The sequence below is a fragment of the Mustela putorius genome, unplaced genomic scaffold, assembly GCF_011764305.1.
Source record: "Mustela putorius furo isolate JIRA1106 unplaced genomic scaffold, ASM1176430v1.1 tig00004013_pilon_pilon_pilon, whole genome shotgun sequence".
Classification (NCBI taxonomy): domain Eukaryota; kingdom Metazoa; phylum Chordata; class Mammalia; order Carnivora; family Mustelidae; genus Mustela; species Mustela putorius.
Genome location: NW_025422151.1, coordinates 797,318 through 869,406, shown reverse-complemented (window position 1 = coordinate 869,406; position 72,089 = coordinate 797,318). Strand labels below are relative to the sequence as shown.

The 72,089-nt window shown below is 41.4% G+C and overlaps 1 long non-coding RNA gene across 1 annotated transcript; it reads right to left on the bottom strand.

The window, feature by feature from the left end:
* Positions 1-21,516: 21,516 nt before the first annotated feature.
* On the bottom strand, positions 21,517-68,955 carry LOC123389774. The gene is made up of 5 exons (XR_006604408.1): positions 68,678-68,955; positions 67,754-67,910; positions 63,002-63,093; positions 59,763-59,893; positions 21,517-21,755 (listed from the first exon to the last, which is right to left on the bottom strand). It is a non-coding gene; the product is annotated as an uncharacterized LOC123389774 (long non-coding RNA).
* Between the last annotated feature and the right edge of the window lie 3,134 nt (positions 68,956-72,089).

Sequence of the window (72,089 nt, the reverse complement as noted above, 5' to 3'; positions counted from 1 at the left end):
ATATTTAGTTATCTGATAACAGTTATTTCAAGTGTGTCATATGGATTTTAGAGGGACATCATTTAGTATTTTTCAGATGGCATGGTACAGATTTTACTTTTATTTTTGTCTATGGTGGAGTTATTGACAAAGTAATGAAACGAAAATCTACTGTTCTACAGTTTTATGCCCTTGTACAGTAATTCTCAGCCTCTTTTATCTTATGTTCCACCAGCAATTATATCTAGTAGGCTCAACATGAACTTGTTAGATGTATCTGATTAATTAACTAAGTAGAAATTTAAAAGCCCTTACTTCCAGGAAAGGTCATATTTCATTAATATTCTACCATTATTTTATCATTATAAGGATTAAGCCTGTGAAAAATTGTAGTAGAAATCGCTAAGGCTTTAAACCGAGCAAAAACTATTCATTTAGTTGCTGAGAATTGATATTATATGATTGAATGAAATTTTACTACTTTAATAACAGTAAAACACAAAGATGTTCAATTAAGAAATAGGATTATATAAAATTCTGCAATGGCAGGTGGGCAAAACAGAACAAAGGTGTTGGCATCCAGAGACCCAATGAAGCTCGGGAGGTGTAAAAGATGTAGCAAGGATACGACTGGTCTAAAGAAACAGAAAGGGACAGAAGTCTGGTGAATATGCCACCGTAAGCAGTCTCACTGGGAAGCTGGACAACAAAAAAACTTTCTGGTCACATGGGAAGTGGGGATGAGAGGAAATATTCCCCTAGGTGACAATGAATATATAAAACATCATAGATCTCTGGAAGTTAGAGAATCTGGTATGCCACAGATATGAGGGACAGCCAGTTATTAAACTGTGATATTATTTCTGTGTCTCATCTAGATTCCCATGGTACTCGGACCCCATGGTACTCGGACCCCATAATACTTGGATGCCCTAACACATGTTTGGACTCAGTGCTTTTTAGAAAAATGTTTTAGTTTTTTAGATATTCCCAATGATTTTAATTATATGTCTGAACCAAAATGTATTTCCCTCCTTAATGGAAGAATTTCTTATTTAAATGGTATATAAAAATAAAAAATTTTTAAATGAAAAAAGAAAAAGAGGCTATTCAGCTATGAGCTCAGAGAAAAGAATTCACTTGAACACTGGCTAGTGTTTCAGGTACAGATCTGGAGACCCGTTGGACGTACCAGGAAGGCAGGAAGTGAAATTGAAAAGGGCCAGGGCAGTAGCCACAGTCTAGAAAAGAGCCAACTCTGCATCTGGGATGAAGGAAGTTGAGGAATACAAGAACCCAGAGGAATGCCAAAGCGGGAATGGAAGGGCCAAATACAACACCTGAACAGGGGCAGATACTGGGAACAGAATAAGCGGAGACACGGGGAAGAGACCGCTCAGTAATAGAACTGAGCAGAATCCAAGAGAGAGGATGGGAATCTCTCATAGGCATCCACCGCTCACCGGCACCGCCAGGAGCTCTGCTCATCTGTTGTCAATCCTCATGGCTTTCGGGAAGGTGGGTGTTATCATCCCGATTGTACCATTTCCTCATAGTAGCCAGCAACACGGTCCAGCACACAGAGCTAGCTTAAAAGACAGTGAGAAGGAATTCAGTCATATTCAAAATCCATTTACAAACAAAGTTCTGAACACCCATTAATAAAAAAATGCATTTGCGGACACAATAATGTATACAGGACTGTATACTTAATCCAAGAGTTACTACTGTATTTAGTAGACGAGTTGAAAGCAGCAAGACCAAGGGGCCCAGGCCAGCACTGCTTATCTTGGTGTGACCTGGACTGTGATGAACTACTAATGCAGGAAAGAAACAAAAATAAGCCAACAGAGAAATGCAAGAATGCTTTCTACAAAAGATGTGACTGTCTACTTAGAAAATTGAGAGATGGTTGGGGCGCTTGGGTGGGTTGGTTGACTAAGCATCTGCCTTCAGCTCAGGTCATGATCCCGGGGTCCTGGGATGGAGTCCTGCACTGGGCTCCTTGCTCAGTAGGGAGCCTGCTTCTTCCTCTCCCTCTGCCTGCCTCTCTGCCTACTTGTGTGCCCCTAAGTACACCTGCTCTCTGTCAAATAAATAAATAAAATCTCAAAAGAAAAAAAAAAGAAAATTGAGGGCTGGTAACCAAACATGATTCGTGGTAATTAAAAGGTGGAAAAATAAATTTGTAGAAAACCTGTCAGTTTTTCAATCCATGCAGAGCATAATCTGTCTGGGGTGTGATATAGAAGAAACAAAATTAAAGTAGAAATGTCAGGCCAGACACCGTCAAAAGGCTCACAGTTTTTCAAATCAATTAACATAAACAGTCCATTGATTTACTTTTTCACCCATTAACTAATTCCTTTATTAACTATTTTTGTCAATAAAGTACAGGCCCTGTATTAGGGGACAGAGACAGTTTCCAGGGGCCCCACCCTTGGGAAGTTTCCAGTCTGTTGGAGGGACCCAGGTGTTAGACAAGAGGTTGTGACAAGGACTGGTGGCTTCTGTCACGGACGAGACGCTGCCACCGCCCGAACACTGGCACAGAGCAGTCCCAGAGAGAATGTCTGTGTTCTACGAGAAAACCAGATTTTTGTGTGTGGAGGTCCAGCTCATTTCATCCAAGAAAAACAATACATGGACAAATCCTCCTTTGATGTTCTGGAATCACTGGGTAGCTTTACAGAGAGAGGATAATGTAAAACCTTGAGTTTTTTTCACCCGACTGGGATTCAGGGTGCATTTGGATCTTTTAAGAGGACGAAGGGTGTGTTGTTGTGAACGGGTGAAGCGCTTCAAGTGCAGAAAAGTACTCCCTGAAGAGGGGCAGCGGGGCTCTGAGCACCATTACAGTAAATGTCAACTACCCCCGAGGGACTGCTGTAAAGGGGGGATGCTCCCTGAGCCGAATCCCTGCGGGACTGAAGCTTGCAGACTCCCGGTTGGAATAGCATCCTTTTATGGTAGAGTTTGCCCCGGTTTTGCATATCTCTCAGTGAACGGGAACTGAGTGCTTGCCCGCCCGGCTGCCGGCCTTTACACCTGGAGCCGGCATGATCTGCTCAAACCTCCCTGTCAAACCTGGGAACCGGGACCAGAGGAACTGGATTCCGGGTCTCGGCCCAGCCACAGACTCACCTGCAGGCGGATTTTGTCGTTCTAAGCCTGTTTCCCCACCCTACCCCCGAAACATTTTATTATGAAAAATTTCCAACAAAAGGCAAAGCTAAATGACTTTTACAGGGAACATGCACTATCCCAACACCTGGATTTCACCACTAACGTTTTACTACCTCTGTCACGTATCTATTCTTTGATCCATTTCTCCAGCCATCCATTAATCTATCTTATTTTTTGATGGATTTCAAAGTAATTTTGAAGAAATTAGTACACTTCTCCTTAAATACCTAAGCATGTGTATAATGAATTAGAGTTGAAGATTTGCTGACGATTTCATCTTCTGATTTGAAAAAAAAAAACAAACCCCGCAGATACATTAAAATACATACGTCTTAAGGGTCCTTTTGCTGAGTTGTGACAAATATGTGCACCTCTATAATCCCAGCTCCTGTCAAGAGAGTTTTCTGGTGGAACGCCCCCTCGTCTCTCCAACCCCCACCCCCCTGCCTTTTTTTTTTTTTTTTTTTAGGTATAAAGTGGAGGCGAGAGCACTTGTCGGAGAGCTGTTGTGAGGATAATGTGAGTTAATGTGAAAAGAGGCTGTGTAACTTGTGAAGCTTGAGCACAAGGGGGAGGCACTATTTTTCTAATTGTAATTAATATCCTCATTGTCCCTTTGATGAGTCTTGCTATCGGATGTGAGGCCAACTCTGAGAGAGGGTGACAGCTTCAGGGAGATGTGTCACCTCAATGACTGTAACAGCTGTCCCAGTCCCCGTGTTAATTGTCGGGCAATTTGCACACAAGTGACGCTAACAGCACGACATCCCTTCCCGTGGTCCGGAAACTGTCCCTGGGCAGTGCCTGGCATACATCTGGCAAAATGGGGATGGCGGTATTCCCACCTCTTGGTTTCATGACCATCGCTGGACTGCATTTCTCACGTGATCTGGGTGGCCCCGAGGCCAGCCCCAGCTGCGCCTCGCCCTTCCTATGCCTGGTGGCAGAAACTAGTGAACTAACGCTGGCGCTATCATCTGAGGTGCCTGACTTCACGAAGTGGAATTTTAGGGTGTTGTGTGTTTCTTCCTCAATAATTAGGAACATTGAGCACAACGCATCTGTGCTTCTTTTATGTTAAGGTAGTTTCGACGACATACCTTTGGGAAGGTCGGTGCACCCTGCTCATCTAGCAGGCTCCTTATCTATGTTGCCCTTTACCCTTGGACGTGAACATACTTCAGCTGGTTCAACTGGTGGGACTAGGGGTGACAGAGTAAGTGAGAATTGTTATGTTCTCCTGCCTGGACCTAGATAGAGTGAGAGAGAGGGGACAGGTGTCTTTCATTCAGAAGAAGCAAAATGTACTACAACACGAAGGACATACAAAAGAGACAAGGCAACTGGGGGCAGACTAGAAGGAGTACATCTTGCAAAAAGCCTTGAAGGTGAGAATTTCATCTGTAAAGGAAGTCGGGGGTCCTCACTGCTGGAGATAGTGCGACAAGAAGTCAATCAACTTAGCTACCAACCTGGGGAAACCAAAGACGCGCAAAGCCAACCCAGACTGAGACTTTGCCTCTGGTCCAGCGCAGCTAGATTATGCAAATTCCTACACAGTGAGATGCTCTCACAGGGAGGTTAAAGAATACCAACACTTGTAAGTTTAGCTATCTAAAACCATTATGTATATTCACATATGATTAACTCAGTGTCAATATCGTTTCTATCATTAAATTAATAGCTCTGTGTGGAAAGTCCCAAGCAAAATAGTTTCCTCTGGACTTAAAGGAGAAGCACCAGAACCTACGTGACTCCTACTGAGTCACGGTCTTCATATTTAGGCAGGGCTGGTCCTTGACCTATTCTTCCAAGGTACCAGTTTCAGGAACCCTTCAGTTCTTGAACAATGACCAAGAGTCTTAAATTGGTCATATTTATGAGTACTTACAATGTGCTGGCACTGTTCTGAATGTTTTAATTCATTCTTTTGTTCAACAATACACACAACAGCCTTGTTTGGGTCCTTATTTGTTTTGAGGGAAATAGACACAGCGAAGTTCAGCAACTGGCCCAACTCCCAACCAGTTGAAAGAAGTGGAGTCAGGATTCCACCTGAGCCTGTAGTTTTAGGTAGTTTGATGTGTGTTTTCAGGGAACCAAGCCCCACAGAGTTGTGGTTGGAGAAGCCCACTCTATCAGGGAGATGTGACTGATGCCTGACAAAATTAAAGGCCAGAGCACCCTGGGAAGAGAGTTGGAAATACATCACGCTAACATGATCTATCTTGTTAACATAAATACCACCTACTGTCTAGGACTAAAACAATTGTCTCTGGGAGGCCACTTTGGTTCGAGGTAGCAGTAGTTCCTCTCTCTCATAGAGAGGATTTCCCAACTCCTGAGATACCACAGAAATTCATTTTTCTAGAAACTTATAACTCAGTTGAATTACCATTGCAAGCACAAGCCCAGGTGAGCTTGTTTTAGATTTTTTTTTTAAGATTTTATTTATTCATCAGACAGAGATCACAAGTAGGCAGAGAGGCAGGCAGAGAGAGAGGAGGAAGCAGGCTCCCCACGGAGCAGAGAGCCTGATGCGGGGCTCGATCCCCGACCCTGGGATCACGACCTGAGCTGTAGGCAGAGGCTTTAACCCACTGAGCCACCCAGGCACCCCGAGCTTGTTTTAGATTTTATCTTTAAGTTGCTATTCTGTATGTAGCAATATCCAAGTAAACGAGTTTTCCATTTTATAATCCCTTAATCCATTCTATTTCCCACATTCCTCGACAATTATTCCATATTTTGTTACTTTCCTCACACCTCTCGCCATTTTACCCCCATCCGTACTCTCAGCTAGTGACTTGCTTATGATTTACTTGAGAAAATCAAAGTAATCTCAAGAGACATTCCACAAGTGTCCATAGCATATCTAAGGAACCCTGCAAATGAGACCTTACAGTCCACCTTCCTCTTTGTTATTATGGATGTACTATCCTGGCTCCTTGCCAAGGGGAAACCTTGCACTTGTATGTGAAATTGAAATTCCATTCCCTGGAAGATGCAAGGATATTACCCAGCAATTCTGTCCTCTCCTTCTCAAATAGTCAGTTTCCCTTTTACCACCTGCTGAATAATTTCCATCAGCTATTACATATCCCATTTCTGGGCCATCTTTTTGCCATTTTTCACTGTCAAACTCCTTAATTGAGTTGCCTCTACTCAATGTCCCCAAATCCTTCCCTTCCATTCTCTCTCAAATCTACCCCAGTTATGCTTCTTTTCTCAATTCTACCTACACTGCTTTTGTCAAGGGCACTAATGACCTCTATATTACTAAATCCAATCATCAAAACCTAATCATATTATTTAAACTATAAATGACATTGTCAATCACTCCTTCCTCCTTGAAATTATCTCTTCATTTGACTTCCACATTATCATTCTCTAGTTTTCTGTTTATCTCTCTGGTTACTCCTTTTCAGTCCTGTTGGCTGTTTCACAAGGTATCTCTGCCCTCTAAAAATTGGAATGTTTCTCTTTCTTCTTCCACACTTCCTTCACACTCATTTCATCAAGTCTTATTGCTTTAAATGCCATACTCATGCACATGGGCTCCTGGATTTATACCTCCAGGAGTTATAAATTTATATATTTATACTGGATTTATACCTCCAACTCCTACTGCTCTCCTGAGCTGGACTCATTCATCAAATGCCCACTCAAGGAATGGACTATCAACTCTTAACTTTTGTTAGGTGAAAATGAAGGAAGGCAAGAATTGAAAAATAACAGGAAGTATAGGTAGCAGACCCTATTAGTAGTCTACTCAAAATCCATTCTATTAACTGTTCCTTGCTAACAGTATTCTGATTTTGCCCAGGTATCCGTATTTCAGCAACGTTTTCCCACCCTAGCTCAAGGATAAGTCCTATATAATCTTAAGCAATGAAGCAGCACCCACGGTAATCTTTGGTCGAGGAGAAGTTGTTTCTGGACAAAAGACGTGAGGAGAAATAGGATAGATGGATTCTGAGACAGGTTTCCTTGACAAAAAGACATATAGAGGAAGAGGTGGTTACTCTTCTGCCAATGGATTCTAGGGTGGGAATGTTGGATGGGATGTCAGGAGCTCCTGCAGCCCACCAGTGGCACAGAGCCAGGGTTTGCCTGAAGACAAGCCCTATACTGCGGGGGGTTAATTAGGATGATGAGAAGAGAATGAGTCCCTGATAATATCAGCCTTTGAAATAACAAACCCAGGAGCTGCTCTACATAACTTCCTGTTATGAGGACCTAAGTTTGCCTTATTGTTTAATCTCATTGAGTTGGCATTTTCTGTTACTTGTAACTTCAACATGAAAACTGGCATAGTGTGGAATTTTTCAGGGGAGTTCATTTGAATGTCCTTATCTATGTTTAATTGAGATGGTCAACAACAAATTCTCTATTCTTTTCTGATCACCTGTCCTTTCAATCTCACTGCCACCAAAAAAATGACCGCTGGGTTACCTGCTGCTTTCCATACTTATCATCCATTGTGTTGAACATCCTCCTTCTCACCTTTGGCTTAGAGGCAAGATTGGAATTTTTCAAAAGAAATGATACAGAAAACTAATAGTATAGAAAAAAGAGTATGTCTTTTGCCCTCTCCTTCCTTTTTCTCTGCCTCCTCCTCCTTCTTCCTATCCTTTATCTCCTCCTACTTCTCCTTTTTCCTTCCTTCTTTCCTTCCTTCCTTCCAAATTAAGAGCACAGATGAGACTAGTACTGCCTCTGGGCATTTATCTCATCCAGGTAGAGAGAAGCGCACTGCAAGGGTTTTGTAGCAAGAAGGAGCTGGGCTTGTTGAGGGAATAGGAAGCAAGCCAGTAGGACTGGATGTAGTGAGAGAGGGGCCAACGAGCTAAACAGGGCAATCACATGGGCTTTGTGACCTTGGAAAAGATTATGACTTAACAAAGAGTGCCATGGGAAACAAGTGGTGGCTTAATCAGGGAGTGATTCAATCTGATTTATATTCCTAAAGGTTTCATCTAACTACTCTATGGGGGAACAGACTGCAGGGACAAGGGAGGAACTGTGAGATCAATTCAGAGGCTACTTTGGTGCTCAAGCAAGAGATGATCATGGCTAAAGGCTAAGATGACCCGTAATGATGACAAGAAAGTGGCCTCGTTCTGGACATATTTTGGAAGTAAAGCTAAAAGATATTGATAATTTCTTGGAACTGGGAGTGGGGAAGGAATAAAGGAAAAAGGGAAACCCAAGATGATCTCCAGTTTTCTACCTGAAGAAGTAGTAAATAATTGTGCCATTTCCAAAGATGAAAAAGACTGGGATAGAGACTTGATCAATGATAATCAAGTCATTAGGTATTTATATTAGAGATGTCTAGTGGATAAATGGAAACATTAAACACACACATTTGTGGAAATTTGTTATAGCAGACACAGAATACAAACTTGTAACACATTACAACACATTACAGAGTTCTTTAGTGGTTTTCGATGGTGGCTTAAAATATCTATTCTCACATAGTTCTGGAAACCAGAATTCCCAAATCAGTTTCACTAAGTTGAAATCAAGCTACCATGCTGCCTCTAGAAGCTCTGGGGGGAGAATCTTTAACTTGCTTCTTCCAGCATCTGATGACTAGCATTACATAGCCTGTGGTCAGTCCCTACGCGTGGTCTAATCTTCTTCTGCCTCTCTCCTACAAGAAGGTCTGTGATTGCATTTAGGGCCCACCTGGATAATCCAGGTTAATCTCCCATCTCAAAACTGGTAATTTAAGTCACATCTGCCAAGTCCATTTTTGCTGTATCAGGTTAAATTCATTGTTATGAGGATTAGAATTTAGGTATCTTTGGTGGGGGGGAGGGGTGGCATAGGGAATGTACACACACAGTTATTTCACATACATAAATACACTCAGGGAAATAGACAGTTTCTGGCCTCCTAGAGTAAGACTATACTTCCCATCTAGCTCAGAGAATTTTCTTCATGGATGGTCAACTCAGATATGTCCTCCATCTGTTACGGAATTCTCTGGCTTTCAAAGTTTTTGCCCCTAATCTTTGGTTCCACCTTGTTTGGTTTCCTTAAAGTAAGTATTTCCTGTTTGAATATTCATCATTATATAATCAACTTTAGCTGTCTGGTTCACTGCTATACTCCAGTGCCTAGAAGTTTCCTGGCATGAAGTAGGTACTCAATGAGCATTAGTTCATTAAATGAATGAATGAGGAGATGGCAGTGAATAAGCAGATTTGAACTTGATATTTCAGTTCATGTAATTTTAATGTCTTGGGAATTGAATCTATCAGGGGATGCTGGGCTCCTTTACTTATGATTCAGTTAGTGTCTAGCCATACACAGCTTTGAAGACAGTTGCTCCTGTTCTCTGGAACCTGGCCATATTAAATGAATTCATCAAGTGCCCAGCAATTGATTCCTTGTAATCTCATATTTCCAAGTGAGCCAATCCATTTTTAGGCGCACTAAATTACTATTTCCTGTTGGAAGTGTCCCTCCAATCCTTGCATCTTTGCAGCATAAGACTAGTGGGAAATTCTTGATTGCAATGACGAATCAAATGCTGCCTAACCGCCATTATTCACTCCCTTTCATGGGTTCTTTGATGACCTTTGATCCTTTAGATCACATTTCATTCTGGAAGGAAGTATTCTTCTCAAATGCTTCAGTTACATGTACATTCACAGTGCTAATTGAGCTGGTTTTCTTTTTTTTACCCTTTCAATCACACTTTTATAATAACAATAACAAACAAAAATTCATCAGAGAGACAGAGAGTTACTTGTTTAGCGTGCTTTGTAATTTTTTGGCCACCCTGAAAAACATTCATTTTATAACTAAACGCATCAAACTGTGAGACTAGGAAAGGGGTATGATAACTTCTGGGCACTTCTGTTTCAAATGTGATCTTGAACTGAAAATAAAAATTCAGGGAAGCACCTAACAGAATAAGGAAATTGATGCCTTCTGGTGGAAAATGAAATTTAACATACATCTTAGAATTTTCAAATTATGCCTCTGGGAATAAACAACTTGGCCACCCGAATAGGCAAATTGTTTCTGAATTGCTTTCAAACTTGGGGGCACATTCAGGCATCATAGTAGACATATAAATAACTGTATCTGCATCGATATTCATAAATCATTCATTCAAGTAAAATGCCAATGTGTGTTAAGAAAAGAATTACTTAAAAAAATTATTAGCCCACTATAGAAATTAATAATGCATACTCAGCGTTAGCACCAGGATCTTTTAAAATACAGCATCCAAAAATAGATAAACAGAAAAAGAAACTGACCAAGTAGGGCCAAATGAATGTCTTGGTAATGAAGGAGGAAGAGAACTGTGGGAAAGAAAGAATTCTTCAAATGAATGGTAATTGGACTTGTTGCATCATTACCTGAAGAGTATCTTCAAAAGCAGAAATATGGTCTTCAGTGACAGTGGCAGCAGCAGCAGCATTGAAAACCACTAAGAACTCTGTATCTTAATTTATTTATTTGACAGACAGAGATCACAAGTAGGCAAAGAGGCAGGCAGAGGGGTGGGGAGGCAGGCTCCTTGCTGAGCAGAGAGCCTGATGCGGGGCTCCATCCCAGGGTCCTGGGATCATGACCAGAGCCGAAGGCAGGGGCTTTAACCCACTGAGCCACTCAGGCGCCCCCAAGAACTCTGTATCTTAATAAAAAAAAAAAGCATGGCACCATTAAAAGAGAATTTCATCTTTTTTTTTGGAGCTAATGTTTTAAAAGGAAGTCACCCTGAAATGTCTGCACGAGTGAAGAGCATACTGATATCTCCCAAAGTAAAAGCCATACTGGCTTAAAAGGATTATAGAAATTCTCACCTCAAAAACAAATCCTGAATGGGAATTCTCTGCACGATCTTCTCAACTTTGCTGCTAATCTAAAACATCTAAAAATAAAGTGTATTTTTAAAAGGCCTTTAGATTCTATGCATGTTGGAGGTGATTGAAATTGGGTGGAATTTACCAGGGTAAATATTACAGAAGGGCATGAAGAATGACAAGAATGTCTTTGGGTCCTCACCTACGTGACCCATTAGAGCCTTATGGAGAAAAGCAGGACTTCCACAGTAGTTTGAAGGAACTGCGGAACCAGGATGGTTGGTGAGGGATGAAGTCGTAGCCCTGTGGCTTACTTTGAAAGAAGACTCACGGGTAGAGTGAGGAGCCTGGACGATGGAGCTTCTGCAGGCATGAAGCAAAAATAACATAAAGATCAGAGAAGAGGGACACCTGGGTGGCTCAGTTGGTTAAGCAGCTGCCTCCGGCTCAGGTCATGATCCCAGCATACTGGGATCGAGTCCCACATCGGGCTCCTTGCTCGGCAGGGGGTCTGCTTCTCCCTCTGCCTCTGCCTGCCATTCTGTCTGCCTGTGCTCTCTCTCTCTCTCACAAATAAATAAAATCTTTAAAAAAAAAAAAAAAAGATCAGAGAAGAGACCACTGAGTAAAGGAAACTTGCTCCTTAATAACCAACAGCGGCATTTTGGACTCAGTAAATCATTATCAAGTTTGCATGCTCTGAACTATCGCATTATAATTGGTGAAATAAGTAAAAATCGATTTTCTTTTTAATTACAAGAGAATGAGGGGCCTTAACATTTCTGATTTTCTTGAGCTTCTGAACAGTTTGACTAGTTTAAAGTTAAAAAAAAAAAAAAAAAAAAAAAAAAACTTTGGCAGGCAGTCAAAACATGGTATACTGCTTTGTTACCATTCCTGTGGAAAGTAACCCAGAAGGGGAGAAAGGCCCCCTGCCATGTGGGTTAGCTTGCAGCTTGTGAAACCACACCATCCTTGAATCCTGCCACCCATGGTCACCGCTCAGATGGACCCTGTCCTTTTGCTTATACCTCAACAGCTCGTTCATGGACACCAGACGTAACTAACCAGTTTTGACCAGCTTTAAGTAGAGAATGCTGAGGAGAGGGAAATTGAAGTCTGAGATATTACTGAGCTCCAAATTATATTAATATTCAACAGGAATCTTTTGGTGGTCCACTGGTTTTTAAAATTCCCTTCTTAATCGTAAGAGGCTTTTTGTGAATTAAATATGTATAATCCCAAATATAAAATTGATAAGGCAGAGCTGATTGACATGGGAATGCGAAAGGGGCCTAGAAACCCAACAGCTTCGTGTCACTCTCTCTCTAACCTAAGGGTACTTCGTAGAACACGAGAGCTGAAAAGCGCCCCTACATCTGATTCCCAGAAATGTGCAATGAGTTGTCCAAGGTGGGTGGTAGCAGTCAGGGCTGGGTGCAGACCTGCTTCTCCTGGGGTGTTTTCCCCACCACATCACTCCTATTATCTCTCTAGCAACCCTTTTTTAGAAGCCCTCCATACACCTGAGGTGAAGGATGTGTTCACTAACCTTATGGTGGTAAACATTTCACAATATGTATCCGTAGAAAATCATCACATTGCACGACTGATATTTACATAGTGTTATATGCCAATTATATCTCAGTAAAGCTGGGGAAAAAATTAAAAAAAAATAAAAAGGAAAAAGAAACCCTTCCCGGTGCCCCTTTCAGAGAAACAGACTGGGAGACACAAGGTATGACGGCCCTGGGGGAGACACAGCAGACTATGAACACCCCGGTGGAAAAACCCCTCCGTGCCCCCACACACCTGCCCCTGAGCTCCTGGACAAAGCCAAAACCTCCTTCGGGATGTGTTTTCTAGAGGACATGAAGAGGCCCAGCCGGGAAGAGGGTTCTTCGCAGGCATTCCCTCCCTGCTGGGGCCCTTTAGGGCAACTTGAATCTGCTGGCTGTCCAAGGTCACAGTGAACCCTCTGAGAGACCCTTTGATTTAACGCATAAGGGAATTCCCACTGGCTGATAAAATATTTTTATATTTTATCATTTTCCTGCAGCTAGCAGCTTTTGGCATGCAGGCTATTTTTATGAACATTATAAGTAAATATTATGGGGTCAGTCACAGAGATGAACATGGACCCACAAGCCTGGGGCTGGAAGATATTAGGCTTCACTGGAAAAAAAAAAAGTGGGAATAAAAAAGGAATATATTGAGGATTTGAAAGGACTTGCAAAGCATTGCAACTGTGTCTCCAAAATCCAAAGTTAATGTAATTAAACCGATAGAAGCAAATTGATTTTAAGTGATATATCTAGATATCTAAGAGATCGAATTCATATTATTTCGAATTTGTGGCGTTTATTAGAAGGGAGTAAGCAAGGTTACACTTTGACAGTAACAACCATGAGTTTTGTTTTCCAGACAAAATTAGACCTTTCCAGAATCTTCCACAAAGCACAACAGACAGATTCCTAAGAAGCCAAGCCACTACTCAGAGTTTCCAGGGGCCACAGGCCACTCTTGGTCCAAATGTCCCCTTGGAAAATACGAGAAAGAAAACATCAAGTGTGGGCTCCGGCGGTGGTATGCTCCAGTGCCCTCTTGAGTGTGAAGTCTCCGTGATACGCTTGGAAGCTGATGTCACAAATATCCTCCTTGACACAGGGTGACTCATTGCAGGAACTATATTTTTTCCTGGGAAACCACTAACCCTCTGTGCCTGTTTCCCAGGCTCCCCCCACACACACACCCCCACCCCGCCTGGAAATCCCCAGGGAATCCATGCGTAGTGTCTGGGTCGGAGGCTCCAGAATGGCAGCTCCTTCCGGGTGCTTCCCCAGACAGTCTTTCTCAGTTTCCTCTCTGCTCCCCTTGTGGCTGGCACAGGGCAGGAGGAACGGGAGGAGGGGCTCTCCATCATCTTGGGTATGCCTTGCTGCTTGAGCTTGACCCTCTCGCTCTTTGTGCACCTACTGTCCTGGTGCTTTGCCGTTTGCCCCTCGGTCACCCCGGTCCACTTCAAGTCCAAGACCATTTCACCATCTTTCATACTGTTCACTGGCATCTTTAAATGTAAGAGCTCAGCCTAACCCCAGGTCATGAACAACGTCTCAGTGCCAGGCGTCCAGCAATAAATAGATTGGCAGGAAGGAAGGAAAGAGGGGAGAAAGGAGGAAAAGGGGGAAAGAGAGAGGAGAGAAGGGAAGGCGGGAGGGATCCGCCTAGAGCACAGCGTGTAATCCTCCTGGGGTTTGGAAACACCTGGTGAGCATCCTGATTGAAGCCTGGACCCCGAGACAGCTGAGGTCAGAAGCCATCACCCATGAGGCGGTGTCGTGGAAGCAAGATGTCTGAAATGGCCTGGAAGGAAGGGAAGAGCTGACGGGTCGGATCAACTATGAACTGGGCTGACTTGCCAGGAGAATGGTGTGAAGAGTGCCAGCCCAGCTCCAGGGAGGAAGACGCGCCAAAACTCCTGCCACGATCCACGGCTCAGATCTCCATGGTCCTTCCCGGGATCCTCTGTCCACCCCGTTTGAGTGGGGCATCCTCTCAAGCTCATCCAAATGGGATTAAAGCCTTCTGGAGTCTAGGTATGATGGTGTCTTCTACTTCCTTTTTGCCTGCCTGGCCTGCGTTAGAAACATCAGGAAGAGTTTGCTGTCTGTCGTGGAGCCAGTCTCTGCCCACACTGGTGAAGAATGTTCTCACCCCTCCCCCACCCCCGTGGCTGCCAGCCATCTTCAACAACACCCACACTTACCCCAAGAGCTGAGTTTTAAGAGCTGCAAAAGAGACTCACAGAAAGAGATTGCCAGCCCTCTAGAAACTACTGTAGAGTATTGTACAGTCGTTTCCTCTGCTTGGAAACCGGAGTACCAACTGACCAGGTGTGTTTAGGTCCTCCTTGGAGAAGCTCTGGTGGGGTTTCAAGAGAAGCTCTTCTGAGAATGTGGGAGGGGAACCTACTAAGGGACATACTTCAGCTGCAGGAAATGAGACTTTTTTGACTTTCCAGGGAAATCCTTCAAGGCTAGGAAATAGCTAGGGAGGGAATGGAGACAAAGACAGACAGACGATGAGGATACACAGGCAAACCCTGTGTATTTAAAGGCAGATTTTATTGTCTAGATATACAAAGTAGATCTTTGATGATAATTATAATATTTAATAAGATGAAATACTAAGTGCCAGGCAATGTGAACCTCTTCTCTCGGTCCTTACAAGAAGCCTATTAACTAGATTCTTATACTATCTCTGTTTTACAGAAGGGAAAACTGAGGCTGACAGAAGTGAAGCAAAATGCTCGAGGCCACGCAGCTGGTAGATGGCAGAACTCAAATTTTTTAATATGTTTCTAGTTACTGTTCTCTTCTCTTTGTACTTGGGACCGCACATATACATACACTACCTGGGTAAATCCTATTAAGTAAATCTTGTTTCAAGATGAAAACCAGTAATTGCTTTTTTTCCTCCTCCAGACTGAAGAGTGTTTGGGGCTTGTATCTGCAGTGACTCGCTCTGGGGCAGGTTTGCTTACATACTGCATTTTGCGATGTGACAAAGTGACAAGACCCCTGTCCCCACTTTCCAGATCCATCCGCCAGGCCCCACGCCATGGACACTACGTACTCATAGAGATTTGCCCTTTCCAGTGGGTCTGGAATCCTGGACTAAAATCTCTAGCGGCGGCCAACTGACTTAATATGGGCAAGCCACGGTCCTCCATTTTCTGTTTGTCCCCGAAGATTCTGCAGGGCCTTCTGGCCTACGGCTTCCAACTCAAGAACCGTTTTCCGGAGCAAGGAAATTCTGATCATGGAATTCTCGAGCTTTCTTCCCCCTGGACTCCACTCTGCTTTTTTTGCGTTTGTGCAGGACATTTTTGCAGGGAGGAGCTGGAAGGGAGGTCAGGTTTGGTTCGCCAGTTTCTCTGGACTCTACTTCTCTTTTCTGGGCTCTGGGCAAACAAGGCTGCATGTAAGGCTCAAGCCTGGTGTCTCCTCATAGCTAACCCCCGTCCCTCAAGATGAAGGCTGCTCTCAGTATCTCGACAACACCCATTCTGTGGCACTGAGAGAAGGTTCACGAAAAGAAAGGCATATTTCTTCAAATTCTAATTTCTTTTTTTTTTAATTTTTAAAAGATTATTTATTTATTTATTTATTTATTTGACAGACAGAGATCACAAGTAGGCAGAGAGGCAGGCAGAGAGAGGAGGAAGCAGGCTCCCCACTGAGCAGAGAGCCTGATGCGGGGCTGGATCCCAGGACCCTGGGACCATGACCTGAGCCAAAGGCAGCCACCCAGGTGCCCCTTCAAACTCTAATTTCTTAACACAAGTAATTGGATTGCAGAGTTTCTTCCTATAGTGGGAGTTACAGAGAAACCAATGCCCCTCGTAGCAACAGTATTATCCTGTCCTAGCCCAGTGTTTCCACTTTCAAAATGTGCTAAAACAATAATAATAATAGAGCTATTCCAAATATGCCAAATCTAAAAAACCTGCACTCCCAGACTCCACTATTGTGACTGTTTCTAGCTGATATTTTATAATCTTATCACTTGGAGCCACACATCCACATACCACCCTGGGTTATTTATGAAGATAAATCTTCTGCTGAGATCAAACTTGACAATTATTTTTTGCTTTGTCTAAATTTATTTTTACTGCCTTGAAAAAAAAAGATTTTGAAAATATTTTCCAGCGGGTTTATTTGTTTAAAGAGGATTTTGGTAAAGAAATTAACTCTGAACAAAAATATATCTTTTGGGTTGTCAGCTACCAACTACCACATATTTGGAATATCTTGAATTATCCAGGAACTCACAATTCTGTTTTAGGATTATTTGCAACCTTGGCTTTGTTACTATGTTTCGATGTTTTCAAAGTTGGTCCAAAAATATAGCTGCAACAATTAATTTCTGGCTCCTTGTGAGCATGGGCTTACTAGCTAATTGAACTTTGCATTACCCATAATTTATGAGTTTTGAGTTTCTCATCTCTAAAGTAGAAATAATAATACCTACTGTATAGAAATTGCTGTGAGAATTAAAAGACTTCATATAGGTGAAATACTGATTACCCACCACACAGTAAGTGCTCACTAAAGGGTAGCTTGAAAATAACATCTGAAGAGTGAAGCTTAAAATTAATTAGGTGACAACAATTTGTGGCCACGTCTTCTGTCCCCACAAGCCTGCATGCTCTGGAGCGGTGGGCAGTGGCTCCGCAGACCTTCACCCTTCCCCAGTGTTCAGACTGGTCCTGACACGCAGCAGTCTCTTTGTGAATCTTGGTAGAATGAAAATCATCTGAGTCTCAGCCTGCCATGATCTTCAATGCATTGACAAGCAGTCGTGTATAGTTGTCTATATTTAGAAAGGAATTATTTTCTCTAAACACATTTTTAAAAACTTAACTCTAATTGTAAAGATCCTGTTTTTGTTTTCCTCTTCTACTTAAGAAACTGAAGCTGAAATTCTAATGTGAATTCAGTAAATTAGCGTTAAATAAGTTCACACCTAAAATAAGTCAGCAGATAAATGATGTCATCGGCTTTTCCGGGGAGAGGTATAATCCAGACAACTTGGGAGAACAGCAGGAATTTGTTATTTGCTTTGGGGCTTGTCTCAGAAACAATGAGCTACGGTCTGGACAACGAAGAAAAGATTCGACCTCACGTGGGAATGCATTGATCACTCTACCAGGAGGAGGCCAAGGTCATGAAGCCACCTGCTTGAAAGCGTCATTTAAAAACACACTGGGCTTGAACATGTTGCTTTCGCTCCATAAGGAATATATTTCCCAGCTTTTCATCTAATAAGCCTTTTGTACCCTTTAAATTTAAAAAAAAAAAAAGTGTATCGGCAAATGCTCCAAACTAATACACAAATATTATTTGGGGCTATTGCAATATTCTAAACATATTTGGTTCAGACGCAAATTTTATGTGTATGTGCGTGTGTTTAAAGCAAACTTCATAGGACTGTATCAATACTAGTCCAACAGCTATTTCAAACGTCCAATATATACTATGAACAGTGCAAATAAGGCACAAAAGGGTATGAGGAAAATACTCAGATGCTGGAATGGAAGATTGGGGCGATACTGTGCTTCTGAATTCAGAATATATTTTATCTTAAAGGACAAGGTTGGGAAATACGTTGACCTGAAATGAAAAGCAACATTAAGTATTGGCTACCTGGAGAGCCACGATGGAAAGTTTCCCAGGCCCAAAGCAGCTTCATTGGACAAGTGTGCCCTGGGAGACAGCAGTGGGAGTGGCCGCCCACCTGCTGAGTATTTGTCATTCTTTGTCCAGTGGTCAAAGAGTTCCTAGAGGTTCCTGGCAGAGAAAATGGCCTCCTCATCCTGTCTGAGCCCCAGAAAGGCCTTTTGATGGTGAGGAGAAAGCCTTGAGAAGGGGCAGTTGATGTATTTGATCTCACTTCATGGGTAGCTCTTTTCTAGACACAGAAGACAATAGATAGCTCCCTTTGCAGTTTCCCTTGGGCGCCTGTCTTCTCAGTTTACGGGAAGGCAGAACGATGCCACTCCCGGGACAGGTTTTCTGTGATGCCACAGTGCCGCTCTGCTTTGCCTGCCTACAGAGGGAGGGCGGTCTTCTTTTCATTCACTTCTCTTGCAGGAATTGAACCGTAGATGTGTCTGCATTTCCGATTAGAAGACTGAGGCTGTGTGTTTAATAAGACCCATTTTCTGAACCCCAAGCGGAGACTCAGTCTTATAAATATTACTAAGTTGTTCAGGAAAGTGAATTCTTATCTTTTGACCCAAAGTACCCTCCAGAATCTGCTGGTATCTGAGCACATTATTCCAGCATCAGAAGCATTTCTCTGAGAGAGAAATAGCAACAGTAGCGCTGTGTGTCCCTCAGATTTCCAGCAGGAAACAGATGGCACTCTCCAACTGAATAAGTGAGGGATGTTAATAAAAAAGTGAGGTACAAAGTTGTGGAAAGATCTGGGGATATGTACAAAGGATGGTGAAGGACCTTGGGGCTAAGACAGCAGAAGGTGATGGTGATTGGTAAGCTCGTCCTTCCCCCCCGGTCTGAAGGGGCCTGTGCCAGTTCCAGATCTCAGGGTGGGTAGCCATAGGGAGAGGGTCACTGGAGGAGAGTGTGACATTTGATGGAAAGATGTGGCCAAATTGTGTCCACAGCAGGAAGGGAATTAAAATTCACAGCGTCCCTCTCCTCCCACTGGGGCTGAGAACCCATTGATGTGGTTTGTGCAGATCAGCCTGCCGGACACAGACTAGGACAGAGAAGGGTGGAGAGTATATCTGGAGGGCAAAGGGAAAATAACCAGCTGGGTGCAGTTTTGGTATGCAGTAAATCCACAGAAAATAACAGTGATGGGACATCCGAAAAATGTTGGACTAGGAAGCTCCAAGTTCATGCTCCTCCATATAATTATGGGGTAAAAAACCTCAAAAAACCTTTGTACAAATGGCAACCATCTTGGACTCAAGGGGTGGCAACTCAGTTCCCAGTTCCACTCTTCAAACCAGTGGGAGAGAGCAGACCTTACTTGCAGATTATTATGTACATCTGTTCTAACCTGGCTGGGGATGCCTGAAGAACTGACTTGCTCTCTCATTCTCACATCATTCAGAACACAAGTAGGAAAAGCTGCAGGCTTTACTCCTAAAAGCAGCCAGAGAATACACGCACATAGACCCCCTGGGCAACAGATTCTCACTGGAGGCATACAACAGACCATTGAAGGGCTGGAGGAGAAAGTGGGGTAAGACTGAGAAATCAGGAGATTCAAAAGTGTTTATATAAGGGAATCTAGAAAGCCATATGCATACCCAGGGAAGACATATGCTCACAAAAAATCTGGGAAGATTTTAACCTTTCACCTAGGGCTGATCCCTAGACTGAGAGAAAGCCTAACTAAAGGAGAAGTAACCCAGCACAGAGCCCATCCGCCCAGGTTATGGGCGTTTGGGCGTTTGCGCTCTCTCTCTTTCTCTCTCTCTCTCTATATATATATACACACACACACATACATACATATATAACTATCTCTATCTCGGTGTTTTCATTTGTATGTTTCAGCTCCTGGCATAAGAAAATCTCTATCAAATTGTGTTAGCTCAACACAAGCTCAAGTAACAGAGGCTTCAGTGAGCACATGCGGCAAAGAATAGACTTTGCAAAAATAGTCTGGAAAAGTCTTAAAACGAATGGACTATCACAATCTCCAAAAATCAAAAAAAGCAAGTCCTGGGAAAAGGGAGAAATCTAATTTCCAGAATTACCATATTATAATAATACAATGCCCAATTTTTGATGATGGCAACAGCAACAACAAACCCAGGAAAATATGGCTTATTGAAGGGACAAAATAAATGGGCAGAAACTGTCCCCAAGAAGGCTGACAATGCACTTACTAGGCAAAGAGTAAATCAATTATTTTTTTTTTTTTTATGTAGTCTCCACACCCAGTGTGGATTTCCAACATGGAACTTGAACTTACAACCCTGAGATAGAGACCTGTATAGAGCTCAAGAGTCAAACGTTTAACTGACTAAGCCACCCAGGTGCCCCAACAACTCTTTTGAATATACTTTAAGTGCCAAAGGAAAGCATGGAAATCAGGAACATAATGTATTTAAAAAATGAGAACATCAACATAGAGATAAGAATTGTAAAAGGGAAATAAACAAATTCTGAGTGAACAAATCTAATAATTGAAATGGAAATTTTACTTAGTGGGCAGCAACAGCAGAGATGAGCAGGCAAAAGAAAAAATCAGAGAATTGGAAGATAGGATATCTGAAATTCTCAAGTCTGGGAGCAGAAGACAAAGGATAAAGAAAGTGATCTAAGAAACTTAAAGGATACCATCAAAAGAACCAATACTGGCAGTGTAGGTTCAGCATCAGACTGCTGCAAGAAAGTGAATATCTCAATAAAGTGAGCCAAATGAATGTTTTGTTTTCCCATTGTATATGGAAAACAAGTTATGTGTATACTACACTGTAGCCTGTTAAATGTGCAATAACATTATGTCTAGAAAAACAATATATATTCCTGAGTTAAAAAATATTTTATTACTAAATGCTAACCATCATCTGAGTTGTAGTAAGTAGTAATCTTACTTTGATATTAATGGTTGCTGACTGATCAGGATGGTGAAGTCAGGCTAACTGTGGAAACCTCTTAAAATAAGACAGCACTGAAGTATGCCACATCAATTGACTAGCATTTTACTCACATTAGAACTTCTTTCAGGGTTCCTGGGTGGCTCAGTCAGTTAAACATCTGCCTTTGGCTTAGGTCATGATCCTAGGGTCCTGGGATTGAGCCCCCCATCAGGTTCCTTGTTCAGCGGGGAGCCTGCTTCTCCCTCTGCCTGCTGCTCCCTGCTTGTGTGCTCTCTCTCTGACAAAAGAGTAAATAAAATCTAAAAAAAAAAAAAAAAAGAAGAAGAAGAAAGAAAGAAAGAAAAGAACCTCGTTTGCACTTGTAGTCAATCCACTCAAAACCTGCCACTGTTTTTACCAATTAATTTTATGTAAAGTCCTTTGTTGTAGCTTCAATAATCTTCACAGCATCTTCACCAGGAGAAGTTTCTATATCAATAACCATTTTTTTTTTTTTTGCTCATCCATAAGAATCAACTCTTCATCTGTTAACATTTTACCATGAGATTCCAGCAATTCAGTCATGTCTTGAGGGTCCACTCCTAATTCCAGTTTTCTTGCTATTTCCTCCAAATCTGTAGTAAGAATAAATACAGTATTTATCAGTTAAGTTTTCTAACTTATGAAAGTATGGTTTTGTGGCTCCTTAAAACTCACAAATAGTAACATCACTGATCACAGATCACCATAACAAATACAGTAATAATGCAAAAGTTTGAATTACCAAAAGCGTGATAATTATTAAAATGTGACAGAGACATGAAGTGACCAAATGCTTTTGGAAAAATGGTATCACAAACTTTCAATTTGTAAAAATTGCAGTGTCTGTGAAGCAAAATAAAGTGAAGTGCAATAAACAAGGGGAAAAAAACAAGAAAGAAACCTGTATGTAAGTTATGGGAATCCCAGAAGAAGAAAGAAAGTGGTAAAGAGTTTATCTGAAGAAATAATAGCTGAAAATCCCTGGATTTCATGAAATACATGAATATACAAATCCAAGAAGCTCAATGAACTTCAAGTAGGATAACCAAAAGAGATATAGGTTGGGACACATAATCAAACCATCAAAAGCCAACATCAGAAGGAACCTTGAAATCAACAAGAGTGAAACAGATCATCATGTACAGGTGATCCTTGATAATATGATTCTCTAATTTCTCAGCAGCACTCTTGGAAAACAGAAGACAGTGGGATGATATATTTTGTAAGTGTTGAAGGAAAAACAAAACAGAATTTTGATAGAGAAATTAAGACATTTCCAGAAAAAAGCAAAAGCTGAGAGAGTTCATTACTACTAAACTTGCTCTATAACGAATGTTAAAGGAAGGCTTTCTCAGATGAGGGTTTTTCCAATACCACCACATAATTAACTTAGTTCTGACACTATCTACCTGAAGATCATGTCAGGTACAAGAGGTTAAGTGCTCCATCCTATAAGACTACCCCCGACTTTCCCACTTAGATATCAATCCTAAGTCCAGTTTGTTACCTATGCTTCTGACTGATCAGATGTTCCCATGATCCCTGCTTGGGTTTCATTAAGTTACTGGCATAGCTCACAAAACCTAGGGACACATTTTACTTTCTAGAGTACTGGTTTATTATAAAAGGATAAAACTCAAGACTATGCGGATAGAAGATATGCATAGGACATGGTCAGGGGCACAAAGCTTCCATCCTCTCTGAGTACCTTCCCATGGTTACCAACCCAGAAATTCTCTGAATTCATCCTTGAGGCTTTTATGGATGCTTCATTACATAGGCATGATTGATGAAATCACTGGCCATTTATTCAACTTTCAGGCCCTTTCCCTCTCATAAGGTCAAAGGATGATGAGCCTGAAAATTCAGATCCTTTAATCACATGATTGGTTTTCCTGGCTACCAGTCCCCATACTTGGGTTATATAAGGACTTTCCAAAAACCATCACATTAACACAACGAAAGACACCTTTATCACTTAAAAAATTCCATTGGTTTGGGGAGCTTTGTGCCAGGAATGAGTGAAAACCAAATATGTATTTCTTATTATAAATCATAACATCTTACCTTCAAATAGAAATGAAAGAATCTTGAGAGTAAGATTAACTCAAACACAGATGAACATACAATGACCTCTGGTTAAAGAATATATATATAAGAAAATATAAAAGCCAGTGTTATTATAATTTTAGATTTAACTCCACTTTTTTTTTTAAATTTTTTATAAGCATATAATATATTTTTATCCCCAGGGGTACAGGTCTGTGAATCGCCAGGTTTACACACTTCACAGCACTCACCAAAGCACATACCCTCCCAATGTCCATAACCCCACCCCCTTATCCCAACTCCCTTACCCCCAGCAACCCTCAGTTTGTTTTGTGAGATTAAGTGTCACTTATGGTTTGTCTCCCTCCCAATCCCATCTTGTTTCATTTCTTCTTCTCCTCCCCCCTTAAGCCCCCATGTTGCATCACCACTTCCCCATATCAGGGAGATCATATGATAGTTGTCTTTCTCCGCTTGACTTATTTCGCTAAGCATGATACACTCTAGTTCCATCCATGTTGTCACAAATGGCAAGATTTCATGTCTTTTGATGGCTGCATAGTATTCCATTGTGTATATATACCACATCTTCTTGATCCATTCATCTGTGGATGGACATCTAGGTTCTTTCCATAGTTTGTTTATAGCAGCAATGTCCACAATAGCCATTCGGGTGCACATGCCCCTTGGGATCACTACGTTTGTATCTTTAGGGTAAATACCCAGTAGTGCAATTGCTGGGTCATAGGGCAGTTCTATTTTCAACATTTTGAGGAACCTCCATGCTGTTTTCCAGAGTGGTTGCACCAGTTTGCATTCCCACCAACAGTGTAGGAGGGTTCTCCTTTCTCCGCATCCTTGCCAGCATCTGTCACTTCCTAACTTGTTAATTTTAGCCGTTCTGACTGGTGTGAGGTGATATCTCATTGTGGTTTTGATTTGTATTTCCCTGATGCTGAGTGATATGGAGTACTTTTTCATGTGTCTGTTGACCATCTGGATATCTTCTTTGCAGAAATGTCTGTTCATGTCCTCTGCCCATTTCTTGATTGGATTATTTGTTCTTTGGGTGTTGAGTTTGCTAAGTTCTTTATAGATTTTGGACACTAGCCCCTTTATCTGATATGTTGTTTACAAATATCTTCTCCCATTCTGTCAGTTGTCTTTTGGTTTTGTTAACTGTTTCCTTTGCTGTGCAAAAGCTTTTGATCTTGATAAAATCCCAATAGTTCATTTTAGCCCTTGCTTCCCTCACCTTTAACTCCACTTTTAATTTAACTTCACTTCAAGATTTATGGGACAAATGCATACAGTGTAATTATAAATTTATGTAACTGGGTATATAGTGTATACAGATGTAATTTGTGACATTAATAGCATAAGGGGGTGGAATTGTTATAGGAGTAGGGTTTTATGTGATTGAATTTAAGTTGGAATCAGTTTGAATTAGATTGTTATAACTTTAAGAGTGTTATATGTAATCATGATAATAACAACAAAGAAAATATATGTAGAATATACAAAAAAGGAAATGAAAAGGGAACCAAAATATTTCTCTACAAAAATGAAACATAAGAAGAGACAGTAATGGAGGAAATAAGGGACAGAAAATGATATAAGAGGTATAGAAAACAAGAAAAAATGGCAAAGTAAGTCCTAACTTCTCAGTAATTATTTCATGTGTAAATGTACTAAACTCTCCAATCAAAAGACATTGGTTGGCAGAATAGATTTTTAAAAACTGAACTATAGGCTCTCAACATGAGGCTTACTTTAGCTCTGAAGTCAGAATTAGGTTGGGAGTTAAATGATGAAAAAGATATTTCATGCAATTAGTAACCAAAAGAGTGCTGGAATGGCTAATAGTAAACCAAATAGACTTTGGGTAAAAAAATAAGCACAAGAAACAAAAATACATATTGATAGAAGAGTTAATTCACCAAGAAGATATAAAAATTATATGTGATACACAAAATATCAGAGCTCCAAAATGTATCAAGCAACATTCATAGAATTTAAGGGAAGAAGTAGCTTAAGATAACAGTAGGAGACTTTCAAAAATGCCTACAACAATCAGGCAGAAGATCAATAAGAAAACAGTGGACTTGAACAGTACTACAAACCAACTGGAATTACAATACATACATAGAACACTAGAACACTCTACCCAATAACAGTGGAACACACAGTTTTCTCAATTGCACATGAAACATTCTCCAGAATAGACTCTGTGTAAGACCACAGGATAAATCTTAATACATTTTAATAGATTAAAATCATATGAAGTTTCTTTTCAGATCATAATGGAATGAAGCCAGAAATCAACAACAGAAGGAAAACTAGAAAACCTACAAATATATGAAAATTAAACAATGTACTCTTGAGTAGCATATGAATCAAAGAAGATAAATCACAGGAGATTTAGAAGTGAGTTGGGGGAAATTGGAGGGGGAGACAAACCATGAGAGACTGTGGACTCTGAGAAAAAAACTGAGGGTTTTGGAGGGGAGAGAGGTAGGGGGTGAGCCTGGTGGTGGATATTAAGGATGGCACATATTGCATGAAGCACTGGGTGTGGTGCATAAACAGTGAATTTTGGAGCACTGAAAATAAATAAAATAAAATGGAAAATAAAAAGAAAATACCTTGAGACAAATGAGAAGGAAAACAGAACACAAGATACAGAAACTGATGGGATGCAGAAAAGCAGTGCTAAGGAGGAAATTTGTAGCTTATATGCTTATATTAAAAAAAAAGAAAAGAAAAGAAAAAGATCTCAGATCAATAACCTAAACTTACTCTTTGAGGAACAAGAAAAAGAAAAGCAAACTAAACCCCAAGCTAACAAAAGGAAGGAAATAAGAAAAATCAGAACAGAACAAAACAGAGATGAGAAAAACAACATAGGAAAAATGACAAAACCAAAATTTTTTTTCCAAGATTTTATTTATTTCTTTATTTGGAGAGAAAGAGCAAGCATATGCACAAACTGGGGGAGGGAGAGAAACAAGCCGATTCCATGCAGGAGCACAGAGCGTGTCTTGGGGCTCAAGATCCCATAACCCTGAGATCACTACCTGAGCCAAATCAAGAGCCAGATGTCTAACCAACTGAGCCACCCAGGTGTGCCTAGAGTTGGTTCTTTGTAACAACCAACACAATTGACAACCCTGTAGCTAGACCACAAAAAAGAGAGAAGACTCCAATAACTACATTAGAAACCAAAGAGAATTTTAAGAACATCTGTATGTTTAGATTGGATAATCTAAACAAAATGGGCAAATTCCTAGAAATGTACAAAACTGAATCATGGCTAAATATAAAATATGAATAGACTTACAGCTAGTAAGGAGACCACTCAATATCCAAAGCTCCAACAAAAAAATGTCATGGGCTAGGTGCTTTCACTGAAGAATTCTGCCAACACTTAAAGTTAACACGAATTTTCATCTCTTCCAAAAAATTAAAGCCGAGAACATCCTAACTCACGCTATATAGCCAGAACTACCCTAATAGAAAACCTATCTAAGATGCTACAAGAAAATAAAACTACAAACCACAGTTGCTTATGAATATTAATGCAGAAATACTCTACTAAATACTAGAAAACTGAATTCAATGGTAGTATATTAAAAAGATTATATGCCATGGTCAAGTGGGATTTACTCCTGGAATGCAAGGATGATTCAATGTACAGAAGTTAATCAATGTAAATACATCACATTAGCAGAATGAAGGATAAACTCCCATGAGATCATCTCACTTGATACTGAAAATGCATTTGACAAAATAACAACTGTGAGATCTCTTTATTTGGGATGTGCTATGTATCAAGCTCTACATGAGGCATTTAATAATGTTTTGAATCCTCAAGCCAACACCCTAAAATATGTAATAGGATATTATTGCATCCCTCTTACATATGAAGAAGCAGATGTTTGGTCTTCAAAAACTGAAGTCGTTTGTCAAAATCATGTCTACACAGTAAGGAGTAGAGTCAGTAGGTATGTTCTAGATTTTTGGATTATAAAGTCTAAAGCATTTCTCATGTGTTTTGTGGTTTTTGCTCCTTTATCTAAGGAGAATCAAAGTGAAGTTTCCAGGAGCTGATTTGCAAAAGTCAGTCAGCAAAAGCCCATTGCAAAAAGTCATCATTAAGCTGATGGGCTTAATAAAATGGCCTTTGGTGTCTTCATTCCTGTCCCCATCCCCACTGGTAACAATGTGCTACTATTCTGGTTGCATGTTAACTTTTGTTGCTGAATTGAGGGTCTGACCCAAGTCACTCCCATTCTGACTTTGGACTGCTGGATGCCGTTCCCCCCACTCCACCCCCCACCCCCCAGCTCCATCCAGGGCTAGAAGGGTTTGCATGGACCCAGCTGCCCAATAATGGAGCAGGACCACGGCACGCAGCTGCAGAAGCAAAAGAAAACACAAAGGAAGTTCACAAATTGAGAAAGCTGGAATCAATTTGGTTTTGACTCAGAGTCATGCTCTGTCTCTCTAAAAGATTGGTGCCAGCTCCCTGAACTTGGGTTATAAATAAAAGCCCGAATTAAGAGTTTCCAATTTTTAACGAGTTTTAATAGGTATATTGTTTAATTTCCCAACAAACTGATGAAATGCAGATCTGCTAAATTGTAAAAATGCCTGCGACATTTGTTTACTTGGACTATTACAAGAAAAGAGATCTTTTGAGATTATATCCTTTTTGTTGTAAACCTCAAAAATATGCTCCTGAGGACTTCTGACATGGTACATCTTAAACTTTTACGATCCCTTCTGAACGTATTCCTTTGCGTGAGTACCACCGCAGCTGGGGAGATCGCATACCTATTAGGCTGGGAACCCCTGCTTTGTACCTGGGAAGGGGAAGAGCAGATGGGGAGTCAATCTGTGTGGCACTTAGCCTGACACTTGGGTTTTTCTCTGACTTAGAGATTTGGGATTTCTGGGGAGGAGACGCTGGAATGCGAACTAGTTGTTGTTGGGAGTTATGCACAGAAGTAACTCCACATTTTGCTTAGGTACGATTTATTTTCTGATAGTCTTACAACATCCTTGCTCTGTTACTGGCCACATGCATAGAGGTCACTGGACTGACGGTAACAGGAGAAGCCTTCAGTGTAAATCAAGCGATTAAAATGGACCCAAATGCTATGCGTGATGTTAATGGTGGCTGCTCTACCAAGTAGGTTTCATATTATGCCAGTTTCATAATTCCAACCCAAGTTCTTTTATAGGAACCTGGTTTATTAAAGATAAAGCCCAGGCGCCTGGGTGGCTCAGTGGGTTAAAGCCTCTGCCTTCGGGCTCAGGCCATGATCCCAGGGTCCTGGGATTGAGCCCCACATCAGGGTCCCTGCTCAGTGGGGAGCCTGCTTCCTCCTTGCTTTCTGCTGCTTCTCTGCCTACTTGTGATCTCTGTCTGTCAAATAAATAAATAGAATCTTTAAAAAAAGAAAAAAAAAAGATAAAGCCCACCTCCCCCATCTCCCTTAAGAAAATGGAAGTTTAAAAAAAGGGAAGGTTAAGAAAAAAAAAAAGAAGAAGAAAACAATTTTCGTTTATAGTACACACCAGGTCAAGTGACTTCTGCTATCTTCTCTAGGTTGCACGTTTTAACCACGGAAATAGAGCTGCATGCATTAAGCAAAAATTTTCCTATCACCGAGGAAATCTGCTTATTAGGTTTGCCAGAAGCTGTCCTGCCTCCCAGCCAAAATGACAGACTGGTGAATCCTCGGCCACTGGCTGTGGGCGGCTTATCAGCTTCTCATCTCTGAAGATAGAGGGTACAAGTAGGTCACAGGCAAAGGCACTGGTGGCCTCGTTTCAGTCGCACCTCCAGATTGAGGAGGTTTGGCTTCTTAAGCTAACCTTCGGGGTCAAAGCAAGGGGGAGGGGGCAAGTTAGCAGGTGTCTCTGGAGGCCAGGTATCTCCGAGCACTAGCAAGAAGGAGAGCAGTAAAAAGCCCCCTCTCGTGCTATTTAGAACCCCATCTCTTCCCTACCAAAACCCTTCCCAAGCCTTTAAACAGAAGACTAGCAAATCCAAAGATCAGTTCTGCCCTCTGGGATTTTTCAAAATCCATCCCACCCTTGTGGGTTGGAGGAGACATCTTCCTTGCCCGCAGAGAGGACTGGCCACTAGCCTCCAGTCATGCCATGTCTGGCTGCATTTCTGAGTTCTGACCAGTAGCTAACTCTGCTGTCAGCGTTAACTTCTGTTCAAGTTCAACTCTGGAAATATCCTTCCTTTATTCTCCGTTTTTCCTTCCTCAACCCACTGCACACTCCCCTGTCAAAGAAAGCCTTTGTAGAGCCAAAAGTAAAATGCCGCTTTAGAGCGGTCTCCATTCCCCGGGGTAGCTGGCATTCTGCAGAATGGAAGAGGAATGTGCCCTTTCATTGTATAATCATCGCGTCTACAAACAGCGGAGACACCCCTTACTGTACTGGTCGGTGATACACAGACGCATGGCTGATGAGTAATCAGCGTGACAGTCATCTGGGGATACGCAAGAGAGAACAATGAGTAAAAACTGATCCCATAATATAAAAATGACTATCACAAACCTCGAAAGATGTTTTCATCGTAAACTGAGGTTTTTGTTCCTTGATCAATTCCTCTGCTCTTTTATTCTTTATTTCTTAAAGTCTGAAGAGCTGCCTCCATCCACACCTGCTCTTCAAGAGCGAGTGGGAACCCTCGCTCCCTGGTGCTCTCCAACTGCAACCCACAGCGGGGCTCCTGGGGGTGGGATCCCACGACAGGTGCAGCGGGTGTCCCGAAGGTGGGAGGGCTGCGAGCCCGCATCCTTCTGGTAAAGACGCTTCCCCTCCACCTCACGACACTAAACCCACTTTCACAATATGTAATGCAGATTTTCAGGTGACTCTTCAAGCCGTCATTTCTCCACTGCGGATTTAGGATACTCTGACCAGCAATTTGCTCATTTTCAATAAAAGCTAACACCAAAGCAAGAAATACACAATTTCAGGGAAAAAGGACAGAACTTGACTTCTTTCCCTACTTACTACCTGTGTTTTTCTCCTTCTCCTGTAGATTACGAGCATCAACATTGATAAAAGGGCAAATGTCTTGCCTTTGGGGACTAGAGTGTTTTTGATGGTAATAGCACAAGGAGTCTTGGGGTGGAATGTCTTAGGAGCAGTTAAAGGTTAGCAAGATGAGTCGATAGGCCCAGCAATGTCTTTGAAGAAGGGCGGTGTTGTGCACTCTGGAGCCAGCAATGAAGTTACAGGAAGCTTCCAGCCTCTTTCTCCAAATTTCCATACACAGCAGGTACTGCTGCAAGTTGCCTGGGGCCAGGCACAACAGCACCCTGGCGGCAGACGTGATGTCACAGGCTAAGAGTTGCTCCAAGCTGAAAGGCTCTTTATAGATCATAGAGACTGACTTCCTTAATTTACTGGCTAAGGCCTATGTAACCTAACTTGGATTACGCACAAGTGTATTTACAAGCTTTCCATACATTGTTAATCATTTTCACATAAATGATGTCATTTGTTTCTCTCCCCACAATTTGAAGTACCCATACTCGTTCCATTTTGCAGTTGGGGAAGTTGAGGCTCAGAAAAGTTCACAGCTAGTTCTAAATCGTAGAACAGCAAGTGGTGGGGCAGAGACTTGAGTCTCAGTTTTATAAATTCTGGGCCCTTGTCCCTTTAGGCCACCCTGTCCATACCTAGAGCAGCATGGCCTCTGGGGAACATTTATTTTATGCTTTCTAGGTGTCTGGGACTGTACATAGCTCATAATCTGGGCTCCTGCGATGTGTGAGCCATTAATAAAATAGTGTTGATGAATTGTAATAAACTTTATTTTCTGGTTATTTTTAAATTTCGTTAAGGAAATCAATCAGAGACTTGGATTCCCCCCCCCCCTTCATTTTCTTGTACAGGTAAAAAGTCCCATTTGGGCTCATCCCATGAAGTTGGTACAAATGCACCTTTACACAGACAATGATAAAATCTCCTGGGAGGTACCTGGGAGAGTATTGAATCCAACTTTGTCATCTTTAGAGAGGAGAAAATTCACACCAGGACCTTCAGGTCAGTTCTCTGAGGCCACCCAGCTAGCTAGATGCTGAGCCAGGACTGAAAATCAAAATGTCTGATTGCCAGTTCAGTTTATGAATAGTTTTTAGCCAAGAGTAGCTTGGTTGTTTCCTATTAGTGCTTCTCTTTTCAAGACAGCTCTTCGAAGAGGATAGGATAAAAAGGGACACTTTTAGGTCGAAATGTGTGTGTGTGTGTGTGTATCCAGACCTACAAGATCAACAACTAAGCACGTTCATCTGAAAGAAGATGAGAAAAACTAGGAGCATTTCTGTTCTCTGTTATATTTGTCCTTCCTAATCAAAACCATGTGAGAAGCTAGAAAAGAACTAAGAGCCCCGTGTGATTGCCAAAGACAAAGAAGGGACAGTGGAGAAAGAAAAATGAGGGAACAGGGAAGCAGAGACCCAGTCTGATTTCCAACATGTTAGCACACAGTCACACTTCCAGTTCTTCATCAGATAAGAATGTTTTGCGCAAATTGGGCCAATTTATGCTGCACAGGAAAGCCTGTAGCTGTGCTCTCAGCCCACCACTTCCTGTGGGAGTCAGCGAAACAGGCTCAGCCCTTCCATTCCTTTGACCAAAATGCTTCCAAGCCGGAGGAAGAACCTCGCCGCTCATCCTGCCATGTGGTGGGAGGAGTCCATGGTCAGCCCCTGACAGCCGTGAGGGAGATATTGACCTCTTCTCAGGTCTTTTGTTCCCCATCACGCAGGAGTGCGTGTCAGTAAGAAAGCTTAACCTTCTTTTGGCTCCCTGCACTCCAATCACTCATTATTTATGCAAGTTAATTCCTTGCAGTTGTAATTGTAAATTTCCTTTTTCCATGACAATGCAAGCACTTTTAGGTATCGGAAAAGGCCTTTTACCTGCTTGCAGCTGACCTCCATCCACAATCCCTTTTCAGCAGGGCTCCAAAACCTTGCATCCAGGACTCTGAGACAGGAAAAGCTCGCGGGGGGGAGGCTGCCTGCTGAGTTTCATTCCTTGGATTTTCATTCTTAGATCAACTTCTCACGAGGCCAAATGGCAAAGATAGATAAATGATGTGGTGTCATTTAATTGGTTTTACACAAAATTCACAAATTTTCATTCATGATCATCTTCAAACGTCTTCCCAGTCGTCTTCTGACCTACTCTTCTTTTTTCCTGCTTCCCTTTCTCCATGATCACCCCCATGCTGATAATAATAAGATCCCATAGTCGTTTTCCAGGTGCCACCACCTTTGCCAGGGTATTGTTGGGACATTCTGTCATCCCTCCATCCCTTTTGATGTCCCCCTGTGTCTGAGATGGGAATGGAAAGAGAGTGCAGCTGACTCACCTGGTTCCAGTCGCCTCGTCCAAGAGTGCTATTCTTTCTGTCTGGTTCTTCCTTGAGTGTTTTCCTTGTGGGCTCCTGCCCCTCACTCCAGTCTGATCTCCTCCTAGGAAAAATGCTGCTCTGCTTGGAAGGTTCTTTGGGCCAACCAAGAGCCCTCAGAGTCTCCTGGTCTGCAATAACAAGAGCTCACCCCAAAGCTGATTCTAGGCTGGCACTACGTGTATAAGAAGCAAGACAGTAACTCTTTGTTCAGGGATGGAAGCCTGTGAGATGAAATGGCGTGTCCACCATCCACACAATTAGTGCAAACCACAGGACTGAAAAGACTCAGCTCTGAGCTTTAAGTCAGTTCTCTTTCCAGCATCCAAGTTCTAGTAAAGCCAAGCTGCAGGGAGCATCAGCAGAGGGTCAGTGGGAAAACTTTCTGCTCAGAGGACTTTGTCCTCTGTTTTATTTTTTTATTACTTTTATTACTGAATAAGAAGAATTATTTATTTTCATTAGGAAATCTAACTGAGTAGAAAGCCCAGAAACCCTGGGTGGGGATTGCATAATTTATAGAGAATTCTGTGGAGGGCAGGGGACAGGAAAAGGGGATGACTGAGGCAATCAAAAATTCCAGAAATGAAAGGAACCTAAAGATCTTCTTCATAAATTCCAGATTCTTCATAATCTGAAGATATTCTTGCTCAGTGCTTACACCATTTTTAAACCCAGGTTCTTAGACAATGCTTTTTCAGTAAAGCCTCTATGTATCTCTATAACACAAGGTTTCGAGTAATTTCTCTTGCATTTGGGATCGTGAAGATATGCACCCTTATAGATTATTTTGTGTCCCAGGAGGGACTAGGTAACTTGCCTTCTACTATCCACCAAGGATCCCTGTAGCACAATGCTGCAGAGAAAGACAATGCCACGAGATAGCCTCCCTATAGATGGTTAGCTGCCTCCCCAAGATAAGAACAGGTTTCCTGTCTTCTAGTCAAGAGCTTTACCCTCTATAACATTCTGAGTCCCTAGAGTTCAAATGTATCAAGACTGTGAGATGTACTTAGTGTTTTCAATTCTTCAAATTCTTTAAAGTGCTCAAAATATTTCCCTGGGGAGAGTTATTCTAGTCTTCTTCTGGGAAACAAGCACATGGTATATCCATCATCCACATGGTTCTTTAGTCAGAGAGAGAAACATTGATGTTAGAAGCAGAGAATAGAGCCCCAGCCAAAGTCTTGATCTGCCTCTCAGCAAAGGGGAGGCACGTGAATGAGGATGAGACCTGCATAAAAAAAGGCCCCCATGACCACTCGAATTTGGCATAGTAAGAAATGGTGAGGACACAGCCCAAAGCAGCATAAAGCCTAATTTCCAGATTTAAAATTTTAAAAATAAAACTAATCAGGCAAGTGAAACAAGAATTAATAAAGGCTTGTAAAAGTGCCCCAGGAATCTTTAGAAATTTAAGCAACACTCTGTAATTAATACATATGGGACTTTTTTTTTTTTTTTTTTTTTTAAGAAAGAAAAAGTACAGCTGTACTGTGGACTCACAAAGGAAGACAGAGGGTTTCATCTTGAAAGCTATAAAATGATCTTTCTCTGAGAATATGAAAGAAGGTAGATTCAGACTGGAGCAAGCCTGGGAACTATAAGGTACAGGAAAGGACAGTAGTCCCTGGAAGGAATGTGTGAGCAGAAGGGTTATAGGAACTTTTAAGGCTTTTATGAAAGGACTGGAGAGAAAAGAAACATGGGAGGCCTATTAGCAAGTCACAGAAAGATGGATTTAATGATGAACATGACATTCTTGAGATAATGAACTCTATCATTAAATTCATCTTTTAAAAGGAGGAAAGAAAATATATTCCAAGGATATGAATACATATATATTTGGGGGGAGTGAGATAGGTAGAATCTGAATCTTTGTTAAATTGGCCACTAGTAAGCAAGCAAATTTTAAAATAAAATGAGTTCAACAGCAAGCGCAACTACCCTGTGGTGTGGGAAGTGGAGAGGGGGAAAACCCTGAAGAGGAGGGGTGGGGCATCGGGGATGCTGGTGATGTCCTTTATCTGCACTTGTGCCAGATTACAGAGGGGGTGTTCTTCATGAAAATCTGGTTGGCTGTTTACTGTGACCCATGTGCTTTTATGTATGTGTAACAAGGGACTAAGAAGTAAAATAAAAATGAAATAAGATGGAAGTTTTAAATAAGGTAAATCTGAGAACTCTGGTGATATATAAACCAGAATCAAAGATGGGGTGGTAAACTAATGAAGTCATAAGGCAGCACATAGATATTTTTAAAGATCAATAGTGAGCTGAAGATGAAAAAAAATCAATCAATCAGGTGCAACCACATCTTACTTTTTTTTTTAAGATTTTTTTTAAAATTTCTTTATTTAACAGAAAGAGAAATCACAAGGAGGCAGAGAGGCAGGCAGAGAGAGAGGAAGGGAAGCAGACTCCCTGATGAGCAGACAGCCCTATGTGGGCCTCAATCCCAGGACCCTGAGATCATGACCTGAGCTGAAGGCAGAGGCTTAACCCACTGAGCCAACCAGGTGCCCCACATTTTACTTTTGCCAGGGATATATTTCTGTGCAATTTTATAAATTTAATAATTTATTTTAAATTTAAATTTAAAATTTTTGAGTTTAAATTTTAAATTTTAATTTTAAATTTTCAAATTTAAATTTTATGGTGGGTGGTTCTAATTCATAAGAATCTTACATCCCATTTGAAATTAAATCATCGCTCTCTTATTTTTCTAAGTTTCCATAAATACAATTTATTTAAAATGAGACATATCCAAATTTGTAGAAAGGAATGAAGTCATATAGCCTAATGTGACTTTCAGGGAAAGACTGGTCAATCAACCAAAAATAATTTGATTGTTAATTAGGGGGCCAACCCAACACTAGTTATCATCAAGGATGCAAAAGAAGTAAAAGTTTGTTTCTATCAAAAATGAATAATCTAGATGGGGATAAAATGCTAATAAATGTGAATACTTTTTTTTAATCACTCAATGTTGTCTCTGTACAAATGATAATATGAATGTGGTATGAACATATGTTATCTCAAATAAAGAATGACTTTGACTCTCCTGATAAAGAATGTTGAAGATGTTGAAATAAAAACTAATATGTTGACTGAAAACTGTATAGATTATAAACTGAAGGCTATTTATTTATTCCATAAGAATTATCTGATGGAGATCAAAATTAGATGTCATCTCCTTAGATGAGTTCATTACAATATTCAAAGAATATTCAAGGAATTTCACAAAAATGACATTTCTAGATGGCACTAAATGACAGCATTTTGCAAAAACCCTAGAAAGTTTTAAAAAGAGGAAGGGGAGGAAATAAGAAACATGTCCCAAGTTCAATGTCAGTACCACTGGGAATCAATTACCTACAGGATAGGTGGGAGGACATTGGTCAGCGCCAAGTGCCAAAGGCAGTGTTGGAAGTAAGAATGTAAACCAAACTATGTCAGGCTTGGGAACATGATTTAGCGGGAGATGGCAAAACAAATAGCCAGAGTCTATGTCTCCGTTTCCCTAGAGGGGAAAAAAAAAAAAAAAAAAACCTTCTCATATTGAGCAATGAAAAAACAGTCTAGCAGAATGAGCAATGGATCTTGGTAATGTCCGTTTTTCAGCCCTTTTTCCAGTCCACAGTCTGTGAGTGAATCAGAATTTTTCCCTTGGTTGAGTTGACTTCTGGCTGAGTGTGGTAGGCTAAATAAGGGCCCCACAAAAACATTTATGTCCTCGTCCTTGGAACCTGTCACTCTTCCCTTATATGACAAAGGGGGCTTTGCAGATATGATTGACGCGGGCTTTGATACAGGAAGATCCAGGGAACCCAATGTAGTCACAACTGTCCTTATAAGAGGGAAGCATGAAGGAGAGATGATGCCAACAGAAGCAAGAAGCAAGAGCGATATGAGGAATGGTTCATAAGCCAGGGAACACAGCAGACTCTAGAAGCTGGAACAGACAAGGAGAAGGATCCTTCTCTAGACCCTCCAGAAGGAACCAGCCCCAAGGACATCTGGACATTAGCCAAGTGCAACTGATTTCTGACTTCTGGTCTCCTCAACATATGGAAATAGACTTGTGTTGTTTAAAGCCATTTACCTTATGGTAATTTTGTATAGCACATTAAGAAACTAACACATTGAGTAAAGTGCTCAGTCTAATTAGACCTGGTTTTCTCTAGGATGCTTCTCTTTCGGGGGCAGTTAATCAGTGTGTCATTTTGACAGAGGGACAGGTAAGGAAGTCAAGCAAGGTTCACAGTTAAGCAAGGTTTCTTGCATCCCTTTTGGGGGGAATTTTTCCTTCTGTCTTTGTGGCTCTAGAATCTTTATGCTTGGAGCCTCAGCTTTTTGGATTGTTATAGAAACCCACTTACTGGGCAGTTGTCCTGAAATTCTTGTCTATCAAGAATGCATAGGGATTGGTACTCCAGGGGAAAAGAAACTGAGCACATGGCTTAAGAAAGAAAATTGGCAAGTTATAGATTAAAACACCAACTCTCAAGTGTAAGTGTTCAGATGTTTCTATAAGTATTCTTTGACTCGAATGTCTTTTTGGTATGTGATTTTTTTTCCCCTCATCTTCACAGCAACAACCAAAGTGTGAAAAGGATACTTGTAAAGAAAGGTTTAATACGTTTTTCTCCCTCATTGGATACTGGGCTCTTTGAGGTCAGAAACCATGAGTTATTATTCTTTGTTTCTCCAACAACTGGTGGAGTACTTAGTGAATAGCAAGTGACAAAACAGGTATTCCATGGAAATAGGAAAGAAAAGAAGGAAGGAAGGAAAAGAAGAGAGAAGGAAGAAGAAAGAAAGAGAAGTTGTATTTTCATATTTTTTTTTTATTGAAACTGAGTGAACTGGAGGGCCAGAGCAAATTTCATCAACAAGTAGATATATAATCTTGAAATTTATTTATAAAAAGCATTACATTTAGTTTTGTACCAGTTATCAGCCTACCAAGTAAGCTTACTACTGAGCCTAGATTGGAGGACAACAATCAGATATAGTGGTCTGGGTAATGAGAAATCATAATAGAAAATGGTGGTGCTCCAAAATGAAGTGTCAAATGAAATTTGAAAGGAATATTTTGGATATTTTAAGACTAAATAACTAAGCTCCTACCTCTTTTGTGTGCTTTTTAAAATAAAACTAAGGTAATCATAGACAGAACCTTGGGGAGGTTTCCCACACATTGTACATCCATGACAAGATTGACATAAGACAGACACGTGTCAATCATTCTAGGAGAATGATAAGAAGCTACTTGATGGAAAGAAAAAAGTCTTGTGCTTGAATAGGAAGGCCTCAATAGATATTTACGGTTGGATTAAACCTTTAGTAGGAAGGGCACTGGGAAGAGAAACTGTTTAATGTGGAGAAGGAAATCCTTGAGTTACTGGCTACATAGATGCTGAAAGAAACTTGCCCCGAATGTTCTGGCTTCATTCAACTCTTCTGGGCGTAGCATTTCTTAGCGGGCTCCAGAGTTTGTAGTGTCCAGGCAAGGACGACACCGCATATTGACAAGGGTGGTTGACATGATTTGCATGTGGTGGGGCGTTGGGCTAGTCTTGGGCCAGGCCATAGGATGGCCTTGCCCTTTCCACAAGGGAGGACATCTTGGCAGCAGAAAGGAGCAGCAGGAAGTCAGGAAGCCTGGATTCTAGTCTAATTATAACCCTGGGACCATTCCTGACCACCCGAGACTAAAGTTTCCTCCCTTTGGCATGAGGAGGTTGAGTCAGATCAACTCCAAAGTCCCTTCCTATTCTGAATTCTATAACTCTCCCCTTGGCCTAGAGAGCAGTGTTGTGCATTAAAAAGGAATTTTATCCTCTGTCAGGTTCTTCTGCCCCAAATATTTTAGGTCCTGACCTGTACACTGTAAGGAACAAATAGCATCTCCTTTTGATCCTGGGGTTAAAAATATTTAGTTTTTTGGTGCTTGAAACATTCTCTTCAACTAAATATCCTAACCTTGACATAGCTGAATTTGTACTTAACTGTTATAAACACATACTACTGGCAAGATCCTATAAAATAATTGACTTACAATGACCTTGGTACTGGTGGCATAACAGCTCGAGTTTTTCATTATCATTCTGTGCCAGATAAGGGAATTTTCCTCGCATTCAGCTGATTTTCAGCCTTTGTTGGGTAGTGGGTAGTCAGAGCTTTAAAATGCTCACCATGGAATGCTGCGATGTGAATTTCAACAGCCTATTTGGGTAGCTATTTTTAGTCTCTAAATACATGATTAATGTGACCATTTTCTCCTTATCACTCTCTTAGATTTAATTAACAATCGGTGTGATTATTCTTCCAGGTTGTGATGCAAGGTGTTGAAACCTTTGAATCATGATCTCAGCCTTATAGATTTAAAAGCTACCAAAACTGCTTTTGATGGGACAGGGGCATGATTTTCTCTGCGGACTAGTGAGTTTTGAAAAATCTCTTTGCAGACCTACATAGTTATCGATTATAAAATAAATGTAAGCGGGCCCGTGGTTCAAATACGGCAACAAAAACGAATTGTGTTGTTCCATAAAATCTCACATGTAAATTTAATGAGCATTTCTTTTGCATAGATAAGATTTGGGAAGATTTGTTCTCAGCTCAGGTTATTCTCCTTCTTTGTGTTATTCCTTTCCATAGCAACAGCGTAACCCAGGAAGAAGCCAGCCCTGGAGAGCGAGCTGGCTGCCACTCCGATGTTTGACTGCCGCACCCCAGTAAAGACTGGTCCTGCCAAGGTAGACTCTGTGCTCCTCCCTGAAGATAGGATCCTGATTTCCTAAAACTGAGATGGATGTGTTTAGAGCTATCTCGGAACCACGTGACAAAATAGAACTTTTACTCAATTTTCAGGTGGTAGGTAGAAACTGGAACTCTTCTTTTCCTGCCCTTTCCCACTTATTACTCTCATCACCAACTGAAAGCAATATAGCAACCAAAGCAGTTGAATCCCCTTCTTATTTACTCCAAGTAACCCAAAGCAGGAATTTCCAAGAAGTCAAAGTTGCGGGACCATGAAGGAAAAATGGTAAGAATAAACAAGTGGTAAGTGTTTAGTACAGGGTCTGGTACATTTGAGATATTCAGGAACTGGTGACTATTATTAATGACCTAACGGCTACTATTTCATACCAGCCTTGTGTTCTCTTCTATTCTTCTTGCTGCCTAGGAATTTGATGCCTAAACTGAATATTCACTATAGCAAAATTCTACTCCAGGTAATTAATTAGCACATCCCATACAGTTAATCACAATGGGATCTTTAACTGTGTCTCTGAAAAATGTACTATTGCATTTATAAATAAAAAACCAGTTTTGGGAGAAGGGTTCAGATGGAGTCATTTCTAGAATCAAAGGTATATAATTTTACTTTTATAAGATATTGGCTTGTGGGAAATAATGTTATTTATTTTAGAAAAGAAATTGTGTACTCATAAAAATCAGTGAGCTTGACCAAGTTACTCAGAAGTGGATCATTTGAGCTTTGAAGGAAGTTTAATCCACGCTCTAGCATAAAGTTGTTTTGACGGTTTAGGAACTCGGTTAAAATGTCTACCTTAATTTCTTTATCTATAAAATGAGAATTATGTTATAATACAAGATTCGTTCTTATAATATTATGGTAGAAGTATACATCCCTGGAGGAACAATCCCCAAATAAGGTCTTAGCATAACAGTGGAAAGTCATTTATGGTTGGGAGCAGAAAGATGGGCCAGAAGGATTGTCATGACACAAGTATCTCTGTGATGTTAGGAACCTACAATTGTCCCTGGGGCCATGCAACCAGTTTTGAGCAACTGAAGTCTACGGGCTTAAAGAGAAGACATCACGGTTATGGGAGAAAAGTAATCTGAATCTCTACTTTGTATTGCCAGACAATAAAAATTCACTTCAATTCAAATATGAAAGAGTACATCTTTTATTTATTTATGTATTTACTTACTTACTTTTTAAAGATTTATTTATTTATTTGTTTGACAGAGAGAGAGAGAGAGATATCACAAGTCGGTAGAGCCACCGGCGGGGAGTGGGGGGAGGAGCATTTCCCCATTGAGGAAGGAGCCCAATGCAGGGCTTGATCCCTAGACCCTGAGATCATGACCTGAGCTGAAGGCAGAGGCTTCACCATCTGAGCCACCCAGGTGCCCCAAAAGTATATCTTTTAAAAACCAAAAAATTTTACTGGCTGATTACAGAGCTGTGATAGTAATGACGCCACATCATGTTGGGTAAATGATGCCTGGTACAGAGAAGGCCTTCAGTAAGTGTCCGTTAAATTAAATCTGATTGTAGGTGATGCAAGGTACTTTGGACATAAAACATACCACGAAATATTAAATATCGAAAATACAAATGTCAACTATTATTCAGGAAAAATTAGAGTAAAGCTTAAGTGATTTGATTCCCAATCGATTCATTTACAGGGGTTTTCTGAGAAATATTTAATAATCAATGTAAAGGCTTGAGATTTTAAAGTGATCTTTTGAATGTATTTTTATGCCTTTTAGATCATTTTATGAATTTGTACATTTTGGCTTCTTTCTTTTTTTAAGATTTGTTTATTTATTTTAGAGAGACAGTGGAGCGGAAGAGCAGAGGGAGAGGAAGAGAGAGAGAGAGAGAGAGAAACGGAAGCAGACTCCCAGCTGAGCACAGAGCAGGGCCCTACCCAGGGCCGGATCTCAAGAACCTGATACCATGACCTGAGCTGAAATCAACAGTCAGATGCTTATCTGACTGAGCCACTCAGGCACCACTGCGCCTTTTGGCTTTTTGTCAAAAGTATTTATGGGATGACTACCAGTTCACCCCAGGTGTGAGGGACTTTTCGAAGCTCTGGGGAAGCAGAAGTGGACAAAACAGGAGAAAATCATACCTTCATGGAATTTAGGCTAGAGTAGGGGGAACAAATAAATATGTAAATTATATAGCATATCAGATGCTAATAAATGGTATGGAGAAAAGCAAAGAAGGAAAGGGGGTGAAGGATGTTGGGAGGAAGGTATATTCAACAGCATGGCCAGAAAAGCCTCCCTGAGCATTTGAGCACAGATGTGATGGAAGAAGGAAGTGGTGAGCCCTGGGGGGATCTGGAGGACCAGCAACCTACACAGAGAAAACAGCAACACCCAGGGAGATGCCATGCCCTGCGGTCTTGAGGATAACAAGGAGGTTGCATGGTTGGAGTGGAATGAGCAAGGGTGAGAGCAAAGGAACCTGAGTCAGAAGGGTAATGTGCAATCAAATTGCACAGAGCCTTTAGGTCACAATAAGAATTTAGTCTTTTATTCTGAGATCGGTGGCCTTTCACCTTTTCTTTTCTTTTAATTGCAGTAAAATAGGCATAACATGATATTTATCATTGCAGCCATTTTTCAGTGTACAGTTCAGTGGCATTGAGTGCATTTACTGTGCATTACATTATCATCATCTGTCTCCAGAACCTTCTCATGTTGCCCAGCTGAAACTCTATACCCATTAAACAATTCCCTATTCCTCTGACTCCCAGCCCCTGGCAACCATGATTCTGCTTTCTGTCTCTAGCAGTTTCCCTCATCCAGGTACCTCAGCTAAATGCAACCATATCATATTTATCATGTCGTGACTGGCTTATTTCATTTAGCTTAATGTCTTCATCTCTTCGAGTCTTCCAGGCTCATTTATGTTGTACCATATTTCAAAATGTCTTTCTTTTTTACCACTGAATATCCCATTGTATGTATATGTCATATTCTGTATATCCATTCATCCACTGGTGAATACTTGGCTATTAGGGATAATGCTACTGTGACTATTAGTGTATAAATATCTATTCAAGTCCTTCCTTCCTTTTTTTTTTTTTTAAAGATTTTATTTATTTATTTGACAGAGAGAGATTACAAGTAGGCTGAGAGGCAGGCAGAGAGAGAGGAGGAAGCAGGCTCCCCGCTGAGCAGAGAGCCCGATGCGGGACTCGATCCCAGGACCCTGGGATCATGACCTGAGCCGAAGGCAGCGGCTTAACCCACTGAGCCACCCAGGCGCCCCTCCTTCCTTTTTTTTTTTCATTAATTATTTTTATAAGTCCTTCCTTTCAATTCTTTTGGGTATATACTCAGAAGTGGAATAACTTCAGGTTTTTGAAAAGAAAGATGTCTTAGGTTTTTCAGATTACTCTGACTGCTGTGAAGAAAATAGGCTATAAAGAGACAAGGGTAGGGCGCCTGGGTGGCTCAGTGGGTTAAAACCTCTGCCTTCAGCTCAGGTCATGATCTCAGGGTCCTGGGATCGAGACCCGCATCAGGCTCTCTGCTCAGCGGGGAGCCTGCTTCCCCCTTCTCTCTGCCTGCCTCTCTGCCTATTTGTGATCTCTCTCTGTGTGTCAAATAAGTAAATAAATAAAATATTTGGAAAAGCCCACAAGATTTTCTGGCAGATAGGTTGCTGGTTATGGGGGAGAAAAAGATGAGTCAAAGATGACTCCAAGATTTTTTTCCATTACAATAGTCAAAGTGTTCTTTACAGGCTGTTTGGAAATAAAAATCATCTAATGCAAGTTTCTAAATGGATGTATTTCTGCACATTTCAAAGACATACTACATTTGCATGGAAGATGCGAGTAGAGATAAAAGACTTTGCATTGATGTGTCTCCCCAAAGGCTCACATATTTTATGGGGAGGGGGAACTGAGGCTTTATGAGACCTCACAAAAAGCAAGAGATGATACTGTGGGCAAATATGACAAAGCTTAATCATTTATAACCTAATACTGAATGATCAGGAATCTGACGTGAGTTTGGCTTATTTTTGAGCAAATCTATTAGAGCTAATATCTAAATTTTCTTTTCTTTTTTTTTTTTTTAAAGATTTTTATTTATTTATTTGAGAGAAAGAAAGAGTGAGAGAGCATGTGCATGAACAGGGGAAGGGGCAGAGGGAGAAGGAGAGAATCTTAAGCAGATTATGCACTGAGCACGGAATCTGAAGCAGGGCTCCATCTCACCACCTTGAGATCATGACCTAAGCCAAAATCAAGAGTCAGACGTGGAGCGCCTGGGTGGCTCAGTCATTAAGCATCTGCCATTGGCTCTGGTCATGGTCCCAGGGTCCTAGGATCAGCCCCACATCAGGCTCCCGGCTCAGCGGGAAGCCTGCTTCTCCCTCTCCCACTCCCCCTACTTGTGTTTCCTCTCTCGCTGTCTCTCTCTGTCAAATAAATAAATAAAATCTAAAAAAAAAAAAAAAGAGCCAGATGCTTAACTGACTGAGCCACCCAGGTGCCCTTAAATGTTTATTCCCAATAAAACCTTTCATATTTAATATTAACAAGATCACATAATGTTTTAAGTATGAAAACGCTCAGAGTTATGAATCAACAGAAAGGTCACTAGCTAGGCTGTACACAAATGTTCTATAATCATAATTTGTGAAAAAAAATCACAGCCAGAAGTTCTTATTTTATCATCCCAATAGCTGTGGGAGCCTATACGATTATTTTACACAGGGGTGACTGAGTCTCTAAGAAGTTTAAGAAACTTGCCCAAGATCACAAAGGTATTTTTTAACGCTAATAATTTGAGCCAATATTTTGGAGACTGGTTGAGAATCCAAGCTGATTGAGCCTGATTATTATACCCAAGATGCAGCCAGAAGGCAGGCAGGAAAGTTTGATTGATACCTATACCCACTTCTGCCAGAGTGACTCAGAATGTGATGCTGTGTCCATCCAAGTGCACCAGTGGGAGGAACAATTTTTCTGAAGTCTGCAAACTTTTCAAGAAGGTATTTCCTTCCAGATACTCAGTGTCATCATAGTTTCTCTGGAGAGGTTTCCTGGGGATGACAGGTAAGGCTGCTTAGGTTTTCACCGCGTGAGGCCAGCGTGAAATACACAGCATGAAATCAATCATGTCGCTCACTCAAAGTGCATCCAAACTACATAGAGGTGTGCGGCAGCCAGGTATCTCTAGCCTCTAACCTTCTCTGGCTTGACTTATCCAGGCAGGCGTCTTCAAAGGATAGCAAAGTCCCGCCGTTGATAAATCGATCTGTGCCTGAGGAATAAGTGACATCTAGTTCTTTCCGTGTGGTAACGCACCAGACAAATTATAAGAATTGAGTCAAATGTAGAAAATATGATTAGCCCCCCAACAGGCTATAGCTACGTGAAGCCAAACAAGAATAATGTTTAGCCAGCCATCAACGGTCTAAAGAGAAAGCAGGTATAAATACAAATATTCAGATATTTGCAAAGTTAACCATTCATGAACTTAATGCATTCAATAATTCTCCTGGCTGCACACAAGGTGGGGTGACAGTCAAGAGAAACAGTGGCTCTATCTTTTACACCCTTTTAAATTAGTTCCTTCTCTGGGATGCTTGGGTGGCTCCGTGGGTTAAGTGTCAGCCTTTGGCTCAGATCATGATCCCAGGGTCCTGGCATCAAGTCCCGCATAGAGTCCCACATCTGGCTCTTTGCTCAGCAGGGAGCCTGCTTCTCCCTCTGGATCCTTCTCTCCCTGCTTGTGCTCTCTCTCTCTGACAAATAAATAGTAAAATCTTTAAAAATAAATACATAAGCAAATAAATTAGTTCCTTCTCTTTGATATTCAGATAATCTGTCCTTTATAAAAATCTCTCCTCTGATGTTCAGCATACACGCTCTTCCTTCCTTTCTACACAAAATTTTCTGAAAGAAAAAGTCACACTTATATCCTCACTTATTCTGCACCCTTTGCAAGCTGGCTTTGGCTTTAGGATATTTTTAAAGATTTCTGTCTTAAAGATATCTTAATTGGTAAATAAATCCAGAATTACAAAATTGTCTCTTCTCAATTCACAGTTGTGATATCCTGATTTAAAATAAAAAATATACATTTGATCTTCCTGGTTTCTGGCACAGAGCAATAGATGAGAGCAATAAAGATGTCTTTTTGTTTTTTATATTAAGGAGGTGACTTTTGGACCACAGCGAGGGGAGCTGGTTGCTGGTGGAACCAACCTTGTGATGAGAAGGTTGGAACTCTCAGTTCTACTCTCCAAACTCCTGGAGGGGTAAGTTCTGGGAATTCAGTTCAGTCACCAATGGTCAATGATTTCATCAACCATGCCTATTGTAATGAAGGTTTCATAAAACCCCCAAAAGGGTCTGCAGATCTTCCATCTTGGTGAACACATGGAAGTGCTGAGGGGTGAGCTCAGAAGGTATGGAAGCTCTATACTCTTTCCCCACACCTTGCCCTATATATCTCTTCAATCTGACTGTTTCTGAGTTACATCCTTTCATAATCAACTAGTATTCTAACAAGTAAAAGTGTTTCTCTGAGTTCGGTGAGCTGCTCTAGTAAATTCATTGAACCCAAGAAGGGGTTCATTGGAACCTCTGATGTATAGCCAGTTGGGCAGTAGCACAGGTGACAGTCTGGACTTGTGATATGAAGTGGGGGGTCCCTGTGGGATCTGATGTCATCTCCAGGTAGACAGTGTCCAGTTTGAGTCGACTTGCAGGCCTCCCAGCTAGTGTCGGAGAGTTCCTCGGTAGTGGAGACACAAACTCCCTACCTCTGCATATCATAATTGGTGACCAGCATGTTAGAAGTGGGTTGATAATGTCATCAACTGCTGATCAATTAACTCTTTTTGGAATCATTTCTCATGTTTTGGTTTCAATGCTGTTATTCTTCTATTTCTTCTCTTGTAACCCTATACTCCTATTCCTTCTGTTAGTATTTTATCAACCTCTTCTTAGTCTGCCTTGGTGTGGACTCTAGTTTTTTTTGTTTATTTGTTTTATTTTGTTGTTTTAGTCATTTCCTTAAAGAAAATATTCCTGTGGTTCCTTTCCCACTCTCTTCCTCTGGTGCCACCACATGCTCTCAGACGGTGAGTTCATTCATTCCCAAGGCTTAAACTTTAAATCTGTCTCTGACTTAGTTCTTCTACCTCATACTTTATTTTCAGTAATCTTTTCAATAGTTAAGCCATGGTCTTATGAACACCATGTTGCTGAAAAAGTCACAGAAAGAACCCAGAAAAAGTCACAACCTTTCTAGACAACTTACCCTCTTTGTGAAATGAAGGAGTGAGCCTTTCAGGTTTCACAGGGATCTTATCAGTCAAGGATCTTGTATGGAGACAGAAACTTAAAGAGAAAGTGAATTTATTATAGGCTACCTGCCAACTTTAGAATTGTTAGTAAGGCTGAGAGACAGACTTTAGGGCTAGAACAGGGCACCTCCAGGAGTTTACATAGCTAGAATTACAGATAAGTCAAGTCTCACCAGAGGGAATGTTTGGCTTTGCTGGCAGGCTACCTCTGCAGACATGACCACAGGTAGTGCTGCCTTCATCACTGCGACTGCTCCATGTACAATGAACTGACCATCGGTCATGGTCCTGACATTCCACACACAATTCAAAGTCTCCAGTTGGAACACCCCTTTGGCTGATCCTACATCATACTGCCTGCCCCCTGGGAGTTGGCAGAGGAAGGACCTAGCTGACCCAACCCACAAAGGGTATTTTGACCCAAGGGCAAAGGGTACAGGGCATGGGACAGCAAATCCTCTCCTACTAAGAAGTGTGTACCATAGATATCTCAAATCTACCTCAGACTCAAGACAGTCAAACCAGAATACCATCTGTTACCCAGGTAACTTAAGCCTCAGACATATGCTGTAGGCGCTCAGGATACGGATTCTTCCTTCACAAGTCTTTGTTTTAATAGTTGTTCAGTTTCATTCAGTAACTACTTTGGTCAGGTTGTTAACTTTTTGAATTTTTGATCACTTCCTTCTCTTCCCTTCCAGTCCCACCCATTGGTTTTGTTAAGAACTGGTTATTGAAGGAGTGATTTAGGGGCTAAAGGCAACACCAAGCAAACCGCAAGGCATAGTTGTGTCAACCTAGGATGAAATCATCTTGACTTGAAGTCTTGCTCTTATGTGTGATTTTCAGGACCGTCTCTCCCTTGCAATTTTCAATGAGCTTCATTTCCCAAGTAATGTTTTTTGAACCCCTGAATGGTAATCACAGAGACAGAACCTGGTGATTAAGGACCTCCCTTCTACTAGAAAAGGAGAGTGTACTAAGGCAATCCTATCTCTGGCCTTTGATTCCTTCATGGTGAGGCAGATCACAGCACTCTCAACGCATAATCATTGTCATCTTTTGGAAGTATATTCAACTCAAATATTTAAACATTTTCATATGTTGATGAAAGAAACATCCAATAAATTGGGTGTGATCTGTACCTATGGCAGCCTACAGATGAAGAGGAGGTGGAGGTGTGTCATCACTCAAATAGACATATTTGCCTTTGCTTTTGATTGTGAAACTCAACACATCCCTTGTATTCAGAAACAATAAAGGAGATAATGCGATGTTATTTGAACATCTATAAATATCCACGGAGGATAATAAATGCCTTTGTTACCTCCAACCCCATGTGTTATGTGCATTTTCAGTGTCTAGCAGTTGTCACAGATGCACTTTATGGTTTTCAAGCCTGGGAGCTGATTATATACTCAGTGGACTTTTAACTGAATTATGTCTTTGAAAAAGCAAACAACCCACCATATTTAAAATTAGAACCTGCTCCTACCACCTTGGCATTCCTAATCCCCTGACCCAGCTCTGCTTTTTTTTTTTTTTTTTTTCCCTAGAACAACTTAATCACCTTCTGAAATAATATATGATTTAATTGTATGTGTCTATTATCTATTTTCTGTCCCTTCCTATGGGAGGACAGGAGACTTTATCTGTTTGATTTACTTATGTCCTGAGAGCCTCAAACTACCTGACACATTCTAAGCATATAATGAGCATCTGTTGAATGAGTGAACAAACAACACCCAGATAGCTCTGAGACCAGTTGAAACTCCTGAGACGGTTGCCTTTGCTGTGCCTTGGTTTGCCCTCAATTCCTGGTCTATGGTCCCTTCCTTGTAAAAACCTGCTTTTCCAAAGAGTCTTAAAATTCACTTACTGCAAGCCTTCAGTGACTCCTCACAGTTTAATGCACTTCCATTTCCTGGAATTATTGCATTTCAAGCTAAAAGAATTTTTTGAGACTTCTTTTTTTTTAGAGCATTTTTACAATCACAGCACAATTGAGAGGAAGGTACAGAAATCCCCCTATAGCTCTGGTTGCTATGTATGCAGACTTCCTCAAGATTAATACCCCTCACCAGAAGACACATTTGTTCCAATGGTTGAACCTACAGTGACAAGTATAACACCCCAAATCCATAGTTTATCTTAGAGTTCACTCTTGGTGTTGTACATTCTATGGGTTTGGGCAAACGTATGATGACATGTATCTGTCATGACATCTATCATACAGAATAGTTTCATGGACCTAAAAATTCTTTGTGCTCTGCCTGTTCACTCCCAACCTCCACAATCCCTGACAATTCCTGATCTTCGCACTGTGTCCCTGGTTTCCCCTTCTCCAGAATGTCTTATAGTTGGCATTATAAAGTATGCATCCTTTTCAGGTAGGCGTCTGTTACTTAGTAATATGCATTTAAGGTTCTTCTGTGTCTTTCATGGTCTGATAGCTTTTCAGTGATGAGTATAAGTCCATTGTGTGGATGTACCCCAGTTTATTTATCCATTCGCCAACTGAAGTGTATCTTGATTGCTTCCAAGTTTTGGCAATTATGAATGAAGCTGTTGTAAACATCTGTGTGCAAGCTTTTGTATAAACATAAATTTTCAACTTCTTTGGGTAAATACCAAGGAGCACAATTGCTGGATCATGTGGTAGGAGTACATAGAGTGTACCAGGAAACCACCAAAATGTCTCCAAAAATGGCTGTACCATTTTGCATTTCCACCAGCAATGGGTGCCTATCTCCACACATCTCTGCCAACATTTGGTGTGGTAGGAATACAATTTTAATGACTAAATTTCCACCACACTTTTGTCTCTGGGGGCAGCTTAGATATTCTAGCAGGGGTAACTTTCGTGTGAAGAGAAATACACTTGATCCCTCTGAGTATGACATAGGATTGCTAATTTATGTCTTTGTTGTGAGCAGAAAAGTGTCCAAAGGGAGCTGTGCCATTTTTTTTTAAAGATCTTACTGTTATATAGAGAAGAAAAGAAGTGTAAGTCATAGTCTAATCACAAGTTGCTTGGTATTTTTATCAATTGTTCCAGAAGACCTGGACTTACCAATTCACATTGTGTTTTTCTTTAGCACTCTTTCTTTTTAAAATCTATAATCATCATCACCATCCTCCTCATCACCATTATCATCATCCTCATTTCCCATGAAGTTTGATATTGAATTATTTTAAATTTCCTAACCAAAGTACAGGAAAACCATACTTATCTAAAGGCCATAACTGGAAACCACAGCACTCTGGGAACTGAGTCAACAAATGGTCTCTAGCTGTGTTGAATCACCTCATTAAAACTATCTCTTCAAGATCTCCTTTCTTTTCTTTTTGCCAGCTTTTACTGGCTTTTGGACTCCAGTGGAGGTCCTCTGGAGCAATCTGCTTTCTTGCAGCCATTTGGCCTAGGGTGTTGAAGGGAAGAATAGCGCCATCCAGGAATTAGGAAGGATGTGGCTAGAGCTGGAGGTGGGCAGGAAAGCAAGGCCTGAGGGAAACACGATGTGGCTATGCTATTGTTTTCTGGGCTAATCCCATTAGTGAATTAAAAAAAGTAAAGCTGTTTAGTCATTTGAGATGTCTTTATTCCACCTTTACACTTGACTTGAATTGTTTGGCTGGGTATTAGAATTTAAATTAAAAATTTTTTTTTCTTTTGATTATGAAGGCATTTCTTCTTTGGCTTCTATACCTATTCCTTGTGTTTGACTTTTTTTTTTTGAAACAGTTTTTTTTTTTTCCTTTATCTTTAGAGCTCTGACACTTCTAATTGATGAGTCTTTATGTAGGCCTTTTTTCAATACAAAGTTGTTTTGGACAAGCATCTGAAGAGCCCTTTCAGAAGGTAGACCTGACTTCTTCAGTTTGAGAAATTTTCTCCTGTAATTTTTCTTATGTAATTTCCAATGAAATTCACCATAAGGGGATGGGGCAGGGATTAAGCCTTTGAGCCAAGCACCTTCGAATGTCAGTGTGCCTGACGCCTTTGTTTCTCCATCCTTCAGTTTATCAAGAAATGTAACAACTTTTATTTAGTACAAATGGTCAGCTCCTTGATGATTTGGAAGCTGGTTTTGTTTTAAGTTACATATTATCTCAGTTTCAGATGAAAATGGATAATTCTTTGATATATGGCTGGAAAATTCCTTCTGTTGGTAGGTTAAGAGCATTATTTTTCACCAGCTGGCTCTTTGTCCAGTGCTCTCTAACTCTGTGGGAGGTGCCTCCAATGTCTCAGGTTATTTAGTTTTCTGAGTTGCCTAAATGAAGTACGTGAGGGACAATCTGTTGCATCTTTTCTCCTAGCTTCTGGTGCTTTGCTGTCAACCTTTACCATTCCTTGGGGTAGAGACCACCACCCTGATCTCTGCCTTCATCTTCACACAGAGTTCAGCTTGGGTAGATGTCCATCTCCAAATTCTCCCTAATTATAAAGATACCAGTCATATAAGATGAGAGCTCACCCTAATGAACTCATTTTAGCTTGATAGCTTCTGGAAAGCCCTATTTCTAAATAAGATCATATTCGGAGGTACTAGAGGTTAGGACCTGAACATACAAATTTGGGGGTACATGATTCAACCAATGACATTTCAAGAACTTAGATGTTATTCCTGACACCTCCCTCCTCTCCTCTCCACATGTAAACTGTCAGAATGTTCTTCCCATTGTACCTCAAATACACATTGCGTCTAGTTATTTCTTTTTATGTTTATCCCAACATTATCTTTCTTTCTCTGGTCCATGGTAATAACCTCCTCCTGGGTCTCCTGTTCCTGCTCTAGTCTCTCCTAATTCATTTTTCATTTGCCAGAGGTCCTCCTGAAGTGATTATTTGATTACATCTCTCCTCTTTGTACAACATTCACTGGCTTCCCATTGCCTAAAGATAAACTTAAAACTCCTTCATGTGGCTTACACATGATCTGGCTCCAGCCTTGTCTCCCCTATTACATTTTCCCAGTGCTCTGAGCTAGGGCCAAATGGGAGCTTCTTTCAGTTCCTTGATTGCACCACACTCTTGCCGCTGGGCTTTAAACATGCTGTTCCCAGTCTGGAATACCCTCTGACCTCAACTCCCCAGACATTGACTCATCCTCTGGGCCTCAACTTTAATGTCAGCTAACTTTAGGAAGGCTAGCTCTCTGCTGTAGGCTGGATGTGGCCCTCAGGAGGACACATCCATGTCTCAATCCATGGAAACTGGGACTATCGCCTTGTTTGGAAGAAAGGTCTTTGTACATGTAATTCAAAGTCATAGCTCTACCCCCAGTGCCTAGTCCAATGCCAGGAGTATATGATAGGTGCTGGTATTTAATATTAACAATAATCTATGATATACCAGAAACTAATACAATATGGCATGTTAACTATACTGGAATTAAAATAAAATTTTAAAAAACCAATACTGCTAAGAATAACTTTCCCTCACTAAGTAAAGGTCAATCAATGTTTCAAACTCAGCACTATCCAAAATGGTACAGATTTGAAAAACATCAGAGGTCTGGCACCTATGAACACCATAGTTATGACCCTCCTAGTATCTTAAGAAACTTGCAGCCTCCCTAGTAGACAAAATGCTCACATCCGGCAAGATGCTTTTAAGAGCCCCCAAAGCAACACCACTCCCCCAAATGAAAATAAATAAAATCTAATCTGATTAGTAGTTACTTAGAGCTGTTTTTAGAGGATTAACATGATCATTAACCTAGAACATTCTATAGTGCAATAAGAGAAAAGAAGAACTATAATTTTCTTATAAGCAAATATCAACAATATATGAGAAGACATGTGTTCTTAAAGACTAAAAGAAAACTAACAAAGACAGGAAGAAATAATAATAAGCAAATTCACAAGTTCCATGTCTGTTGACCTCCCATTCATAGCGTTAACCATCTTAACCCTTGGGACTTCCTTGTATGCCAACAGCTTTTCCTTTCAGAAGCTGCTCCTTCCTGAAGTCCTATTGAGCAATAAATCCCAGGACCCCACCTCTTCTCCCACGGGAGAGGCCAACTGGGATACCCTGCCCCTAGATAGGGTGATTGCTTCCGTGGTACGTGTGTATCTCAAGTAAGATCAATCAGATTTATTTTCAGGGACTGCTATGGATTTCACAACAGAGAGGGATGATTTTTGTTATTTTCTTTTTCTTCTGAGACTGCTGGTTCAGAAGACAATACACTCTAAGCTCCTAATGACCAGCATGGCCGCATGTAATGAGAGCCTTCCTGAGAAGGAAGCCTTACAAAGGCGGGAAAGCAAAGCAAAGACAAGCAATGGAAGTGAGACACAGAATCTTGCTGAAGCTGTTTAAGCCCCTGCATCCAGGAGAGCCTGTGACTCAGTCTTTCCTGGGATGAACCCCATCCTTAGGTTGTGCTACAAGCCACACAGGGATCTATATGATGTGATAGAGGATGGGTGGAGGGAATGTGACAGAGATGTCTAGATGCCCCTAAAAATGAGTGCTCCCACTTCCTCTGTGATGTGGAATTGTCACTGGGCAGTGGCTGTCTGTGGGATTACCTCTCCCAGCCCCTGGCATCTAGATGGGGACATGTGACTTGTTGTTGCGAATGGGATGAGCGTGGGAATGAAGTGTGTCCCTTTATGTGTTTATTTGCTATGAATAGACTTGAGTTTTTTAAACGTTTTGAGGTTCCATACAAATCATCCTGTTAATATGAGCAGCAATTTCCCCCAGGTTTATGGAGGTGCAATTCACATGTGACATTATGCAAATTTAACGAAGTATGTCCCTTTAGAGCCTAAGCAGTTAGGAACGGGATGTGTCTTCTCTAACCTCTCTTGCCCTCTTTTGTTGGCTAGACTCCAATGGTTTCAAGGGCATTTTTATTTAAAATCAGGAGAAAAGGGAGTAGACTGCTGATCATTAATCTTAATGCAAATGAATTGAAGACTGAACTAGTATGAAAGATGATAAAAATTCTCAGCATTAAAATGTTTGTGCCCTTTTAAAATTAAAAGAAATAATCAAATCTGCTTAATGGTGAAGACCATTAAATGATACATTAAGCCACATCCCCCTACCTGAGTGCCTAGCATTAAAACTTTATGTTCCAGGTGTGGGCTTCTGTTGTTCATGAGAAAACCATTTGGTTTGGTCACTTCTTTAGGTCTTGGTGTCATCATCACAGAAATGTCATAGTTTCCTTCCAGCCCTGCAGCTCTGACTCCATCATCTGGTTGCCTTATTGGAACTCTTGGAACCATAAGCTTCTCACTTACCAGGAGATACTCCAGTCAAGACTGTCCTGGAGCCAAAGAGCAAAATGGACAGGCTTCTGTCGCTTGTAGGCTTTTCTGCCCGAGCACTGCTTTAAAAACATTGTCACATGGGACGCCTGGGTGGCTCAGTTGGTTAAGTGGCTGCCTTTGGCTCAGGTCATGATCCCAGCGTCCTGGGATGGAGTCCCACATCAGGCTCCTTGCTCGGCAGGGAGCCTGCTTCTCCCTCTGCCTCTAGCCTGCCACTCTGTCTGCCTGTGCTTGCGCTCTCTCTCTAACAAATAAATAAAATCTTTAAAAAAACAAACAACAACAAAAAAACACGTCGTCACATTTTGCTGTCAATAAAGCCCCCTCTGTTCAGCCTAGGTTGTTCTGCTGTCTTTCTCCTTTCTTTAAAATGTGTGCAAATTTGAAATTTAAACTCCAGTGGACCATGGGATCTATAACTGTATCCAGGAGGTTCAGAGAATATTTGAACTTTTGAGTTAAGAATTCATCAGTTAGCCACAACAAGAAAAAAAAAAAATGCTTCAATTGGTTTAAGATAACAATAATCCTATTGTTTTGATTTGGAAACTTTAGGTTTGAGGAAACCTTCCAGAGCCTATTAGAATTTGAAGATAAGTCCATTCCTTGCCACAGGCTAACGTGCACGGTAAATGCCAGACTGGGGGAATATTTGTTAAGCTTTATGAGGCAGCAAATTACAGGTCCCCTGGAGCCAGGAGAACTTTTCTCTTTTATATTGTCCATGTGACTGCCTATTCTAGAAGCATCCCTGGAGGTCATGAATGTTGTATGCTTGAGAAATATTCTTTCTTCTTCACTGAGTCAGTTATTGGTAATTGGGTTATTACTAAAAGATAGGCAGACAGTCGGAGTATCATTAGCTTGATGCTGATACTCTTCCCCATTCTTTGGATAAGTGCCCATCTATTTTTATCTATCTTGTCATTACAGGCCAGCCCTGAACTCGTTTGGCTAGCACTAGAATGAGTTGAGGAGTGGTACATGGGATTGGTTTGGGGAACAACAGATTGAAAAGAAAAAGGTGTCCTGAAGAAGAACATGGGAATGAAAGAGATGAGGGGAAGGGAAATTGAAGGGTAGGAGTGGGGAGAGAAGATTAGAAATAACGAGGGGGGGTGCTCTAAGGAGTTCCAGGGTTGTCTGAATGAAAAATATGGCAAAGTACATTGGGATCACCCATCCATTCATTAACACACATAATAAACCTTTATTGAGTTGCCTACTACATGCCAAACTTTAAATCAGTAACCACATCTTGTAAAAGGACAGCATTATTTTTTACATCAGTATTTGCAAGTATTTCACAGGAATTTCCAAGACGACTGACACTAATATGTATATTTTGCAGAGGAGGAAAAGTGAACCAGTAAGAGGTTAAATGACTTGCCTAAGGTCACAAAACAAACTACTGGCTGCATAGTGATGAGGAGCCAGAGACTTTAAATTTCAAATGTATGGCCTCTGGCTGGATAATAACTAAGGTTTAATTCATCTAATAGAATTTTTAAAAATAACTTTCTTTTAAGACCAGATTTATAAGCAAGTATAAAGCCCTTTTCAGGGACCATTCCCTTGTGGTGTGAAGTCAAAAACATTTAATGCTAATTACTCATTTGATCATTTTTTAAAAACTTATTATCGGCTGATGTCCTTGGCATAGAAAAGGCAATTTGCTTTTTTTAGTATGTTCTTCCAAATCAGTGCAAGGGCAGTGACACTGTAAGCATCCTGGCTTTCTTCATAAACATCAGCCTTTTGTGTCTGTCATTTTGTCCCCTAGACTAAAAGTGCCTATAAAATTGGACCCAAGAGCACCACCAGAGAACAAAGCTTCAGGAATCCAAACTAAGATGAGCATGAAGAGAATCATAAATCAAGGAGTGACAGCTTTAAGAGAAACCAAATAATTTGAACTCTAAAAGTATATAAATGCTCTAGTAAGATTATGTTGCATGTAGAGATAAACCAAAGGACATATAAAAAGTGAGAAAAGATTGGGCAAAATGGCCAAGTGTTGCACATTACCTAAGATCCCCATCAACTCCAGCCCATGTTGGTCACTGGATGGAGAATTAGAATCCTCTTGGCCTTGATGAATATCATCTTGCATGTTTTAGGTTTCAAGGATAATAGCCATTTAGTCTTGTTCAATGAACAGTGATGCAAGCTGATCTCTCTTGGTTGCTGTTCCGTGTGGCAATAACACTTCCCTTGATTTATACACCCTCTGAGAGGGACACAGCCTGACATCCTGTTTGTTGTCGTAGCTATAAATTGTAAATTAGGTGACAGCCATACTCTTCTATTTAAAGGACATCCTCCCTTTTTTTTTTTTTTTTTTTTACAACTTTTTCTCTGCCTATTATTCTGGTTTAACAATCTTTGAAGCAATAATCTGAGGCATGAGGATTTCCCTCAGTAAATGCATCAAGCCTCAGTATTGACCAACAGCTGCTGTGTGAAAACCTTGAAGCTACATGTCAAATGCTACATTGTCTCCCTGACCAGAATGTATCCATGAGCAGAAACCGCTAGAAATTTCTTCATGTGAGACACAAGTTTGAAAATTACTCTAGCAAGAACTTTGAGTCGCCTACTTTTTATTTTGGAAATACAGAATTTATATTCCATACTTATGAAACCACGAATGATTTGTAGGGAGTCCATAAGCCCCGGGAATTGTAAGCACAACTTCTTGTCTGCATTTTTCTGAGACAAAGGTTCATAGCTTTTAATAATTTTTTTAAAAGAAGTCTGGGACCCCACTGTACTATAGTTTGCCTGCCTAATTGTGCCTTCTGGATCTTCTTGAGACAAGTCTGGTACCCCATATATTATTTGTCAAGAGAACTGAAGTGTGAGTGGTAGCCCAAACTCTGTTTGTTTGTGTCAGACCAATTTTAAGTAAATGGAACCAATTTAAGAGGTTTTTCATGCTGATGGGAAGAATTATAAATAATACAAATAAAGATGATTAACATGCTGATATTGTGTTTAGAATCCAACCAAAAATTCACATTCTATAAAACATACAATCATAAGCTCCTAGCGTTTCTCGTTGTGTTCAACACAACTCCATCTTGTCTTGAACACATCTTTGAGAGTCTGTCTTGTCAGATAGTTGAAGGAGTAGGCCTTGTGTCTTTATGAATAATTCACACTACTGATAATGTTTTCATGGTTAATTGAAAATTACTCAATTCTTTCCTTTATGCAATGAATATCTCAGTCATGTCTACTGTGATGGGAATCAATAGGTTCTGCTGTGGGAAAAGAGTCCTGGCCTGCATCAGAAAAGACTGGAAGGAACACTTCATGAGATGGCCTTTTTGCCCATCAAGGTCCTGTGAAAAGGTACACATCTGTCCATGACCACTTCTCTGTGGCGATCTATGAAATGTCTGCCTTTCCACATAAGCCAATCTTCTGCCGAGTTCAAGAAAGTAGTGGATGAGGAAGATACTCTTCTTACAGCCTGAGACAAAATAATTTAGACTTTTTAAAGTGATGACTTATTTTTATATTTCTCCTTGAACAATTCAGGGCTCTTTAAGTAATAACGCATTCCTGTATTTCCCTTCTTGTTTTCCTTTTAATTTGATTTCCAGCAGCTCTCTTCCTGGGGTATAGTCCCAATCCTCATTTTTGTCATCTTGCAGTAAATGTGTGATGTGGGCAGAGACTATGCAAAAGGGCTCAAACTCGGAAAAGGGGGGGGGGCGGGAATCTGGTGCTTTGTAACGGGTGTCTACTGAGCCACAGCAGTCTGTGTCCAGACAGCTGAGGAAGGCATATGGGCTTTGGAACTTTGTTTAGGCCTTTCTAATGTGTTTTCTCAGTATAGATTCCTAAAAACACAAACCTTGATTGTATTGAATCTAAGAGAAGCGGGACTGTCCCACACTCTGTCCAGAATAGTTCCAGGTTTTAGTGCCAGGTAAAAGGTAGCTACAGACAAGCAGCTCTGAATGGGAGGGGAGCCAGAGGAGTGAGGAGATGGTGGGGCTGTAGGGAAAGGACGTGGGAAGCCAGGATAGACTTGGGCAGGCACAGGAGGACTGCTGCCTCTTCTCTCTTCCAAAGGAGGAATTCTCTAAATGGCACGTGCCCTTACTTCTTCCTCAATCAATTAAAAATAGGGCACATCATACAGTCAATGGTATTTAATAGGGTTGAATGATGATAGACGGCAGCTACACTCATGGCAAGAATAGCATAACACATAGACTTGTCGATTCACCATGTTGTACACCTGAAATTAAATTGTGTCAACTATACTCACAACTATACAAAACAAAACAAAGACTAGTGCCCATGATGTATGAGTAGAAGCTTCCCTCCTGCCCAGACCAGATTTCCCAATGGTGTTTAGCAGCATTTCCTTACATTTCAGTGTTCCATTTCCACTACCCCCTCCTCCCTGGCACAATTCGGGGTGGGGGGAGGGAAGGTGGGGGTGGTCCCTTTCTCTATTTTGTCCTTATCCAATCTTCTTTCATTCATTAATACCTTCTAATTTATCTATCCCTTATACCTATCCATGTTTCTCTTTCTGTATTTCTATTTATATAGATCTGTTAAAAAATCAAGATTTTATTAAAAAGCAGAGCATAAGGAATAGAGCCAATGATATCATAATAGGGATGTACCATGTACCAGGACAGATGGAAGCTACACTTGGAATGAACCCAGCATAATGGATAAATTTGTCAAATCACTAGGTGGTATACCTAGAACACTGCATGTCGACTATACTCAAATTAAAAAATCAAGATTACATTTTATGCAATTTATAGAAAATTATGTAATTTGAGCAATCAAATAGTTTCCAAGGCTTATTGGGAAAAAACAAAAACAAAAAACCTGAGCCCCCTCCCCTTTTCCTTTTCCCATTTCTGAGAGTTGACTATTTTTGACTTTAAAAGTATTTATCTCTACATCTCCAAACTTTTATCAGTTTGGGGCATATTTTGACCTCCTGTTTTAGGTGAGGATTTACTCCCTTTCAGCCAGACTGGCTCCCATTCCCACGCAAGTCTTACATAATCAGTGATTACATAGTTATTGCTATCGTAAATGCTGCTTAGATGTAAATCATGTGAAAAACAGAACTTTTTGCGTGCAACTTTATATTCTCTTTGGAATCAATAATGGCCTTGGTTTTGCTTCTTAGGTTCTTTATGTTTTCATTGCCATTCATCCCCCAATCCAGTTTTTCCACTGTGTGTTCTACAACTCCTAATTTTGGGGTGTTGGTCATCCTAGACCAATCCCCTCATTGTCTTCTCTTTTCACTCCTCCTTTTTGGAGATTTTTCATCTTTGCTATCCAGTATCTCTGTTGAGTTTTTCCTTTCTCCCGGCACCTTTTTAATCCCTAGGAGTTCTTTTATCACCCCACTCCCCGAATGTTCTTTGTAAAAAACAATATCCTTTTATTGTGTTTTATGGAACTAAAATCGTCTGCGATCTCTATAAGAATACCAATGGCTTTCTTTTTCAACACCCTGCAGTGGTTCTGTTTTCCCCACGTTGCTTTCTCCTCTTTGCTGGTGTTAGTATTTGTTATGCATGTTGGAGACTTTCTTCAAATATCTAGGGAACTTCAGCTGTCTGTTTATATTTTTAAAAATGACCTAAAAAGGATAAAAGGTAGCCCTTGTGCGTGGTTGGTACCTCCTACCTTTGGGGCACCCAAGAGTGTAATCTGGGATCTTCTGAAGTCGATTTCTTTGGATGTTTCCTCTTGAGATGGTCCGGTTCTAAGCCAAGAGACTTCTTTTCTCTGTAGGGTGTGTGCCTGGCTACTGGTGCCTAAAACGGAGTGATAATATGATTTACAGTCCCAGTGTTCAGTAGCCAAATAGGAGTGGGGTGGGGGGCTCTGTGGTGCAGATCATGTTCTTCCTAAATTCTCCCACTGACAGTTTAATATTCACCTTTTTTTAATGGTCAGACGTAATTTTAATTAAATCCATATACATAAGTTGTTTGCAGAGAACTATACATAATAGTTCACACAATACAACAGTGTATTGGTTTTTTGGTGTACAACATAGTGATTTGATACCTGCAAAATGATCACCACAGTAAGTCTAGGTAACATCTGTCACCACACATAATTACAGAATTCTTTTTTCTTGTGATGAGAACTTTAAAGATCTCCTCTCTTAGCAACTTCTAAAGATGTAATACAGTACTGTTAACTGTCTGTCACAATGCTGTACCTTACCACCCTACGACTTATTCATTGTATAACTGACAGTTATTATCAAAAAGACATGAAATAATAATTGTTGGTGAGACTGGGGAGAAAAGGGAATCCTTGTGTACCTGGTGGGAATGTAAATGGGTGCAGCCACTCTGGAAAACAGAATGAATTGAGTTTCCTCAAATAATTAAAAATAGAACTACCATATGATCCAGCATTTCACTTCTGGGTATCTATGCACAGAAGACAAACATACTAACTCAAAATAATACATGCCCCTCCATGTTCACAGCATATTATTTACAATAGCCAAGACATGGAAACAATTTAAGTGTCCATTCACAGATGCAAGGATAAAAAATGTGAGCTATACGCACATGTGTGCACGTGCGCGCGCGCACACACACGCACACACACACACACAGGAATATTACTCAGCCATCAAAAAGAATTAAGTCTTGCAATTTCTAGCAACATGGATGGAACCTGAGGGCATCACGCTAACAAAATAAGCCAGAGAAAGACCAAAACCATATGATCTCACTTATAGGTGGAATCTTAAAAAAAAAAATTAAAAGTCAACCTCATAGATACTGAAAACAGACTGGTGGTTGCCAGAGGCTGAGGGGCAGGTGGGTGAAATACGTATCCGTTTTAATTTCTGTTTCACTTCTCAGTCATCCTTTCGCTTTCAAGCTTTCATAATTTTATTTCCATTTCTTTCTCCCTATTCTTTGTCCTTGTGGGCAAATGCCTTAAACTTCTTTCCTCCACTTTCATTCAGGTGAGGTTTCAAGAGAGTGAGCCTTCTACATCTAACCGTAAGTTCTCCTGTTATCTCTAAAAGTTTTCTCAGGAACAAGAGCAGGCTTGTCATGTACAGTTGTGTGGGGTACACAGTGCACAGCTTTAAGGGAAACCATCCCTGTCATAAATGTTATCCCTTTCTATATTTGTTTTGACAAATTTCTGGCAAATGCGAGTAAATTGTCTTGTTCTGAAAAAATAAGTGTAATACAGCAATGGTTTAATAGATAGAGGTAAAGTTTCTTCATGAAGGGCTGACGTTTTCCAAATTCATGCAAAGGAGTCGTGTGTACTAACGCCCGTTCTGAATAAGGAATTTGAACTGAGACTTCTGGTTTCAAACATATTTCTGAGTCTCCTAGTTTAAGTTGGACAGACTGATTTCCAAAAATGGACTGAGCGGTCTCACAATGCCAGGCAAATGGGGAGTTTCAACAGGTGGCCGCTGAGTAGGCTGATCGAGATTTTTTAAAATGTCTACTCTGAGGAGAATAACCAAACTTTTCCTGGCAACGCAGTGAAATAAGACCTTACTAATTGGTAATAGTTGCAGACAAAATTGTATTAAAGAATAAAATCCGTGGCAGATTTCTGGTTCAAAGTCATTTGGCCAACAGATCCTGACATGATCTCTCCTTACTTCCTACTCAAATAACCATAAAGACAGCAAAAAAAAAAAAAAAAAAAAAAAAAAAAAAAGAACATTTATACAAAATGAAAACTGACAGCCCACATACTGCCAGAATCCTGAAAGGAATTCCACCAATGATGAGATACATGAGGGACAAATAGAAACCAAAACTGTTGACCTAGGTGTGCTTTTCCAGCCGACATGGAACTGAGCTGTTGCCGCTGAGGTAGGAAAATTTGTCTCAGTGCTCTACCCTGGCTCGCGGATCTAAAGTCTGTATGAAGCTGAAAACAGAGTGGCCGCCATGCAGTGGTCTGGATACTTCTTTGTTCACAGAGCTGATCCCTTCACATACCCCTAACCCCATCAGCAATTTCTCTTCCTCATGCTTTTGAAGACTTTAACTTCTCAGAGGACATGTAGCAGAAAGTGTGTATGGAAGACGAGCAGCAGAGAAGGAAAAGGACGACCTGGCTGTGGCCTGCTGTACTCCAGGAGCTTAGTCGCTGCAGGGACTTAGAAGTGAGAGCTGGTACAAGCTGGGATTAGCTTCTCAGGACATAGAACCAGGCATTGGGTATAAAAGAAAGTCTAAGTTCAGGGCAATTGCATTAGGGGGATGTGGGGCCGTCCCTGGGAATTAGACTAGAAACCATGTACTTCAATTGGCCATCCAGTCGTAAATCATTTCCAGTTCCAAATTAACCACACACAAGGCGAAGGGCAAGTCATGGGCCATGTCAGCTGGAAAACAACTACTCCATCAATCTCGTTTTCTTCTCAGATAAGTAGACAGGAAAAACCACAATAGCACAAGGAATATATGAGAAAAAAGTACTATAGAAGAATAAAATGGAGGCATGGAGAAAGTCTCACAAAACATCTCAGAATTATTTACTGGACATTTGGTAAAGGTGGTATCAAGGTTTCAAGTTTTATGCACACAGTTACAATAACGTAGCAGGAAAGAAAAACAAAATTTAACAAAAATGGGGAAGACACAGTTGTTGCCACCCCGAGATGCACATCTCTTTGGACCAGAAATCAGAGAGCAGGCAGGAGCTGCTTAAACCCCATACTAGAACAGATCAAAGTGACTGGGGGTTGATTCCTTTAAGATATTGGAAACACAGAGTGCCCATATGTGTCAACTGTGGAGAACCAGCCCCCTGTTTGAAAACTGGCTTGTGGGGAGGGGCACCCCAACTCTCAAAGGACGTGGGAAAAGTTAACAACTGCTGCCGAGAGTGTTGGCTTGCAGCAGGCTACTTACAAGGGTTGTAAAGAGGGATCCAGACAACTGCATAACCAGGCATGGGGCCAGCTGCCGCTGGCTCTGGGACTGGATCTCTGATGTTCCTCAGTCTGATTATGGAAAGAAACAAAGCATCAGTCCAAAACCTGGTTCTGGCTATACTGCTAGATATGGAGGGGAGAGAGAGAGAGAGAGAGAGAGAGAGTGTGTGTGTGAGAGAGAGAGAGAGAGAGAGAGAGAGAGATCAGATAAAATAAATATTAAGAAATATGAACAATAAAAATGTCAAGAGAATGAGCTCCTGAAGAATGCAAGTAACAGAGCAATGTGACAATGATTTATGATAAAGTTCTTATAAACTATGTCTGAGAAAGTATGTCATGAGAGGTCTGGATCCACACCCTTCAAAACCTGGCTTCTTAGCTGTATGACCTTGCTGAGCCTTGGTTTCCTTTGTGTATAGGGAGGATTAAAGTAATACCTGTCTCACTGATTTAATGTAAAAATTAAAATCATTCCAACAGTGCTTAGCATATGTCAAACTAAAGTGCAATGGTAACATTCAAATCTTAATTGGAAATGGTAACAAATCAGATCTGGGGACAGAAAAGCAAATTGGTAACCCAGAGGATAAGCTTGAGAAGTGCTTGTAATGTTTCTAGGAAAATGAGAAGAGACAAAAAAGAATTGCAGAAAATAAAACAAATACAGAGGACATGGAAAAACGCCCTGATTCGGATGTTTACCATAAGCATTCTGACATTTAAGTAAGTACGTAGGTGACTTGAATCGTTATTGATAACCTTCAATTAATAATGTATCAGTCTGGGGGTTCCTGGGTGGCTCAGTGGGTTAAGCATCTGCCTTCCACTCAGGTCATGACCCAGGGTCCTGGGATCAAGTTCCGCATCGGGCTCCCTGCTCTGTGGGGAGCCCACTTCCTCTTCCTCCGCCTGCCTCTCTCCCTGCTTGTGCTCGCTCCCTCTCTCTCTCTCTCTGTCAAATAAATAAATAAAATCTTAAAAAACAAAAACAAAAAACAAAAACAATGTCTCAGTCTGTAGGGAAAGATAATTTCCTTTCTTTTCAAGGACCTGTGACCACAACTCTTGATCATGTACTGACAGATTGGGCTCTGCAAAGCCATAGGGTTTCAAAACAGCCTTGGGATTGCCTTGGTTGAAACTAAGAGACCCTAATTATGAGTTTGTTTGTAGGCCTCTCAATTCTCCCTTCAACAAAATATGCTTTGCTTTTCATCTTTTTATATATTGTGGTTTCAATTAAGGTTTATTTTTTTTTAAGTGTGGCATTGATTCAGTAATAACAATAGGGTGAAAATTGGTACCCTAAAGGTTAATAATTCCTGAGAGTTGAAATAGGGTGGGCAGACCCAATTCTCAAACTATGAAGCGATACCAGAAATTAGTAATAAAGGTTAAAAACAAAACAAAACCCTCTGGCCATTTGGACCTTAAAATTACTCTTCTAACTCATTGTTGATTCACAGAGGTAGTCAAACTGCACTGCAGGCCTGCTTGAAAATTTAAACATTACAGGGCAATCATAATCTCAGTTATTTCCATTAGAGAATTTGTTTAAAAAACCAGCATTCCATTCTCTCATTAGAATTCTTTTAAAAATTGACTTAAAGAAAAATTTTAGGGATAACGTAAAAACAAGTGAAAGTAAGAAATGAGAAGTATTACCACTGATAAATCTTTTTTTTTAAAGAATTTATTTATTTATTTGACAGAGATTACAAGTAGGCAGAGAGGCAGGCAGACAGAGAGAGGGAGAAACAGGCTCCCCACTGAGCAGAGAGCCCGATTCGGGGCTCCATCCCAGGACCCTAGGATCATGAGCTGAGCTGAAGGCAGAGGCTTAACCCACTGAGCCACCCAGGCGCCCCCCGCCTTTTTTTTTTTTTTTTTTAAGATTTTATTTATTTGACAGACAGAGATCACAAGTAGGCACAATAGCAGGCGGGGTGGGGGGGGAACGGGCTCCCCACTGAGCAGAGAGCCTGATGCAGGGCTCAATTCCAGGATCCTGGGATAATGACCTGAGCCAAAGACAGAGGCTTTAACCCACTGAGCCACCCAGGCGCCCCCCTGCCCCCGCCACCTATTGATAAATCTAAGAGTTCAAATCTTTGTGAATAAAAAACAAATAACAACCAATGAGTTGGACAAACTTCTGGCAATTTGTTTTAAAAGGGGAAAAAACTGCACAAATTTAGAAAATTTGTGTAGTGATGAGTGGCAATAAGGTCATAATGGGTATTGATCTATAGTCATGAGGAAGCATTTAAAATCACAGACCCAAAGAAGATCCCAGTTTTATAAGGAAATATATGTACACCAGGCAGGGAATATATATGATTCCATATATCAGAAAAGGATTTGATATAGGAACAAACATTCTTCAAAAATATACCAACTCTTCGACCCAGGAATTTGTTAACAAATTATTGTAGAGGTGAACCAAAACCTATTTAAAAGGAAGTTGGTTGTTGTGTTATCTATAAGAGCAAAACATTGAAATTTTGTAAATATTCAACAGTAAGAGACTATGAAATAAAATATGGTATATTTATCCAGTGAAATAAAATATGGTATATTTATCCAATGCAATATCATATAACCACTAAAAAGTTGTAGAATATTTGACATATTTATTTCACTGCAGAAAGTAGAACAGGCAGGCTCCGGAACATCATTCCAGGCTCTTTGGGGTGGATTAAATGACTTAATTCATCTGTCAAGTCCCTGCTGGAGAAGACATTTGGTATGTGTTAGTTTTCCCTCCCACACAGGGTTATTTTGAGAGTAGTTGTATACAAAGTAGCTAGTCTGTGCCTAGCCCATGGTCCTCACCCATCAGACCTTTAGGTCCTGGCCCCCTACCTCTTGTCTGTGTTCTGGAGAGCCAAGGTTTCCCCCTCGCACACACTGGCATTTTTGTACCAGGATGCAGTGAGTTGAAATGTGGTTTCTGATGTGGTGAGGAAATGACATGATAGCCTGTGTGTTAACCTCTTACCTGCTGCTCTCTTTTTTTCTTTCTTTTCCCAGATTTTATTTATTTATTTGAGAGAGAGAGAGTGTGTGTGTGTGTGTGTGCACGAGCATAGAGTGGGGGCAGAGGGAGAGGGCGAAGAGACTCCCCACTGAGCAGGGACCCCCCCCACACACACACATGGGGGCTTGATCCCAGGATCCTTGAATCATGACCTGAGCCAAAGGCCAACATTTAACCCACCGAGCCACCCAGGCACCCCTTTGCCTACTGCTCTCTAAATAGAAGTTTAGCGTAGACCATCTTGCTGATATTCAGCAAAGGTCAGCTGTATGAAAACCAGAGATCATTCTAGGCTCTGGCAAATATTTGATAGTTAGTCTGGCCATGAGCCAAGCCCTCCCCAGCACAGCTCTGTGCGTAGTTCTCCTCTAGATCTATGGCATGTTTTCAGAAAGAAGGAAGCTGGGACGTCTTGCTGAGCTGTCGGTGTCCCTTCCAAGACAAAACTTCCTTTATGATTGTAGTCATTAAACTGGGTGTAGTTTACAAGAGCTTTCATAAAACTCTCCAGGTCTAAAGTCTGCTACCATTGGAATTGGTTTTAACTTTTATAACATGTTATGTGGGGTTGTGATTGGACTTAGTCTTGCTGGAAGGACTAGTGTTACTGGGATATTCAAAGTATGAGCTTGATCCCGACACCTTCCTTTGCCTTGGCATGGTCAAGGTAATGGATTCCCATTATGTATGTTCAGTAGAGGTTCCAATGGGAAGCTCTGGCAAGTCTTTGCAGGGTACCTGAGCATTAATGACTGTTATTTATCCCTGCATCAGCCCTGCATAAAATACCATCTTTGCAAAGTGTGATGCAATAACCTGCCTAGGTTTCTATCCCACAACAATGGTGAGTTTTAAAGCTATCCTTGCAAGAACCTGTGGGAACAAGCCCTTCAGATGCATGATTCATTACATGGCCTACTGACTAGGATTGCTTTTGCTTCCCATCCTTCAGCATTTCTGACAATCCCAAGCACTATTCTGGATCTATTTCAAGCTTTCAATCATCCTCCTATTTTGTGTCTATAGGGTATATCTTTATTCCTAATTCAGCCACTGTCATCACATCCCGACCTTGGACAGGATACCGTTGCTGCCAGCGGAGGGCCTTTGGAGTCATTTGTTTTCTTGGTAGCACCCAGAGAAGCTTATTTCCTTTCTTAGAATTGGGAAATCATGTGGCATCGACCCACCAAATGAGAAGAGTCCCAGGAATCTGATTTATGAATGTACAATCAGGTCAGGCTCCAGGGCCTGGGGGCAAATGTGAGCTCTTCATAGAATGAGGACTTCTGTGGTGTAAGAAGCAGAGTTCTAAAGATGCTCGAAAGGTTTCCTGGTCACCTAAATGATCTTACAAAACAACGCTTGAATGATTTAAGTGTAAATAGATTGGACACATCTGGGTTGAATTTCCCTTCAAATACACATGACTTGTTAAAATCCAGGGGAAAGAGCTTAGGGCAAAACGTGTTTTTGGTTTCTCAAAACCCAAACATTGGAAAATAACAATTGGAACATTTGTCTGGCCCCCAAATACCGCTGGGTCAGCTTATCCCTCACTGTCAATTTACAACCTGTTCCAGGAAAGCAGAACATGGCTCATCTATTCTTGTCTTCTGTGATAAAAGGCTCTGGAAATAAGAGGACCTCTTGGGGGGAAAAAAAAAATCTTTGAGAAAAACTTACCAAGCTTCCCAATTGGTTTTTCAGCTAACAGGGGATCCTGCGCTCTGTCCAAGGCAGCTCTGGTATCTCTCCTCTAACGTTCAGGACCCACTTCTGGTTCCCACCCCTGGGTCTTTGCAGTTGCTTACTTGGTATTATTGGGGAGTATTTGCAGCTCCTTGTGGAAAAACTCTCAACAGTAATCACAAATTGGGTAAAAATATGCACAGCTTTTCAAAGACTCAACAAGTTCTGAAAATAAAAGCACTTTGAAATGCAATATAAAAACGTTTGCATCTCTTTTACGTCCAGGAGCCCGGCTCACCCAATGTCCCTGCACCTCCTCCTGAGGTCAAGTGCAGTGGGTCACCCTGTCTTCTTAAGGTGATGTGTTTAAGAGGGTCCGGTGATTGTGTAGCCAGTGAGGACAGTGGGTGTTTATGACTTGCCTGCCAAGCAGAGAGAGGATTCTCTTCTGTGTGTCATGTGTAGTGCATGTGAGTGTGTGTTTGGTGGGAGGGGGGGGCTGGGAGGCAGACCATAATACCCAAATCACCAAACAAGAGTTCTGAGTAGGGAAAATGTGACTAAGTAGTAAATTGAGTCAATTTGTTGTCGACAGACCGTGTTTTCAGCCCATTGTAACCTTTTTGATTTGGCACGGGGTGTCCTCAGCTGATGGTTAGAAGTATTTACACCTCTTTTTTTCTTTTTACAAAGACAAGGGTGTTTGGGTTCTACAGTTGCAGATGCAAGCTACATATAAAAAGGTGTACCTTGGTATTGGAAATTCTACAAAATTGGCATTTATGCAGTTCTCTCTGCTAATATGTTGATAGAGTCAGCACAGCTGCACATAAATTATATCAGTTGATAATCCACATTATGTATTAGTCAATAATATGACACCCCACAGCACCGAGTCATTTTATCAGAAGTGCTCACCGGGAAGGTCATAATGATGGTGATAACTTTGAACGCCGATCAAGTGCCCAAATTTACTGTTATCGATCATCGCCCAGACTCTTCCAGTTAGATACCCTTAACGCAATTCTCTGAATGAGAAAACTGAGAATCAGAGTCTGTAAATGACTTGACGGAGGTCACACACTTGTAAGTGACAGAGATAATACTGGAAACCACAATTGGGTGATCACAAATCCATTCTGTTCCCTTTCCAAGCCTCTTATCAATCCTTTGGTTAAAAGTGGTCAGGAGGAATGGCACAACTACGAGACTGGGGATAAAATAACAGCTAATGGTTATTGAAATACGATGCTACAAGAAGCAGCATTGAGGTTCTGTGTGATGCCGACTTCATCACAACCACATTGATTGTGTGCTCATTATGTGACAGATTATGTGTTAACCTTCAAGGCACTAAATCTGTTAATGTTATCACATTCATTAACTGCTTTGATTCTCATGTGCCAGAAACATCATCCTTATGGGCTAGAAAATGAAACTAACTAGGTTAACTTCCTCAAGGCTACCCAGCTAGTAAGTGGCAGAGGGAAGACGAAAAAGCAGGGAGTGTGCTCTGGAGCCTCAGACTTATAATCTCTGTGATAAAGTCTTTCTTAGACAAGCTTCTTCCAAAGGCTAGGAATTTGGTTAATTTGAAGAAACAGAAGGAAGAGAAAGAGGCAATATTGACAAGACAAGCCTTCCTCTGGATTAAGAGTGATAGGTCCGAGGTTGTGTAGACGTGCATGAGGCACTTTAGACGTTCTGAAGGGCTGTAGGAGGACAAGGCTCTGATCAGAGGGAGATGGGGAGGTTGGAACAGGGATCTCACAAATCATGGAAGGAAAATGAAACAATCCTCACAAGACAGGCCAAAAAAGAACCACCGGGAAACTAGAGGAACTGCAATGGACTCAGCTTTGCCTCTGCCAACGGAGTTGGTGGGGAGACAATCATCCTCACAAGGTCAGGGCTGAGGGCTGCTTTTCCAGTCTCGGATGTGTCTATGCTGAGCCACCCACTACCACATCCCCTCTCCACAGACAAGAGGTTTTGAAGCAGATGCCGGGGATGGGAAGGGGAGAGCTTGTGACTCTGGAGCAGGGAGGGGTGGCTGGCCTGCTGTGAGGTGGGACGTGTGGGTTTGTCTCATCCTCTTCCTGCTGGGCTCAACCAAGGCGGTCACCTGCTGGTCACCTGCTGGACAAGGCCGAGCCTGTTGCCTACACCCAGGGAAAGTCCTTCCATGTTGCCTACACCAGAGAAAGTCCTTCCAGCAGGAAAGTTCCCAGAGACTTACTACTTCGATGTTGCTATTTCTTCAAATTTCCAATAGAAATCTCAGTCTGTAGAGTGACTGGGATCGCTCTATTTTTTTCTGAATGGTACTAATTAAGTCTGGAATCGAATCTGTGTCCCCATCCTAGGAAAGTAAGCAGATATTCCACTCCACTCACCTTAGGTTTGGTGAATATATAGCACACCAGTCCTGACTTTAGGGGCATAGGACACTAGCCTGACTCTCCTCATCTCTGTCTCTATGTGCACACACACACACACACACACACACACACACATAAATAACTCCAAAAAGTATCATTTGTTCACCTGCTTCCAGGAGCTATGGATTATGCAAGAAAGTTTCTACACTCCAGTTTCTGCTGTTTCCTTAAGGGACGCTCCCACCACAAGCCACTGATGACCCAGCTGCACAGACTGTCTAAACAACAGGAAATGTAGGACCATGTAACTGGAAATACACAAAGGGGGACTTCGGAGTCCATTTCCCCCAATGGCTCCGTCAGCCCGCCATTCCCCTGCCTCTGTGTTCTGTGTGGGCTGGCTTCACCCCCACCGCTGGGGATGGTCGCAGAAGTCGCTGCAGTAGTTTCCGGCTTCACACCCACCCGCTGCCGTGTCCAGAGGGGACGCAAACAAGGATCTCTTCTAGTGGCTCAGTCTTAAGAGAGAGCAACCTTTTGGGGGAGATCTTGTCACACTTCCTTTAGCATCCAGTTGGGCCAACGTCCTTGGCCCCGGGGAACTCCGTGTATCGATTGGCTTAGTCCTGTGGTCTCAGCCACCCCAGCGGAATGGGGATGGACGCAAGGCCCAGACCAACCAGGTCCGCTCCTGGTCCTGAGGCGCGTGAGCTCTGAGAAGAGAGGTGGATGCCGGCTGGAAGCTGGGCTTCCCTTAACAGAAGAAAGGGGCAACATGGATTTGGGGCAGCTCATGCCCTCAGGGGCACGGTGGGGTGGAGGTGGGGGGGTGAAAATGAGGAAGAGAGCACAGCTTAGCAGCTTCGCAGACAGCGGAGTTCCGCGGGCGGCCTCAAGGAAGGATGGGCTCCGCACGGCGGTACTTTTGAAGGGACGTCCTCCGAGCACAGCTGCCTTGCCCCGACGAGCAGCTTCCGGGGCTGGATCCTGTTTCAGGCCATGGCAGCAAAGAACTGTGTAGAGACGCCACCCTTGCCCTGCTCCTGTCAGGGCCCCTTCGTGGGATTTGGGTTCCTCCAGTGGTTTTCGCCTAGCCCGGTGCATTCTGACAGCAGCCACTAGAGGGCTCCCGCGGACGCCTTTCAGAGCTGCCCTCTAGAGGTGGAGCCGAGAAAGCGGGTGCTACGCAGTGCTGGAGCTCAGAGTCCGGGGCGGGGCTGGGGGTGGGGGGAGTAAGGGGGGGTGATGGGAGAGCAAGCGGGCACAGGGGGGAGGAGCAGCCACTGGGACCAAAAAGCTGGTGGAGCGCCTAGAGGCCACCTATTAGTCACCTAGGAGAATGACAGCCGGAGCAGCCTCGACTGCAGTGGCCACTCTGAGGCCACGAGCCAGGTGTGGTCCTTGAGCTCTTGAAATGTGACTCGTCCAAATGCAGAGGTGCCCGCGCTGCTAGATACACACTGGAGCTCGAAGCAGCAAAAGAAAAGAGTATCAGATATCTCCAGAGTTTTATGACGATTATATGTCGAAACTATATTTTGAGAATCTATTGGGTTAAATAAAATATATTATTAAAGTTAGTGTCACTTATTCAGTACCATTTATTTCAAAGACATTTAAAACTGCATGTGTTTGTGGCTCACATTATATTTCTGTTGGATAGAGTTGTGCTAAGGCCTTTGCTAAAGAGAAAGAGTAACTTGATGGGGTGGAAGACTGCAGGGGGAGGCCAGAGACAGTGAGGGGAGGGGGGCGGAGCTTAATCCTATTCCCGAGACCCTTTCCACAGTTCCTGGCTGGGAGTGGGAGGGTGCGATGGCAGGCGCTTCGCATGAGTTTGAAGACATCCACAATGACTGTCCCTTAATGAGAGATCCAGCCTCTCTCAGGAGCCACCTCCATTCCTGTGGGCACTGATGAAAAGCCGCCAAATCCCCTGGATGCTCGTG